This window comes from Elgaria multicarinata, chromosome 10 (genome assembly GCF_023053635.1).
Source record: "Elgaria multicarinata webbii isolate HBS135686 ecotype San Diego chromosome 10, rElgMul1.1.pri, whole genome shotgun sequence".
Lineage (NCBI taxonomy): Eukaryota > Metazoa > Chordata > Lepidosauria > Squamata > Anguidae > Elgaria > Elgaria multicarinata.
The window spans coordinates 84,348,754-84,414,241 of record NC_086180.1 but is presented as its reverse complement, the minus strand read 5'-3'; the positions used below and the strand labels follow the sequence as shown (position 1 = coordinate 84,414,241).

The 65,488-nt window shown below is 42.9% G+C and overlaps 1 protein-coding gene across 1 annotated transcript; it reads right to left on the bottom strand.

Moving 5' to 3' along the window:
• Positions 1 to 17,636: 17,636 nt before the first annotated feature.
• On the bottom strand, positions 17,637 to 60,681 carry SEL1L3 (SEL1L family member 3). Its single transcript, XM_063135120.1, has 23 exons — positions 60,328 to 60,681; positions 57,498 to 57,624; positions 56,209 to 56,330; positions 53,411 to 53,526; positions 50,517 to 50,572; positions 49,002 to 49,134; positions 46,814 to 46,943; positions 45,867 to 46,016; positions 44,890 to 45,101; positions 42,829 to 43,008; positions 40,917 to 41,036; positions 40,243 to 40,383; positions 38,831 to 38,893; positions 36,210 to 36,386; positions 35,051 to 35,178; positions 33,903 to 33,986; positions 30,236 to 30,326; positions 30,055 to 30,139; positions 29,675 to 29,784; positions 27,211 to 27,338; positions 25,032 to 25,134; positions 24,875 to 24,947; positions 17,637 to 17,803 (listed from the first exon to the last, which is right to left on the bottom strand). Exons 1-23 carry the CDS (start codon positions 60,596 to 60,598, stop codon positions 17,637 to 17,639), a joined length of 2,967 nt encoding a protein of 988 aa, XP_062991190.1. The 5' UTR covers positions 60,599 to 60,681.
• Between the last annotated feature and the right edge of the window lie 4,807 nt (positions 60,682 to 65,488).

Here is a 65,488-nt window from a genome sequence, read left to right as displayed (position 1 = left end):
AAAGCTCTCCTTAAGAGTTATCTATCTTTAAAAATTATGCAGATATAAGCATTTTGGTTACCTTGGAGCGAAGGAGGGGACCTGACCACCTTTATAAAAGAAATTAGTTAAAATTATTGTTCATCTGCCCACCCTTTGAAATGAGCAAAACAAACGTTTGCTCCTCCCCCCCCCTGTAAATGTTTCCCAAGCCAAGGGGCAGCAACCGTCTAGGTCCATGCGTTCCCTCCCGCTTCCTACAAATGGCCTCCTTTCCTTGGGGTTTGTTTAATATGATCTTAGGGGAAAGTATAGTTTTACTGTAATTGCACACTTTCAGGCTGCTGTACTATTGTTTTCGGCAGAAATAAACAGATATTCTTTAAAAATAAACATCTGCAGGGGAAAGGAAAATGTAGGGGGCGGGGTGGGAGATTTCACTGACGTAGTAGCGCTCCAGGTAAAAAGATAGATGAGCTGAAAGAGCTCAACAACACAGAGACATGAAAGTGTCCAGCACTCGACTCGCTAAGGAAATGGAGGGGGAAACCATGGATGAAAACTGGATTTAAAAAAGTAGGTGTGATGGAGCAAAAAGTCAACCCCCTTGCATGTCCATGGACTGGTCTACTTTTCCTCGTTTCAACAAAGCATTGCTGCACTGTAAAACTTAGGAGAAAGGCGGGGGGGGGGGAGAAAAAGAACACACAATGCTTTCCCTAGGATCCTTGCAAACTGAGTTGGAGGACCGAAAGTAGGATGGACCGAATCAGCAAACTACAGGGGAGGAGGACCGAATGTGCACTGCAGCTGGGTAATGCACCGGTGCCTCGCTCCATTTCGTAAAAAATCGAAGTCTTTAACTGCGAAACTTCGCAGGGTGAATCACCGCCGCACTGTCCCGGTACATTTTTTGCATTTCTTACTCAGGAGTAAGAACATAGAGTTAAATGGGACCTCTCTCCTTCCCCCTTCATTGTTGAGTGGAGAACCGCCCTGCCCTCCTTTGTTAGTGAGACCGCCCTTAGACACCCACCCACCCCAACAAAGAACAGGATGGTCGGATAGAACGCAACGACAGCAATACACAGGAGGGAAGAGCACATTTATTTTGCATGGAGGGAAAAAAAGCAGACTTTCCCCACTCCAAAGAGAAACAAAACATGGAGAGTGGTGAAATGAGTGCAGGACGTGGACAACGTCCTGTGAGTACAGGGCCGCAAAACCACATACTAGGCATGGCGAGTGTGCAATAAATTGCTGGTGTGATGGAACTACCCATGTCACAGTATGGGTAGGTTTAGAAACTGTCTTTGAGTCAGGAATTGGGAATCCTAAATAGTGTGGCATTGGCTTATAATAATTAGCATTTATACAGCTCATCATTATTCATTATCTCATAAATTCTTTAAAATACCCTGCAAAATTAGCTAATGTTATAAACCCCATGCTATAAATGGTAGGAGGGATTGGTGATAATATAGGGAAGTTTGCAGAGCTCGCACATCAAGTCGCACGCAGCGGATTGGGGCTGCTGCAGTCTCCTTCCTCTCCAAAACGTTGTCTCGCAGCATGTGGGGTTGTGGGTCTACTCCTGCTTCATCACACCAGGGTTATACTGTGCAATCACTGTGAATTGCGTGCAAAGGACTCCCAAGTTTTCTAGTTTATAATCTGCTTTGACTGTGAAGTACTCCCAGGCATCCGGCTTTAACTGTGCTTCATATATAAAAGACCCGACCTATTTTGCTACCTCTTTAGGAGCGAATCTTTTGTTGTTCTCCGAGCGGCCACTGGGGGTGCAGGAGGATGATTTGATAGGTTTTAAGTACAAATTAAACAAATGCTTATATCTGCGTAAGTTTTAAAGATAAAGACATCAAAATTGGCACAGTAATAGATATTAAGGAGGGCTTTAAGCATATCAAATTTGAATTGAATTGGGTCATCCATTGATTTTTTACATTTCCCCCCTTAAACTCACTTCCTGGTATGCAAAGGATTGCTGTCACCCGGTAGCAAAAACAACTTACATCTGCATAAGTTTTAAAGATAAAGACATCAAAATTGGCACAGTAATAGATATTAAGGAGGGCTTTAAGCATACCAAGTTTGAATCAGATTGGGCCATCCGTTGATTTTTTATTATTATTATTTACATTTCTCCCCCTTAAACCCTTTTCCTGGTATGCAAAGGATCTTAGGAGCGCTGCCACTCGGGGTGTGATTTAGCTAACAACAACAACAGCTTTACGCTATGGGGATAATTCGAGGGAAACGGGTACATGGGATGAAGCCCTGTGTCAGGTTCCTGCAGAGGTGATCTGCTTGGAGTGGGGGATCACTAGGAGTGGTGATTTGGGCCCGCTCCATTACTGAACTGCTACCCTCTGCCCCAACCAGCCCTGTGGCTCCTGCTGCTAGCATGAGATTTGAGCGAAGAAGAGAAAGTCACAGTTGACAGTGTTCTCTCGTCAGTCACGCAGGCGCTGCCGCCCCTGCCTGAGATGGTTGCTGTTCCCTCTCCACCCACCCTGACCTGGACACCAGCAGGATCCCGGAAAGAAAAGGAAGGGCTGAACTGAATTAAACTTGGTCTCTTATCTCCCAGAGCGGCTGCTGGAATCTGAAAGGAGGAGAAGAAAAGAATTGGATTGCCACGAGGCCCTTTCTAGTTGAAGAGGATTCAGCAACGCCTTTTTGCAACAGCACATGAATGCTAAAACAATTCCTATCTACCGCTGCTGGTTTTGGGGTGCCCCCATCCTCTTTTCCAAGCAAACATGATGCGATAACCAAGAAGACGTTCTTTTTATAAACCTGGTGTCTGCATATGTGTCTTGTGTCGCCTTAAAAACAGAGTTGCAGCACAATCCTAAGTATGTATACTCAGAAGGAAGCGCCACCAAGATCAATAGGATGTAATCGGAGGTAAATGTGCATAGGTATGCAGCCTGAAAAAGAAGGAAGAGTGGAGAAAAGGCTGGAGTAGGTGACGCAGATGAAGGCATGCAGAAATAGAATAGCAGCATACTGTGGGATGTTTAAACATATCTGAAGATACCATGTAAGTACAGTAATGCTTAGTGCTTCTAAACATAGAGTGCCTCTCCTTCAGTCATGTATAACCATGCTATTTTTTAAAATTCTAATTAAAATATACATGATCCTTCTCTATAACAAAAAGGTGGTTACTCCTAAGTAAGTGAGTTCAGCATCAAAGCTCCATCACACCTTGGAAGAAACGCTTGGCTACCATCGCTTCTCCGTGGACACTCAGTTACTTCCTGTTTTCAAACAGGAAGTAAACAAGGTGCAAGAGGGCCATTCAGTCCCTGCTGTGAACACGTTGCTTCTCCCACACACAGAAGGAGAGGGCAGCAACTTCAGTTTAAAAAAGATTTCAGAGTTTTTCTGGTTTTTCTTGCCGCACAAGGAAGACCAGAAGGGGCAGAAGAAGCGAGAGGCAGACAACATCATGTGAGCTACTGCCAAGGAATCCGTGAGTGCCCAGTCACGAGCGTTCAATAAAACGCTCCTGGGATGGAGCTTTTAGGGCGGCAGAAGGATATTATTTATTTATTTATTTATTTATTTAGCACCATCAGTGTACATAGTGCTGTACAGAGTAAAACAATAAAATAGCAAAACCCTGCTGCATGGGCTTACATTCTAATAGAATCATAATAAAACAATAAGAAGGGGAAGAGAATGCACCAAACAGGCACAGGGTAGAGTAAAACTAACAGTATAAAAGTCAGATCAAAATCAAGTTTTAAAAGCTTTAGAAAAAAGAAAAGTTTTTAGCTGAGCTTTAAAAACTGCGATTGAACTTGTAGTTCGCAAATGTTCTGGAGGAGCGTTCCAGGCGGAAGGGGCAGCGGAGGTAAATGGACGAAGCCGAGCAAGGGAAGTAGAGACCCTTGGGCAGGTGAGAAACATGGCATTAGAGGAGCGAAGAGCATGAGCAGGGCAATAGTGTGAAATGAGAGAGGAAAGATAGGAAGGAGCTAGGCTGTGATAAGCTTTGTAGGTCAACAGGAGAAATAAGGTTTTATTCCTGTAGTCATGCTAGTGTGGCATGCTACATTAAAAGCACAATCCTATGCATGTTCTACAACTCCCAGAATCCCCTAGCCAGCATGGGATTGCACCTTAAGTGAGTTTAAAATGTAAAATTCTGCACGTTTAAAGATTCTACATCTTTTAAAAAATTAATAGTAATATATTGTCATTGCTCTGGTATGAGGAATTTAGCAGCTCTGCAGTGTGGAAGGCATACCTACCATTTGAACTGAAGTGGTGCATTTAAAGATTTTTTTAAAAAAGGCGGGGTGCTATAACACTATTACATCCAGTGTCCAAAATTACTTAACACTAGTTGTTACACTAGTGCCTGATTATGTAGAGAGAGGTGCCCAACCAATGTCTCCACTTTGCCATTGTTGGCAGGGAGGCTCCTGGCAAGGGGGAGGGACAGGTGCACTGGCTGATTATGTGCCCAATGAAGTGCCAGAGGCCTTCATCACCTGTTGCTTCTTCCAAGCTGGCTCAAGCCTCTTATCTGGGACAAGGGGACAGTAGCAGGGCAAAAAAAGGATGTGAGCAGCAATCTTTGGACTAAGGGCAAGGCAATCAAAGAACAGTAGAGTTAGAATATGTGGGTATGTAGTATGGTTTGGTTTGACTTGCTTGAGTGTGTCTGGATCTGCTTGGCTTTGAAATATTAGCTGACTTTTCATGGCTGTTGTAGGTGTATTATTGAAGTAAGATACATCAAGCATTCAGGAAAATTTATTTATTATTTATTTATTTATTAATTACATTTATATACCGCCTCATAGCCAAAGCTCTCTGGGCGGTTTACAAAAGTTAGAAACAGTAAACATTAAAAAATGTACAAAATTTAAAACCATCAGAAACATAAAAACAACAGTATAAAAACATTTCTTAATGTTGCATAAATGTATCCTCATTGTTTCCTACATCAATAAAGAACCCAAGTAATTTGAAATTCTTCAGTAACTGTACTATAATTGATAACCGAAGGAATTGATTTGGCACCATCCACTTAGAAAGGGATTTTAATTTTCTCACACTTTACGGGGGGGGAAGGAGCCACAAGGAAATAATAAATATTAAGTGTAGTAACAACATCATATCATTTCAAACAATTATGTCCGTGAACATATTATGACCTTGCTTTCGCAATAATTGTGCTTCCTTAAAAATGCTATATGAATCCTAAATATTAGTGTTACTGTGTAATATTAGCTTATAGCAGCCTTCTTCCAACTGGTGTTGTCCAGATGTGTCAGACTGCAGCCCCCAACTTTCCTAGCCAGTATGGTCATTGGCATCATTTCCAGCTATTGGCCATAGTGGCTAAGAATGATGGGAGTCACAGTCCAACACATATGTAGGGGCACCTGGCTGGGGAAGTGTGGTTTATATCGTTCCAAAGACACACTGGTAAGAAAACGTGGATGTGGGCAAGGTAAAATGTGAAGAAAACCTTTGCACAAATGCACCATAGACAAAAGTAAACTTCTAAGCCAGCACATGTGGTATTAATTTCTACAGATTTCCCAGCACAAAGTACTGTAATTTCCACTTAATTACACAAGCATGCATATCTGGGATTTGTGTTAGTGCCAAGAGTTCAAATTCCTTTGGCTGATGCCATCATTGTAATTAAATGATTGTAAAAGATCCTGCTTGGATTTTGTTTAATCCATGGAAAAATGTGAAGTGCCCAATAAAGGATGTGGATTGTCATATTTTTAGACCATGTTAATGTAACATTTCTTAGCGATCTACCAGACTGATTTTCCTTTTTTAAAAAAAACTGAAGCTTGAGCAGTGTAGACATACAGAAAATTTTGAAACTTCAAAAAAGTTCAAAGCTCGAGCTTTAATAGCCAAACCATATGTTTTATTTCCTCCGTGCCAAACAGACTTCTATTGCTCTATAATCAGTGCCTGATTATCATTCTCAGACTAGCACCCGTGGTGACATGGGCTTTATACTAGTAATACATAATCTAAGAAAGCACAGCCAAGCACTTTCCTTTATATGGATAATGCTTCTTTCAGACTTCGCATCAGATATAGGAAGTGATGTGGGAAGAGGCCATAGCCCAGAAGAACCAGAGTTCAATTTGTGGCATCTCTAGGTAGAGCTGGAAAAATTCTTGCCTGAGACCTTGGAGAACCACTACCAGTCAGAGTGGACAGTACTGAGCTAGATGGATCAAGGGTTTGGCTCAGTCTAAGCAGCTTCCTATGTTTCTATATCTCCATCCACATGGGGGTTGGCTTTGGTCCAAGGACATGGCCAGGTAGGTAGTTGAGCGCAGGTAGTACGGAGGACAGGTGCACAGCCTCCAATGCATGTATTTAAGACAACTTGTACCAGGTATTTCAGCTTAAACACCCTTAATCCAGTTCATAAAATAGAAATTACAACAAAAATGTACAAACAAATAAAAACATCAACTGAAAACCGTAAATAAGCAGCAGATAAAGGCAGCAAATAAAATCAGCAGAAATAAGGCGGGAAATAAGCAGAAAAGCAGATGAAAATTGGTGGTCAGGGCTGACTGAAGACATTTTTCTGCCTGAGGCAGAGCAGCAAATGAGGTCCCTGACCCTTCCCTTCCCCACTCCTCCATGTCAAGGTGCATAATACCCAAGACCAGTCAAATGATTTTGGCACCTGAGGGGGTGGGGAAATATCCCACAAGTGCCTCTCCTCCTGTTTTGCAGTAAAAACAGACTAATAATAAATTAAATAACCAACAATTATTTGCTGTGATTTCATGACACCCCAAATCCGTTGCCTGTTGCAGCTTCCTCAGTCTGCCTAATGGTAGGGCCCACCCAGAGCATGGTGTAACAGGTGGGCAAGGAAGGGACATGTGTTGTGCCTGGCTGTGATGTCCCAGGCATCTATCATTAAGTGCCCATAGAACTAACATCACTTTAGAGATGGTCTTCTCCCATATGCTTTTCCTCATTCCTTAAAATCTGTAGATGCAGCTTAAGCAAAGATTGATTGAAAAATGGTATTTCTTACTGCATTTATAACATCTGGGAAGATTAAGTATGGCTGTCCAATGTGTTCCTAAACTCACTTATAGCTTCATCCCATGTACCTGTTTCCCTTGAATGATCCCCTACAGTGCTAAGCTGTCATTGTTGTTGTTGCTAGCTAAATCACACCCCGGGTGGCAGCGCCCCTAAGATCCTTTGCATACCAGGAAATGGGTTTAAGGGGGGAAATGATTTTTCATTAAAAAAAATCAATGGATGATCCAATCTGGTTCAAATCTGGTATGCTTAAAGCTCTCCTTAATATCTATTACTGTGCCAATTTTGATGTCTTTATCTTTAAAACTTACGCAGATGTAAGCATTTGTTTAATTTTTCTTTAAACATATCAAATCCTGCTCCTGCGCCCCCAGTGGCCGCTCGGAAAACAACAAATGATTCGCTCCAAAACTAGAAGCAAAATAGGGCGGGTCTTTTGCCTTTGAAGCACAATTAAAGCAGGATGCATGGGAGTACTTCACAATAAAAGCAGATTATAAGCTGGGAAACTACGGAGTCCTTTGCACGCAATTCGCAGTGATTGCACAGTATAACCCTGGTGTGATAAAATATTTACTCAGAATTCCTTTATCTTCAGCAAGTATTTCGCCAATGAGTGTTCTTAGATTGCAGCCTTACATGTGACCCACAGGTTTAAGTGGGGTTACTCCCAAGGGCACACAGGATTACAGCCGCTAAGTCTGTATGAAGTAAATCCCGTTGAACTTCTTTGGCGGTTCCATGTGAGGATTATTCTTGAACTTCTGGCTTGGCCTTTAACACTAGAGTCGCTGTCCCCCAACTACTTTGGTGCTTCTAGTACAGCAAACAGAGCTAGGAGCAATAGTATGGGCAGAGCACACAGGTAATCTTCCTTCCCAGAATGTCTCTGTCAACTGAACACTAAAGCTTGTTCTTTCAAACAAAAGCGATTCACCTCTTTATCTTATTTTTTGTCTTGAAATAATGACCATGCTGTGTCTGTGTGCATTTATAGTACTCTTCTCGAAACCAGACCAAGATACAGACTGTGTAATAATGTTACTAGATAAATGCCTGCAGAGAAAAGGCCAATTGGATGTCAGTTTAGTGGTTATATACAAACATGTACAGGATTGTGCCCTAAATGGCTTAGGTCCAGATTCTTAGAAGCCACCTGTGTTTCTCTGAACTGGCCTGGCCTTAAGATTGGCTGTAGAGGCTGTGTTTTCTGTGCTACCTATACGTGAGATCAACAGCAACAACTTTCGTATAACACTTTTAAGTGTTCAAAGCAGATTATCTAACTGTAATCCTTACAACAACCCTGTAAGGGATGTCACCTCAAATGATGTGATGCTGTCAGTTTCCTATCAAGATTGGGTAGGATTCAGTTTACACTCCCCACTTGAACTAAAAAAAACCACAACACGAACTTTGAAATAACTTTAGAAACAGCAAATATAAATCAGCAGAGGCAAATATTTACAGATGAAGGGCAAACAAAACAACTACCATATTTCTTCGATTGTAAGACGCACACTAATTTCAGTACCACCAACAGAAAAACACCCACCCTAAGACACACCTGCGATTCTAAGAAGCACCCCGTTTTTAGAGATGCTTATATGGGGGAAAAAGTGTGTCTTAGAATTGAAGAAATACAGTATATACAATTAACATATTAATTTGTCAACTAGAGGACAAAGAAAAACAAGTGCTTATGGAAGAATAGTGGAAGGGTAGCCTAGTGAAATAAGCACGCTGCCTAGAAGCATGTTAGGCTGACCATATGAAAAGGAGGACAGGGCTCCCGTATCTTTAACAGTTGCATAGAAAAGGGCATTTCAGCAGGTGTCATTTGTATATATGGAGAACCTGGTGAAATTCCCTCATCACAACAGTTAAAGCTGCAGGGGCTATATTAGAGTGACCATTTTAAAAGAGGGCAGGGCACCTGCAGCTTTAATTGTTGTGATGAAGAGGAAATTTCACCAGGTTCTCCATATATACAAATGACAACTGCTGAAATTCCTTTTTCAATACAGCTGTTAAAGATACAGGAGCCCGGTCCTCCTTTTCATAGGGTCACCCTATGCAACCTACCTGTAACAAGAAGAAATGAAATCTCTCTCTACTCCACAGACTCATTTGTCAAGTATACTATTATACTGGGGAAGAAGGGCAAGTGACATGAACCAATAGGTCTGGCCTTTCTGACACCCAGATAGGAACACACAAACTATAAGAGTGCATAGAGGGAGGAAAAAGTTAAAAGTATCCCTCAGGGAAAAATAATTCCATAAACTATGAATCCACAAACAAAGGAATACACTAGGTTATGGTAATTCACAAGATTATTGTAATCAACCAATTCCCTTCTCCAAAACCTCCAGCCTGCTCTCTCCCTTCTCTTTCTCCCTTCCCCACAACTTCATTCAGCTTCGCCAACTAACAGTCCCAACTGGAAATCCAAGATTTCATGCTCACATTCCTACCTCCACCTCAGAGAGCATGTTTGCTGGCAGGCCTTACAGATAATCAGTATTTATTATTTATATTTCTAGGCCACCATTCAGGACAGGAGCCCTCCCACAGTGGCTTACAACAACAAAGTAGACCAATAGAACAATAAACACACACACACACACACACACACACAATCAGAGGAAATCCAGAGTAAACAAGTAGGTCTTCAGAGTCTTCCTAAAAGCCTGCAATGCTGAGGCCTGACCCTGACAGACCTTCAATGGCAACCCTTTCTAGAGGTGTTGAGCCACTGAGGAAAAGGCCTCTGTTGTTGTTCTTAAAACAAATTTGTACAACCTGACAAATGGCTGTCGAGCTGCAAATGCCTCTACTGTGGGAGAGCCCACTACCTCCCAAGGTAAGTGGTTCCATTGTCGTACCGCTCTAACAGTCAGGAAGTTTTTCCTGATGTCCAGCCAGAATCTGGCTTCCTGTAATTTGAGCCCCTTATTCCATGTCCTGCACTCTGGGATCGAGAAGAGATCCTGGCCCTCCTCTGTATGACAACCTTTCAAGTATTTGAAGAGGGCTCCCCTCAATCTCTTCTCCAGGCTAAAGGTGCCCAGTTTTTCAGTCTCTCTTCATAGGGCTTTGTTTCCAGACCCTGATCATCCTGGTTGCCCTCCTCTGAACATGCTCCAGCTTGTCTGCATCCTTCTTGAAGTGTGGTGCCCAGAACTGGATGCAGTACGCAAGATGAGGCCTAGCCAGTGCCGAATAGAGGGGAACCAGTACCTCATGCGGTTTGGAAGCTATATTTCTATTAATGTAGGGTGACCCTATGAAAAGGAGGACCGGGCTCCTGTATCTTTAACAGTTGCATAGAAAAGGGCATTTCAGCAGGTGTTGTTTGTATATATAGAGAACCTGGTGAAATTTCCTCTTCATCACAACAGTTAAAGCTGCAAGAGCTATACTAGAGTGACCAGATTTAAAAGAGGGCAGGGCTCCTGCAGCTTTAACTGTTGTGATGAAAAGGGGATTTCACCAGGTTCCCCATATATACAAATGACACCTGCTGAAATTCCCTTTTCAATACAACTGTTAAAGATGCAGGAGCCCTGCCCTCCTTTTCATATGGTCACCCTAATTAATGCAGCCCGAAAACGCAATTTGCTCTTTATGTCAGCCACATCACACTTTTGGCTCACATTCAGCTTCTGATCTACAACAATCCTTCTCACTTGTAGTATTGCTGAGCCCAAGTATCCCCCAACTTGTAGTGCGGGTTTCTTGAGTAGTGTTCATACCACCGCTTCTTCCAAGGCATTGGGCATTTTATTATCTTTTCTTGAAAAATGTGATTATTATCCAGTAGAAAAGTAGGGTATGAGTAGGGTGACCATATGAAAAAGAGGACAGTGCTCCTGTATCTTTAACAGTTGTATTGAAAAGGGAATTTCTGCAGGTGTCGTTTGTATATATGGAGAACCTGGTGAAATTCCCTCTTTATCACAGCAGTTAAAGCTGCAGGAGCTATACTAGAGTGACCAGATTTAAGAGGGCAGGGCACCTGCAGCTTTAACTGTTGTAATGAAGAGGAAGTTTCTCCATATATACAAATGACACCTGCTGAAATTCCCTTTTCAATACAACTGTTAAAGATACAGGAGCCCTGTCCTCCTTTTCATATGGTCAGCCTAGGTATGAGTAGTAAACTAAGCTGCAGACAAGAATATCACTCTGGCAGCTATATGCCCCGCCAGGAATACAGCACCTGACATTCATGCTGATGCTTGCTTTGAGCCCTCTTAATTGTGTGTGGTCTGGCATGACAAGCAGTGCCAAGGGGCTGGATTTAGCCACCCATTTAATTTCCCACGTTGTCCTAGACCTAGTGTCACAATGGGGCATTGTGGGTAATTAAAAGGATGGCTAGTCACATCTGCCCAGTGATGTTCTGAGTGCTGTCAATGCTAGGGCCACTGACCTAGGCCATAGCTAGACCTAAGGTTTATCCCTGGATCGTCCAGGGGTCAAACCTGTTCATCTAGGTGACACACAGGGGATCCAGTACTCGGATGATCCCAGGATAAACCTTAGGTCTAGCTGTGGCCAGAAAAGCCCTTCTCTTCTGCCAGAGGACACTTTGGCCAGGTCTCCCTTAATGGGGCTGAAACTAACTGCTCCCCACCCTGGTGGTTTAGAAACAAGTCATGCAACCAGCAGTGAGGGAAGTTAAATTGGCTGCTGGAAAAAAGGAAGAAAAAACTGCCGTAGTGAGGTTGAGGAAGAAAGAAAGGTGGTCACGGGAATGCCAATGGTTGCTTGCGTTCTAGACCATGAGGAACGAAACAGACGTTACTTTAAATCTACTCTAGAGAAGGCGCCGGCCCTCCAATCTGGATTGGGATCTTAATGTAAAGGGGGAGTGGGGTTTTGAAGACCTAGATTGGGTCTTCAAAACAGGGCAGCACGTTTACTAACAGGGACTGGCCGACGAGACCACATTACGCCAGTCCTTTTCCAGCTTCATTGGCTGCCAGTCCAGGTCCGGGCCCAATTCAAAGTGCTGGTATTGACATTTAAAGCCCTAAACGGCTTGGGGCCAGGTTATCTGAAGGAATGCCTCCTCCCATATATACCTGCCCGGACCCTAAGGTCATCCTCAGGGGTCCTTCTCCGCGAGCCCCTGCCAAAGGAAGTGAGGCAGGTGGCTACCAGGAGGAGCAGGGCCTTCTCTGCTGTGGCACCCAGGCTGTGGAATGAGCTCCCTAAGGAGGTTCACTTGGCACCTACATTATATGCTTTTAGACGCCAGGTGAAGACCTTTTTATTCTCCCAGCATTAACAGTCTGTAAATAAATTTTAACTTGGTGTTTTAAATTTGTAATTTTGCATTGCTGCTGTTTTATCTGGTTGAGCTTTTAAATTGTATTTTATATTATGGTTTTATACTGTTGTTTTATACTTTGAATGATTTTAATTTTTGTGAACTGCCCAGAGAGCTCCGGCTATTGGGCAGTATAGAAATGTAATAAATAAATAAATAATATAAAGTAAAAATGGGTAGGGGAAAACCAAAGACATAGCTGCTAGACACAGATTTAAAATAATGTGCCCTCCAAAGTAATAATATACTATATCTGAGCACAACAGAACACCTTTCTTTCACCACCCAGTAATCGTAGCTATTAGCTCACACACGTCTTAATTCACAAGGGCCTCCAGTTCAGCAGCAGTGGGCTTCCGCCTCAGCCTCCCTCGGTTTAGCTGTCATCCCCGAAGGGGCACGTAAGCTATGGGTTTGCTTATCTTATTAACCTGTTTTATTACTCTAGTCCAATCAAAGAACTGCTTGCATGGTGCTTTCATCTCCAATATCTACAATTTGACATCACCATTGTCGTCATAGTAGCCTTCCAAACATCAGCAGGTGTTTATTATGGCAATTTCACATTAATGTAAATTTGCCCTTGAAGACCCAACGGTCATACAATCACATTTTGAATATGCCCAGTGGAAACAATATTTGATCATAAATATGGCAGATCCCACGTGAGCACATAATTGGGACAATAAAATGGAAGATTAATTAGCTGTTTTGATTGTCAAGAGCTCTTCTCTGCTCTCATGAAAGGTAATCAAGGTTTACTTATGGTCATTCCCAATTATGTGGCACTAGTTCATAAGTTAGTCGACGGCATTGAACATAGGAATATCTGGAGTTCAGAGGTAGCTGTCTCGTCAACGCTGTCTCATCAGCGCCAGCAGCCATTCCTCGTCAAGCCCGCCCCCGCCCTGTGTTCCCATTCTTACCCAGAGCTATGCATAGCAGATAACCCATTAGTGACTTTGGAGCAAAGGTAAAAGTCACAGTAAATTGAGACGTTGAAAACGTATAGTTTCATGAAGTGGGGGGAGGGATCCTGATGTAGCTGCGAGTTGGTGCTGTGTCATATAAACAACGCAGTGCCACTGTGCAGCCACTACAGGTTTAATAGGGAGTACAAACAACCACCAGGAGTGGTGTGGCATGGAAATACAGCAACATGCTTAAAGTCCTTTATTTCAAAGCCCAATGCGTTTCAGCATGTGTTGCCATTATTTAAGGAGACCATCACCTTGCTAGGAGTATTTCTGCAGACTTCTCTTATCAACCCCCTGAAGAAGGCCTTTGAAAGAACACAGGCCAAAACGCGTTGGGCTTTGAAATAAAGTACTTTAACCATCCTGAGAACCTCTCTCCTTTTTCCAGCCTATAGCTCTGACCGTCAGCTATAGGATTCCTGAAGTGTGTAACCATTAAGCTTTTACTGTGGGGTTTCCTGCAATCAAGAAGTCTCACTGATTTCGGTGTCCCATGTCAGTTTGCTGGAACGTGTGTGTGCCTGAAGGACTGGGAGACCTGACACCTACATGGCTTGAAACCACAATACAGATGGAGCACCTTTCCCAACATGAACCTACCCGTACTCTAGATTTAGCATCTAAGGTCCTCCTCTGAGTGCCTCCTCCGAGGGAGGCTCGGAATGGGGCAACACGGGAGAGGGTCTTCTCAGTGATGGGACCCCAATTATGGAACGATCTCCCTCACGAGGCCCCGTGTGGTGCCAACATTCTTGTCTTTCCAGCACCATGTTAAGACCTATCTCTTTACTCAGGCATTTGGAAATTACGATGGATCTGTCCTATGGTTATGGTTGACGGGTTTTAGATATATGATGTACATTGTGTGTTTTATGTAAATTGTTTTTAAAACTTTGCATACTTATTTTAATGTTTTTAATCTTTGTAAACTGCCCAGAGAGCTTCAGCTGTGGGATGGTATAGAAATGCAATAAATAAATAAACACTCAGTGGGATATTATATAAAAGAGATTGGTATAGTACAAAATATAAGATTTGGCTTATTTATTCAGACGTCCCAGAAGGGTGCTAAAACAGACACTCTATGGGGCACCAATGAGCTACATCAGGAAATAAAGACCAAGACCCCACCTAGACCTAAAGTTTATCCTGGAATCATCCAGGGTTCGCCCCTGCCTGAGCACTGGATCCCCTGTGTGTCACCTAGATGAACAGGTTTGACCCCAGGACGATCCAGGGATAAACCTTAGGTCTAGCTATGGCCCAGGGCTGGGTCAACTGTGAACAAGAGTCTTGTAGTGGTTAGAATGTTTGACTGGGAATCAGAAGATCTGAGTTCTAGTACCCTCTTGGCCACAAAGGTCACTGCTTGACTTTGTGCTAGTCACTAACTCTTAGCCTAATCTACCTTCCAGGATTGTTGTTAGGATAAAATGGAGAGGAGGACCATGTAACCCATATATTGGGTTCTTTTCAAGAGAAAAAAAGATTGGATAGAAATGTAATAATAAATAAAAGTACAGGCACTCAATTGGGGTGTCAACATTCCTGAGGTGCCTGCCTCAGCTATGTAAATGCCTTGGTGGGGGTAATTGATGCTGCCTGCCTACCCTGTTGGACAAGGTAAACAGAGTTAGTTTATCAACTTGACAGCAGTGAGATATTCCTTCTGTTTTAACTCTCTGCCCTCTACCAGCTGTCCAGGGCATAGACATAGTAGTAAAGGAAATAAAGCAACAAACATTTAAATAGAAAAATAAGAAAATTCTTGATCATTAGATAAATATTCTCACTTGTGATGGTCCCCAAACAAGCCCAAGTGTTCCTGGTTGGTCAACCCTGCAGCTGTTTTCCAGCAAGCCCTCTTGCTCCCTATTCCTAATCTTAGCTTCCTTAGTAAGGAATGAGGGGTAGATGTTGCTAGTTATACACCCAGACGACAACTGCGATCCTCAGAGGAGGCCCTACTTAGGCTGACCATATGAAAAGGAGGACAGGGCTCCTGTATCTTTAACAGTAGTATAGACAAGGGAATTTCAGCAGGTGCCATTTGTATATATGGAGAACCTGGTGAAATTCCCTCTTCATCACAACAGTTAAAGCTGCAGGAGCTATACTAGAGTGACCAGATTTACAAGAGGGCAGGGCACCTACAGGTTTAACTGTTGTGATGGAGAGGAAATTTCACCAGGTTCCCCATATATACAACTGTTAAAGATACTGGTTCCTCTCTATTCGGCCCTGGTTAGGCCTCATCTAGAGTATTGCATCCAGTTCTGGGCTCCACAATTCAAGAAGGATGCAGACAAGCTGGAGCGTGTTCAGAGGAGGGCAACCAGGATGATCAGGGGTCTGGAAACAAAGCCCTGTGAAGAGAGACTGAAAGAACTGGGCATGTTTAGCCTGGAGAAGAGAAGATGGAGGGGAGACATGAGAGCACTCTTCAAATACTTAAAAGGTTGTCACACAGTGGAGGGCCAGGAACTCTTCTCGATCCTCCCAGAGTGCAGGACACGGAATAACGGGCTCAAGTTAAAGGAAGCCAGATTCCAGCTGGACATCAGGAAAAAATTCCTGACTTTTAGAGCAGTACAACAATGGAACCAGTTACCTAGGGAGGTTGTGGGCTCTCCCACATTGGAGGCCTTCAAGAGGCAGCTGGACAAGCATCTGTCAGGGATGCTTTAGGGTGGATTCCTGCACTGAGCAGGGGGTTGGACTCGATGGCCTTGTAGGCCCCTTCCAACTGCTATTCTATGTTTCTATGATACAGGAGCCCTGTCCTCCTTTTCATATGGTCACCCTAGCCCTACTGGTCATTCTGAGAAGAACGGAATCCTGCCATGAAGAACCTCAGCGACCGGCTTTCTCTGTGGTGGCCCCCACCCTCTGGAGGACTCTCCCTCGTTGTGGTTCGGGAGGTGGAAAACATAACATCTTTTGAACACCTCTTGAAGACATACCTTTTTACACAGGCTTTCCCTGGTCTTTAATGTAGCTGGTTTTATATTGCCTTTTAAAATTTTTAATGTCTGAAATTTATACTTGCTGTATTTTATGGTTTTTAATTGTCCACTGCCCAGAGAGCTTCGGCTGATGGGCAGTATAAAAATGTAATAAATAAATAAAATAAATAATAGTTATATAAAACTTTACTGACAGCAGGGCTGGCTCAAAGTTTGTTGTTGTGCTCCCCTGGGAAATTAAAACGTTGCTGCCCCTTTGTTCCTTAGCAAAAGCTGAGCAGCATTATAATCAGCACAATAATATCACATTCTCTTGAACAATGGGATTGATGGGCTGTAACAGAAAGACTTGGGCTGAAAGTTCAACTTACTACAGGAAATATAACAAAAATACAAGCGAGACGGTTCATTTATAGCAACAGAATTTATTTATTTTTATTAACAACTGTGTATAAAGCAGAGCAGGGGGGGGGGGTTATCTGAAAACCAGCTGAAGACAGATAATGAACTTCTTGCATACCAGATGCAGGGTAGTGAACATTTTGTCTGGTTGAGGGTATAAGCAGCAGCATTGTGGTCCAATTTTAAGAGTTCGTGAATAAGTATAGGAACAGTAGGTTCTTTTTACTAATAACATGTAAAATTTAAACAGTGCAATAGAGAGTGTTTGAAGTGCTTCACAAAAATTATCACCATCATTATCATCAAGCCCATAATGCCGAGCTGAATGATAGTGGCTTCTTCCATCTTTTTTCTTACCAGACAAAATCTGTTAAAGCAGGAAAAGACAAGAGTAGCTGATTGGGAGTGCTACCTCTGTCTGGAAGTACCTAAAATGAGACTGAGGTATGCTTTAACAGATTGCCTGGGTAAGTCCTTATTCCCCAGGCCCTGTCAATAAATGCTCTTAATGGAAAATCAGGAGCTCGTTAATTTTAAAGGAACAAATCCCATTCGCAGTGGTAAGCTACAACAGATTAAAATTGATTATGATCCAAGTTTACACCACAATTTCTGAATTAAAAAAATAAAGTACCTTGATTTCTGAATGCCCCTTCCCTGTGTTTGAAGGCCCTTCCTCTTAAAATCAGCTGACCAGATTTTGTATGATGCCCTCAAGGCTGCACCAAGCTCAGCCAAGCACGATATGGAGGACTTCATTGACATCAGATCCCCCACGTATAGTGGAAGTGAATCCCCAAAAAATGGGGCATTTTGCAACTGGTTTAGAAAGGCAATGTTTTGTCTTCTGAAGGCAACACCTGTTGAGGAACTTATGTCTCAGCTCCTAGAAAAGGAATGCGGCGGGTTTAAACCATGTTCTTCTGTATTATTTGTAATGGTAGGTTCTCCGTACTCTGCTGATCTGGTTTCTGTAGTGGTTTCGTTGGTTGGAGAATGTTCTGCTTGAACATGTTCAGGCACTGATGATATACGAGGACAAGCAACTGTTGGAAGCACAATAAAATAAAGAAGATTAAAAAAGGATTATACAGGTATACGTTACAAACAGCCACATATGAAAATGATCCTGAATGGTTATTTTAAAGATCCTGCAGTTCAAAGATGATGGGCATTAATCTAAAAATCCCTAATGTATGGGAAATCTCTGTGCATATTCCCTAACTAGCTAGCCTGTTTTAACTTAGGGCTGGGAGAGAATTTTGTTTGGTCCACATTTTTAAGCCAACTAACCCCTAATTCACGTTTCTCTGATTAATAAGCAGATTGGACCATAGTTATTGTTCAATTTATGCAGTTCTCCAAATTTTGTGATGCTGTTCTTGGCTCAAAAGCTGCATACAAAAATACGAGTATTAGGGAAAGTTGTGTACCAAAATAAATATGAACTTCCAGGTTTGGGGGACAAAAATCACAAGCATTCAGAACCTGGATGGACTGATTGAATACTTGTAAAAATGACACAGAACAGAAATAGATTGATTTGTCGATTTCTATCTAGCTATCACTTGTGCTGTACAAAGGGCAAGCCCTGGATTCAGCCCCCCAGGCCTGAAACAGATAATGAACAGTGTCAAAGCTGTCCGTAGCCGCCATCTATCAGGGGGTGCATATGCAGATCTAATTCAATATGGAGGGCTGTGTCCATAGCCCCACATATTGAATGCACCCTTTTGTGAATATGAGACCTTTTAAAATAATAAATGTGGCCCCTCTTAAAATTCAATTTAAGTATGGTATTTAATTCACTTCCCTATATTTAGGGAAGCAAGTTCCCTCTATAAATTGCAGCTTGTTCTACCAGGGAATTTTGTCCTTCACCTCATGGGTCAGCCCTGTACACAAAGGTCTTTTCCATTTTTTCTACCCAGTATTTATTTATTTATTTATTTTATTACATTTATATACCACCCCACAGCCGAAGCTCTCTGGGCGGTTTTCAACAATTAAAAATAGTAAACATCAAAAGTATACAAAAATTTAAAAAAACATAAAAACAGTATAAAACAACAGTATAAATCCCCTTCTCCTGGGGATGCCATTGATTGATCCTTGGCTTTTCTGAATGCAGGGCATTTGGTCTAACACTGTGCAGAAGGCATAAATTAAATACAGGCATCTGGACATTGAGATATGCAAGGTTCACTTAGGCTGCAATCCTGTACCCATTTACCTGGGACCAAGCTCCTTTGAACTCAATGGGACTAACTTCTGAGTAGAAATGTTTCACTGTTAATGAAGTAGGAATTTCTGCAGTTTAAAAGCAGTCTTTATAATATGACTGGGGTTCTAATGTTTGGATAATTTTCCAGCTGTTCCTTCTACAATGTAATTTTTCTGCTTTGCCCATTGGAGTAATTAAGGCTAACTAGTAAATGCTAGGCCCAACTCATGTTCCATTGACAGCTATGAAACCAGTAGGTCGTGTGCATCCAACCTACAGAGCAGCCCTATGTATCTCATAAATGAAACTCATAAAGCCCACGGACGCATACCCCTTTCTTCTCATCCATGTGGGAACAAATGATGTCGCCAAGCAGAGCTACGAAGAAATCATTTCAGACTATGAACCTCTGGGAAGGAAACTGAAGAACTTTGGGGCCCAGGTAGTTTTCTCATCCATCCTCCCGGTTCTTGGAAGAGGATTAGAAAGGGAAAGAAAAATACTCCGGACGAATGACTGGCTACGAAGATGGTGCCGACGTGAGAGTTTTGGATTCTGGGATCACGGGCTACGCTACTTGGAACATGGACTGCTGGCAAGGGGTGGGTTGCACCTCACAAGGGCTGGAAAAAATGTGTTTGGCCACAGCATGAAGAACTTGATCAGGAGGGCTTTAAACTGAATCTTACGGGGGCGGGAGACGTAAACCTCGAGGCAACAATGGATGAAGGCCAAGGCACCACAGTACAGAGAACAGCTCCAATAGTGCCCCAAAATAGTGTCCGTAACAATGTGGGAACAAAACCAGACTATAAAACACATGGTCTTCGATGTCTATATACTAATGCCCAGAGCATGGGAAACAGAACGAACTTGAACTCTTATTACATGAAGGCAAATACGACTTGATAGGTATAACTGAAACTTGGTGGGATGACTCCCATGACTGGAATATAGCAATTGAAGGATATAACTTGTTCAAAAAGAAGAAATAGAAAGGGAGGTGGAATTGCACTATATGTTAAAAATACCTATCCCTGCACAGAAATACAGGCGGATCAGACTGGGAGCCCCATCGAGAGCATCTGGATTAAAATAAATGGGGCACGGAATAAAAAGAACATGATAATCGGAGTCTACTACCGACCACCCAATCAAGGAGAAGACGAGGATGAAACTTTTGAGAAACACATTGCCAGTGTTTCAAGGAAGTGTGATGTAGTAGTGATGGGGGACTTCAATTACCCTGATATCTGTTGGGAGACCAATACTGCCAAAAGCGGCCCTTCCAAGAAATTCCTGACATGTGTGGGTGATAACTTTCTCCTACAGAAAGTGGAGGAAGGAACTAGAGGATCGGCAATCCTTGATTTGATATTGACCAATAGGGATGACTTAGTGGATAAAGTGGCAGTTACGGGAACTCTGGGGGAAAGTGACCACATCATACTTGAATTCTTGATTATGAAGGAGACAAAAGTTGAGTGTAGCCATATACGTACTCTGGATTTTAGGAAAGCTGATTTTAATAAACTCAGAACTATAAGTAAGGTCCCGTGGCAAATGAGCCTAATGAGAAAAGGAGTGCAGGATGGGTGGGAGTATTTAAAAAAGGAAATTTTAAAGGCACAGTTACAAACAATTCCAACAAGGAGAAAAGATAGAAGACAACAGAGGAAACCAATGTGTAGGGTGACCATATGAAAAGGAGGACAGGGCTCCTGTATCTTTAACAGTAATGTAGAAAAGGGAATTTCAGCAGGTGTCAATTGAAGAGGGTGAAATTCCCTCTTCATCACAACAGTTAAAGCTGTAGAAGCCCTGCTCTCTTTTGTATCTGGCCACTCTACTATAGCTAGTATAGCTTTAACTGTTGTGATGAAGAGGGAATTTCACCCACTTCAATTGACACCTGCTGAAATTCCCTTTCCTACATTACTGTTAAAGATACAGGAGCCCTGTCCTCCTTTTCATATGGTCACCCTACCAATGTGGCTCCACAAAAAGCTTAGAAATGACCTGAAAACAAAAAGGGATACGTATAGGAAGTGGAAGGAAGGCCAGGCTACAAAAGAAGAGTACAGACAAGTGGTGCAGAAGTGCCGAAATGGCGTCAGGAAGGCTAAAGCTCAGAATGAGCTGAGATTAGCGAGGGATGCTAAAAGCAATAAAAAGGCTTTCTTCAGATATGTGAGTAGTAAAAGACAGAGGAAAGAAATGGTGGTTCAACTGCTTAATGAGGATGGCAAATTGATAACAGATGACAAAGAAAAGGCTGAAGTGCTCAATTCCTACTTTGCCTCGGTCTTCTCCCAAAAGCGGGTCTATGACTCCCCTGGAAAAAGTGAAGCAGAAGTTGAGGGTGCAGGATTACAGTTTGAGATTGATAAACAAATGGTCAAAGAACACCTAATTTCCTTGACTGAGTTCAAATCTCCAGGGCCCGATGAACTGCATCCTAGAGTAATGAAGGAGCTAGCGGAAGAACTCTCAGAACCTTTGTCTATTAACTTTGCAAAATCATGGAAGACGGGTGAGGTGCCGGACGACTGGAGGAGGGCTAACGTTGTCCCTATCTTCAAAAAAGGCAAAAAGGAAGAACCTGGGAACTACAGACAAGTCAGTCTGATATCCATCCCTGGGAAAATTCTGGAGCAAATTATAAAGAAGTCAATCTGTAAACACCTTGAAATCAATGCGGTGATCACTAGAAGCCAACATGGATTTGGCAAGAACAAGTCCTGTCAGACAAATTTGATCTCATTTTTTGATAAGGTAACCTCCCTTGTGGACCGTGGGAACGCTGTGGACGTCATATATCTTGAATTCAGCAAAGCTTTTGACAAAGTACCACATGACATTCTGATTAACAAACTAGCTAAAAGTGGGCTAGATGGAACAACTATTAGGTGGATTCACAGTTGGCTACAGAATCGGACTCAAAGAGTACTTATCAATGGAACCTTCTCAAACTGGGGAGAGGCAACGAGTGGGGTACCACAGGGCTCAGTCCTGGGCCCAGTGCTCTTAAACATTTTTATTAATGATTTGGACGAGGAGGTGCAGGGAACGCTGATCAAATTTGCAGATGACACCAAATTGGGTGGGATAGCTAATACCCTGGAAGACAGAAACAAACTTCAAAGTGATCTTGATAGGCTGGAGTGCTGGGCTGAAAACAACAGGATGAAATTTAATAGGGATAAATGCCAAGTTCTACATTTAGGAAATAGAAACCAAATGCACAGTTACAAGATGGGTGATACTTGGCTCAGCAATACTACAAACGAGAAGGATCTTGGAATTGTTGTAGATTGCAAGCTGAATATGAGCCAACAGTGCGATATGGCTGCAAGAAAGGCAAATGCTATTTTGGGCTGCATTAATAGAAGTATAGCTTCCAAATCATGTGAGGTACTGGTTCCTCTCTATTCGGCCCTGGTTAGGCCTCATCTAGAGTATGGCGTCCAGTTCTGGGCTCCACAATTCAAGAAGGACGCAGACAAGCTGGAGCGTGTTCAGAGGAGGGCAACCAGGATGACCAGGGGTCTGGAAACAAAGCCCTATGAAGAGAGACTGAAAGAACTGGGCATGTTTAGCCTGGAGAAGAGAAGATTGAGGGGAGACATGATAGCACTCTTCAAAGACTTAAAAGGTTGTCACACAGAGGAGGGCCAGGATCTCTTCTTGATCCTCCCAGAGTGCAGGACACGGAATAATGGACTCAAGTTAAAGGAAGCCAGATTCCAGCTGGACATCAGGAAAAACTTCCTGACTGTTAGAGCAGTACAACAATGGAATCAGTTACCGTTGTGGGCGAGGCCTTCAAGAGGCAGCTGGACAAGCACCTGTCGGGGATGCTTTAGGGTGGATTCCTGCATTGAGCAGGGGGTTGGACTCGATGGCCTTGTAGGCCCCTTCCAACTCTGCTATTCTATGATTCTATGATTCTATGATCTTTACTCAGAAGCAAGACTCATTATGTTCAATGGAGCTTAATCCCTGTTACACGTGCACAGGACTTCAGCTGTTGGATTGTGGCAAGGATGAGGTGTTCACTTTTATTGCCTCCTAAATGTATTGCTATGGTCAGTACACCTACCACAGTGTAGTTACATATTTCCTGTTTAGTTAACGCAGTTGCCTTCATGAAGACTATTTTTAAAAACATATTTTATTAGGTTTTAATTGGATGAACTTATCTTCTTATTAATTCTTGCTTATAGCTTTGCATACCGCTTTTACAACCTTCCTCACTTTAGAGATGCTCCATCTCTTATTAGGCTTAATTTTTCCTCTCTGGGCTAGTCAAGGTGTTGTTGTTTTTTACATTGTAGAATTAAGTTAAACTCAACACAGTAAGGTAACCATTAAATTAAAGATAAGATTCCAAGTTCTTATGCAAGGTGATAATGTAGTTGAAGATGCTGTCCTTCTCCTCTCTCCATTGATCTCAATGGAACTTCCTTCAAGGTAGATAAGGCAGATAATCTTAAAATTACACTGTAAAACCAACAGCTTGATAATGTGGCTATCCAGACAGTGCCAGAAGGCGAGAAACATGAGAGCTGTTAAAAAAAGAATCTCTTCCAGCTACTCATTATCTTGCCTTGTTAATATTCTACTACGAATCCTTTTTATATTTTAACCTAGTGGAATGCTCTAGTTGGCGACTACTTAGAAACAGGTTGAAACCAGTTGTTGATGCTATGCAGATTTTTCATACTCACTGAGAATCTTAACCCCAAGTAAGCAATTTCAAATAAAATGGCAACATTTATAGAAAAGAAAGCCAATACCCATATGGTAGGGTAACTATATGAAAAGGAGGACAGGGCTCCTGTATCTTTTAACAGTTGCATAGAAAAGGGAATTTCAGCAGGTCTCATTTGTATATATGGAGAACCTGGTGAAATTCCCTCTTCAACACAGATGTTAAAGCTGCAGGAGCTATACTAGAGTGACCAGATTTAAAAGAGGGCAGGGCACCTGCAGCTTTAACTGTGGTGATGAAGAGGAAATTTCACCAGGTTCTCCATATATACAAATGACACCTGCTGAAATTCCCTTTTCAATACAACTGTTAAAGATACAGGAGCCCTGTCCTCCTTTTCATATGGTCACCCTACCATACAGGTAAATTCTTCTGTAATCCCTGCCTCCCTTTCAAGGATTTGGGGGAGGGATCAAGAATTGCTGAACAATGTAACTTCCCCTAAAATCACAATAAAATGAGATAGGTGTCATACTTGCATCATCGAAAAGAAAAAAAACCCATTGTGTTACCTTTGGCCATAAAGAAATCAAAGGTGGTTTGAAGGAGGACTCCCTGCTTCTAATATGTGCACTCTTCCTGCCTTAGAGCCTGGGACAAAAGCAGTGAGTGTGTGTGTAACACCACTGGAAGTGAAGCCTCTCTTGAACCACTTTCAACCATCTTAAAACTGATTGTTTTTTTTCCTATTGAGCCTGGAGAAGATTAAGACGTAATAATAATAAATGAATTAGGGCTAATATGACAGTTATCTTAAAATGTTTGAAAGGCTGTCGCATAGATGATGGAGCAAACATGTTCTAGGACATGAACAATGGTTTCAAATGACCAAAAGGGGGATTTGACTAAACACTGAGAAGCACTTCCTGATGGCACAAAATGTTTTGACGTAGGAACGCTGCCTGACTCATAAGGTGGTGGACTCTCCTTTGTTAGAGGTTTCCAAGCAGAGGCAGGGTGGTAGCCTATTACAGATGCTGTAGCAGGAGATTTCCTCCATAGGTAGGGGATGGGGTTACTAGATGACTAAATTTGGCATTGCTCACCTCTGATTTTACACACAGACAGACTACAAACACACTTCTATTTTTCAGTATTATACTGATGCTAAATACTTACCCCAAAGAGCCCGAAAACACTGTATTACAAATACAATTACTGCCGAGAGAAGCAAGGACCCCAGGAAGTAAATCTGCAATGAATTCAGAAGTTGATGTTAGACAGAGCCACAAATCATCAGGCATTTACTCAAAGGATAAAGGACTCAGTTACATACCAGACTAGACTGCAAAATTCTCTCCCAGAAGATCCTCAGGTGAAAGTAAAACAAAGCTAATGTGCATGGGCTAATTGACTCTTCATTGCTGTGATTCCAACACCTATAGACAATAAATTAAAAGGTAGTTATATATAGACTTATTTATTTATTTATTTATTTACTTATTTATTTATTATTACATTTTTATACCGCCCAATAGCCAAAGCTCTCTGGGCGGTTCACAAAAATTAAAACCATAATAAAACAACCAACAGGTTAAAAACACAAATACAAAATACAATATACAGTATAAAAAGCACAACCAGGATAAAACCACGCAGCAAAATTGATATAAGATTAAAATACAGAGTTAGAACAGTAAAATTTAAATTTAAGTTAAAATTAAGTGTCAAAATACTGAGAGAATAAAAAGGTTTTCAGCTGGCGACGAAAGGAGTACAGTGTAGGCGCCAGGCGGACCTCTCTGGGAAGCTCATTCCACAACCGGGGAGCCACAGCGGAGAAGGCCCTCCTCCTAGTAGCCACCTGCCTCACTTCCTTTGGCAGGGGCTCACGGAGAAGGCCCCCTGTAGATGATCTTAAGGTCCGGGCAGGTACATATGGGAGGAGACATAAAAAGCTGGTTCTCTAGGGTGACCAGGAACAGGCATGAGTCTTCATTGGGATCATCAGAGTGACCTTCTGGAGTGACACCCGCCCCCCGCAGCCCTCAGTGGCTGAATGATGCCTTGGGAGATCACAGGATGATTATAAACTTCATAACATTGTTGTCCTATTTTTCTCCCCCTTTTCTCCCACCTTATGTTTTAATTTTATTTTACCTTATGTATTCTATGTATATTTCATGTGTTCGATGTGTTTTTACTTACTATGCTGGTCACTGACCATAGCAATAAATGATTGATTGATAACAAGGGGTTTCCTTTCCTTGCCTCCTCCCCAAGCTCCTGGTAACTGCCAGGCCGGGGGGTGGGACTTGAGCAGGGGAGTTGCTGGGGCCCATGGAGGCAGCACAGGGCTCCGTGGGCCAAATAAGCAGCTCCATCGACCAGATTAGGGCCATGGGTGAGAGATTGCCACTACACCACTGTGGTGTAGTGGCTAAAGTGTCAGACTGGGAGTCGGGAGATCCGGGTTCAAGTCCCCACTGGGTGACTTTAGACCAGTTACAGACTCTCAGCCCAACCCACCTCACAGGGTTGTTGTTGTGAGGATAAAATGGAACAGAGGAGGAGGATTCTGTACACCGCCTTGGGTTCCTTGGAGGAAAAAAGACGGGATATGAATGCGATACTAAAATAAATGAATAAATAATCGAATACATACATCACAGTTCAATTTAGCACTTGAAACGCCAATGCTAAACATGCTTACTTTGACGTTGCACTGAATTCACTGGGGTTTAATTTTGAGCAAACATTGTTAGGCACCTGTTAAAGGTTCTGCCCTTTTGTAAACTGAGATTTGGCCTTCTCAGTCACACAGCGGCACAATTACAGAAGTTTCCTTCACACAATTATAATTGTGTGGAAGAAGAGAACCCCGCGCCTGCATCCCTGCACCACTTATGAGACCGTGAGGCATGGAGAAGGTTTGATTGGTGAGCCTGTTCTGTGTTTGTGGAACCTGCTTGAACCCAGATTTGAAATCCCTGTTGAGGCAACGTATATAGAGCAGTGTCCCCTCTTCGGACCTTCCGTCCACATGTGTGAATGGTACTTGAACAGTGGGGATGTAATGGCATGTGTGGGGTCAGCAGACAAGTTCCAGCTCCTTTCCTTCACGTGATTATGGTTATGTTGCGGAAAATGCCTGAAAGGGTCTCAAATTAACTTAGAAGAGAGGTCCAACAAGTCAGTTCAAGCTTGTGAAAACTCTGTGCATGGCGAAAGAGTCTGGCACATGTTCTAGGGCGCATTATCAGTTCCCAGTGGGTGAAGGTCAGTTTTGAATTGATTTCATTTCATGTTACTTTTATTGTTTATCCTCTTAGTCTGACCTTCAGTATTGATAATAGGCGACAGAAAAACAAACAAAATAAGATACGTTTATTCAACCCTATTTCTGTACACCTAATCAGAAATCAAAGCATATTTTGAATGCTGAAAATACTTTAATTCCAAAAAAGAAAAGGAAAGGAAAAGGCCCTGATGAAGAAGGACAAGAACAGCCTCACCTTTCATAAAGTTCCTGACGAAGGGTCGTATTACTGGAGTGGATGGCCCTGTCAATCTTTAAATGATCCAAAATATGACTGGGGATGGAATAACCTTCTTCCAGAAGAAGGGCCAAATTAAAGAATCCCTATAACATGTAAAATGAGGTGTTAATTCATATTACTTCTAGCTTCAGACTTAAATCCTACAGTTGGCCTTCACAACATTTCTATTGATCTCATTTTACGCATGAAGAACTGAGGCTGAGAGCGTGTGCAACTTGCGCCATGTCACACGTTTGACGCTGGTGCAACACTGTTGGTGCAGCTTCCTGCCCTTTCTCAATATACAGAGACATAGCTTTGCCAAGGCTATTGCTTTAAGGCAGGGGTGGAGAACCTTTTTCCTGTTGAGGTCCACATTATATCAATGGGCATGGCCAGAGTCCAACGTGGGAGGAGTTACAGAGTGTCTCTTGCCTTTGTTCAGTTCACAATGGAAAAAAGACATTTACACCCAGGTGTGCTCATTTTCCAACTTATGTAAGGTTCACTCTATCAGCTTTGTAGTTGGGGGACAGAGTAAATAGTATTAATAATCTGGAGCAGGAGTAGAGAATGGGTGTGGCTTAAGGAAATGGGGCATGGCCTGGGAGACTCCGGAGATCTGAGTCGAGAGGCGTGGAAGTCCACATTTGGCCCATAGGCTGGAGGTTCCCCTCCCCCGTTTAAAGGATAAAAATGTGCACTCATTTGATGATGGGGTGTAGCACACAATCCTCAAAAGGAAAAAAGGCAAGGTTAGGGTTGGAAAAATAGCAATCCATCGGGTAGTGACCTGGGCAGTGAAACAGAGGTGGATGGGTCAGAAAAGCCACTGGTGCCGTTTAAGGAGGCCCTGGGCCTCAACAGTGAGGCTGACAAGTAGGAACTCCTTGAGACAAGGGACACTTGAAGACTTCAGCCCTTGAACACAATACCACTGGCAACCTTATTCTCCAGGGACCTCATGTTCCACAGCAGTCAAAGGGATTTTGCCACTAGGCAGGACGTGTGTGTGTGTGTGTGTGTGTGTGTGTGAGAGAGAGAGAGAGAGAGAGAGAGAGGGAGAGAGAGAGAGAAAGCTCCACCCAATGAGCATTTTATTGCACGCTCATTATTGGGCACTCATGGAGTTTGTTCAGGTCCCTCACATGACATCGTCTGCCTCCCATGCCCCTTCTGGCCTTCCTTTCGCGACACCCCCCCGCCCCGCCCCGGTTAAGTCCGATGTATTTTTAAACACTGAATTGCTGCTCTCTCCTGCTGTGTGCAGGAGAAGCAGTGCCATTAGAACAGCGGACTCAATGGGCCTCGTGCTCGTTCTGTACTTCCTCTTTTGAAAAGAGGAAGTAACCGAGGAACGAAAACACGGGCGGAGAAGCGACGGTAGGGAGTGTGTTAACCCCCGGTGTGATGGAGCTAAGAGAGAGAGAGGGAGAGAGAGAGAGAACGAGAACTGAAGGAGCGTCACAAAGCCCATGTGAAGTCTGGCATCCAGACTCAATTTGCAAATGAAGTTGCCCATGCTAGGAGCAGTATGAGAACTGAAACTGACATGTGGCTTCTGGTATGTCTGGCAACTCAACAATACTGTCTCAGGCGGTCACCCAGCCTTCCTATATGATCAAACCAATCTTGAGCGGAGCTGACTGAAACAACAAATCTAACTTTTTCATAATAGGGTTTTATCCACCCTATAGCAGCTTTTATGGGTGGGTCTTCTCTATGCTTAGTAATATAAATGCTTTTTGGAGAAATGGTAATGATATCATGTATAGCAAGGCTGTCAAACTCAAGTAAGCTAGAGAGCCAAATTCCATCGTGACCACAAGCCCAAGGGCTCCATGCATAATCCTTCACTGTACAGTGTCCATTCAGCTCAGGGCTAAATGGGCTGTGGCATTTTGCATTGTAGTAGGGCCCTTGTATGGCTTTTTCATTAATTGTGCGGGGGAGGGGGCAAGCTGAATCAGGACCATGGCAAAGAGTTAAGGTCCCCCTCCCCACCATTGCAGTCCTCATCGCCCCCCCCCACTCCTCCATGATGGCTAGTTGTAAAGAAAAACATTACACAAGGGAAAACTATATCCTAAATGTCACATCCAGTTTAGCCCTATCTACTGCATCTCTATTAGACACTAAAATTGGAAAACTAGAAACGGCAACTCGATATAACAAACTGATATTGGTCAGACTCTAATGGAGCATTAGATGGGATTTTAAATGATGTAAGTGCTCTTACCTCTCTAGTAGGACTATTTAATACCTTACTGTGGCATGCAATAGCAACCACAAGTGTGTTGTTCCCCATTGCTCTTAAGGTCATCAACTTCTAAGCCCTGTAGACGTTTCAGTCACATAGAATGTGGCACAAATTATGGACCACTCTGCGGACTTCAAAAGGTTGCAAAAAGCTCCAGAGTTAAACTATACAACTACCTACCTGCGCGTCTCCATATAATGCTGCTTGTGCATACATCTGTACTGACATATCCAAGTTTCTGGATTGGTTCCAATATCCATAGTAGTAGAAGTCTCCCACCTTCAAATAAGCTATGAAAAGAGACACGTTGAAGACTGAAATTCGTTATTTTCATACTCAGCTCAGGTGATAACACAAATTACAGTGGCTTAGATTAGCTATCAAATGCTATTAATTAAATAATTGACCAACTGATTAAATAATTGACCCGCTATTAATTAAAAAATTGAGAAACTGCTTATAATCAACTGTCTGATGATGCCAAAACAGAGCCAGAAGGAGGTCATTCTTCACCAAAGAGCATGCGAACAACATTATCCTTAACATGTTTTTATACATACCAAATGAAGGTGCATTGCTTTGAGAAACGGCAAAATTATAGTATCTCCAAACGCAGTCAGTAGCCAAGTAACTTTTTGCGAGATTCTAGGACAGGGTGGGGAAAAGCATGGCTCAGGGTGTTTTCTAAGCAAAATAGTTAACAATTTAAAACGACAAGAGGTTGTGAAGACATTTCCTTACTGGTCTCTCTTCACAGAGATGTGCCAGATTTGTCTGTGAGACCTCAATTCCAGCCTCTGCAGAGAGAATGTAATACAGCAGGGCTTGATGCCTAAAAATGGAGAGGAATGACAGAAACAGAAGAATGCACGCTGAAGCGAGGACAAGTTCAGAAATGGCTTAACACACGTCAGTTCAAACCTTGGAGTTCCATAGAAGCTTCTCAGAGGTACCTCAGTGAGAAGACTTGTGGTGGCGGGTGACCTTTTCTGAAAGGCAGCTTGTTCACCACCACTTGATATCCACCTGGAATATGTTACTACAAGGAGTATCGGGTATGTTTTAGGGCACATTCTCCATCCAGCAAGAGCAACAGTGAGGTCTGGCGAGCGCGCCAGGTGATCAGAATGTGCACCCTAAAATATCCCCCCAAATCATCTACAGCAAACAGGAGCTCCTGGGAAGACTTCTGTGTAGAAAATGGTCTATCAAGGCAGCAAGTCAGAAAAAACACTGGTTTAAATGTCATGCAGAAATCATTGAAAATGGTGGTGGGGTGTGGAACATTTGAAGTGAAACATGTCTGGGTAGGAGGAAAGAACTGAGAGCCAGTGTGGTGTAGTAGCTAAAGTGTCAGACTGGGAGTCAGGAGATCCGGATTCTAGTCTCCACTCGGCTATGGAAACCCACTGGGTGACTTTGGGCCAGTCACAGACTCTCAGCCCAACCTACCTCACAGGGTTGTTGTTGTGAAGTTAAAATAGAGAGGATAATTATGTATGCTGCCTTGGGTTCCTTGGAGGAAAAAAGGCGGGATATAAATACAATAATAAACCCTTCGTTACCCACTCCTCAGACATAAACAAACCGTTCTCTTCAGCACTTTTTTTTGGAACAGTGGTCTCAAAGCCCCCCAACCCTCCCCATCAAAGCATGGCTGCAGAGAAACAATTTGTGAGGGAATGTACAGAGAAAATCAGGATTCTGATTTTCTTTCTCTCCAGTTCATGCTGGTTGTTTTATATGGCCCTACCCTGCCCTGTTCATATGAATTTGGTGATTCAGTTACATGGGTGTACCACTATCTCACGTAGTTAAGCCATGAGAAACTACTTATAATGTTAAATGTATCACTTTTAAAACTGCAAATAGCATCTGTTTGGGTCCCCAGTCAGGATTAGGACCTGATTTTATTTTAACCTTCTGTTGTTTCCCCCTCTACATGAAAGCTTCTCGCTGCCCCAGTTTCCATTGGCCTGTCGCTCTAGTGCCAAACAATTTGTGGGGTTTAGAGCTTCCGGCTGGGAAAGAAAGAAAGAAAGAAAGAAAGAAAGAAAGAAAGAAAGAAAGAAAAAGAAAGAATAGCTCTCCAGAGCAACAGCTACATCTACTGGTCAAAAGACCAGATGTTAGCTGGTTGAAGCTACTTTCACATGGATGCTTTCTATAAGAGGCTATGCAAACCCTCACATGTATTGTGCCTATACAATGCCTTGGCAGAACTCCTAGATGTAACCGCATGGATTGAGACACACTGGATTTTGACTACCATTAAAAGGGCAGGCAACGAACTGCCAATGTTTTTGTTTAGTATAGCATTTGTGTCACCATGCAGGATTATCTACTTTGGGCACCCAAATATCTTAGGCTGTTTCAGAGCCAAACTGGACGAAGCGATGGAGATCCATGATCAGATCTTCATCTCTTTACTTTTTAACAAATAGCATTGTGTGTGTGTGTATGTGTGTGTGCGCGTGTGTGTGTGTGCCTGTGTATGTCGTTCTCTAATTCAAACTGGGACAGCTACATAGGGAGAGAGGATTACTCTTTCCCTCAGCATTGTTCACCCAGAGCTGCTGTTTGCCACATTTCAGAAAACCTAAGAGAGACTGGAGTTTGGCTCTGAATTTCTAGCTCATTGGGCTAATGGGCCTGTTATAAATTGAAAGCTCTGCTAGATCTGTTGGGAGTAACAGAGTTAAGAAAGGGATAAAATCAGTAATCATTCTAAGGGCCTGTTCAGAAGATATGTTAAACCATGGCTTTAACCATGGTAGTTAAGCCAGAAAGCCAGGCCGTGTTCAGAAGACACCTTAAACCATGGCTTTAACCATGGTAGTTAAGCCAGACCGTGTTCAGAAGACACGTTAAACCATGGCTTTAACCATGGTAGTTAAGCCAGAAAGCCAGGCCGTGTTCAGAAGACACCTTAAACCATGGCTTTAACCATGGTAGTTAAGCCAGAAAGCCAGGCCGTGTTCAGAAGACACGTTAAACCCTGGCTTTAACCATGGTAGTTAAGCCAGACCGTGTTCAGAAGACACGTTAAACCATGGCTTTAACCATGGTAGTTAAGCCAGAAAGCCAGGCTGTGTTCAGAAGACACCTTAAACCATGGCTTTAACCATGGTAGTTAAGCCAGACCATGTTCAGAAGACACGTTAAACCATGGCTTTAACCATGGTAGTTAAGCCAGAAAGCCAGGCTGTGTTCAGAAGACACCTTAAACCATGGCTTTAACCATGGTAGTTAAGCCAGAAAGCCAGGCCATGTTCAGAAGACACCTTAAACCATGGCTTTAACCATGGTAGTTAAGCCAGAAAGCCAGGCCGTGTTCAGAAGACACGTTAAACCCTGGCTTTAACCATGGTAGTTAAGCCAGAAAGCCAGGCTATGTTCAGAAGACACTTTAAACCATGGCTTTAACTACAGTGAAGCCTTTTTGCTTTATTCACCATGGTTAAAGCTGTGGTTTAAGGTGTCTTCTGAACACAGCCTGGCTTTCTGGCTTAACCATTGTGGTTAAAGCCATGGTTTAAGGTGCCTTCTGAATGGTATCTAATTAAGCTCTTATTCAGTGGCTAGCTCTCATGATCAACTATGGAATTTCCATTTGGTATTTCTTCCCATTCCCACCACTTTTTTCCTTTTTGCTCTCACCTGTGACAAGAATCAGGTACTGAGAAGGCACAGTGTCATTTCATCATATCGGTGAAAACACATCATTATTATAGAGCCTTTCTAAATGAGGCTTTTATTGTCCGCTCGTGATTGCTCACTCCCAGTAGTGTGTGGGACCTTTATACAACATTGTCATCCTTCAGGACCTTTCCATGCTTTGCGACCATTATCACATTTTTTTCTTTAACGGGAAATTCTAGTATAACCTATATTGTGCCATTAAACTCTCCATGTAATTGCACAATTCCACTAGACAACAGTGCCATCTAGTGCTTGTATAATGAAACATATAAAAAGGCAGAGAGAGAGGGGGGGGGGGAAACCCTGGTGAAAAAGCATGTGTAAAGGCGCTGATCTTAATCTTGCAAAGAATTCAGAAGCAGAAACCCTGGTAAAGATGTGGGATAAAAGCCTCATGTAGAACTGCCCATACAAAAACCAATGTTCAAAATGGCCAGAAGAGGGTACACAAGGAGAGGCAGTGTGGGATAGTAGTTGGGATGCTGAACTGGGATTGGAGAGACCCGGGTTTAAATCCCCACTCGACCATGAAGCTCACTCAGTGACTTTGAGCCAATCAACGACCCTCAGCCTAAGCTAGCTCACAGGATCGTTGCAAGGATAAAACTGAGAGCAGGAGGATCACGTACGCTGCCTTGAAGCGAAAGGAGGGACAGAAATGTAACAAACAAACAAATAAATAACAGCATAAGAACACCAAACCTACCAAGACAATTCCAGGTAAGAATTGAGCGCTTTTCGGATGACATTACCTAAGTAGCCATTCTTTTCAGCCACATATTTTGCCCAGCTGTAAATTAAACAACAACATTAAAACTAGAGGCCTGCACCGAACATTGCGGCTGGCAAATATCTAAACACACCACACCCAAATCAGCAGATCATGGGAGAAACTCCATTGCCAGTCAGGCCTGGACATGGGCTGCCAGTCCATGTCCAGACCGAATTCAAAGCGATAGCATTAACATTCAAAGCCCTGAACAGCCTGGGGCCAGGTTACTTGAAGTATCTTCTCCTTCCATATGTACCTGCCTGGACCCTAACATTGTCCTCAGCGATCTTTCTCCGGTAGGGTGACCATATGAAAAGGAGGACAGTGCTCCGGTATCTTTAACAGTCGTGTAGAAAAGGGAATTCCGGCAGGTGTCATTTGTAGGCGTGCAGCACCTGGTGAAATTCCCTCTTCAGCACAATAGTTAAAGCTGCAGGAGCTATACTAGAGTGACCAGGTACAAAAGAGGGCAGGGCTCCTGCAGCTTTAACTGTTGTGATGAAAGGGAATTTCACCAGGTGCTGCATGCATACAAAGGACACCTGCTGAGATCCCCTTTTCTAGCTATACTGGGGTTTTGCGTGACCAGAGCGGGTGACATTGTGGAGGGAATGGTAACTCCAGCTGGACATCAGGAAAAACTTCCTGACTGTTAGAGCAGTACAACAATGTAACCAGTTACCGAGGGAGGTTGTGGGCTCTCCCACACTAGAGGCCTTCAAGAGGCAGCTGAACAAGCATCTGTCGGGGATGCTTTAGGGTGGATTCCTGCATTGAGCAGGGGGTTGGACTCGATGGCCTTGTAAGCCCCTTCCAACTCTGCTATTCTGTTTTTGGAGAGGAAAATGGACCATGGAGGGCACTTGCTATCATTTCCCGTGTAAGAACTGAGCCCCCCCCCTCTTTCCCTCGTTGAAACACGCAATTAAAACTTCACAAGTGAAAATCATCTCAGCACATGAGGTGAAACAACAAGCAGGGCAGAAAAAGAACCCGGTGTAGCCTATCTACATTCAAGTCACCAGTGTGTGTGTGTCTGTCTGTGTATTGCAATCATAATTAGAACATTTAGCATTTCTTACGTTACTGCCTTTTTAGGGTCCCTGGGAAAGCTTGGCAAATTCCCTGTAATATAATATTGAGAACACCGCAATGTCCCTTCCATGTGTCCGCTTTTTGCTGCTTTATAGAAATAATTAGCAGCAATAGTCTGCAAAGGAAAAAAATTGTAGAAAAATCTAAATTGATCTTGTTTATTTACTTATATATTAAAATGATTTACAAACTGCCTTTCGTCATAAAAGATAACAAGGTGGTTTACATAATAAAACCAATACCGTAGTAAAACTTACAACAAATATTCAGAAATCAATAAAGGCAGTACTTAAAATATTTGTTTACACACTGGTTTAATAGCTTATGTATGGGGGATGCAAGTTTTAAAATATTGTAACGGAAATTATTAGCTCCATTTTTTTATGCACCAAAAAGATGGCCATGTCTCTGTTATACAATTCAGAAACTGGATTCCCCCCCCACACACACACACACCTCTGGCTAAATGGATTTGCAGGTTTTTTTAAACAATCCAAAAAATTGCTAAACTTCTTTGATCAAAAGCGAAAGTGATGAGCATCTCACAAGCAGTGTTCTCTTCATCAAATTATCTTCAGCTGTATGAAAAAGCTATTGTCTGTTTCAAGCCTTAAAGCAGGAGTGGGCAGCACTCCACCCACCCCAGAAACCACCAGGGATATAACCTGAAGGGAGCCAAGAAATGTTTTAAATAAATAAAAATAAACCCTCCCTTCTGACACAATTGCCGGTGAATTTGCTGCTGAAATTTGGAGGCGGCAGCAAAAAAGCAGTGATTTCTCTTTAAACCAAAACGTGCAGAGTGCATGTCTTGCTTTAAGCAAAATCACACTCCTGAAAGCTAGGATTGGAGATCCTTTTATACCACTTTGAAAAAGGAAACCAGCAAATCAAAATACTAAAAAATTAATATAGGGGACAATTTTGGTACCTAAGGTTGTAGGACTCCCTATTCAGGCCCTGCCCCTAATTCCACCCACCCACCCCCACAACCTTTATTAGAGTTTCAGCATCCTAAAATCCTTTTTCTTTCATTGTGTCTTCTCATTTCAGAATGGTTTTATGGATTGTATCTTGTTTAACTCAGGTTCTGAATCGCGCTGGGGGCGATTAAAATATTATAATAAAATCAATGTTTATACTCACATGATTTCTACCAGTTACTCCTGGATAAACTCCATCTAAATACAGGGCACCAAGATTGAAGGATGCTTCAGGACTGCCCATAGCTTCAGCTTTCAGCCAATATTTGGCTGCTTTTGCATAGTCCTTTTTAAAATTATGATAATACCAGCCCAGGCCATTCACTGCCTGAGGTAGTCCCTGTAGGTAAAAGCGGACAATCTTAAAATCACTCAGGCTGTGCAGAGTGTTTCAATCCCTGCCCTCTTTTGCTAGAGACATGGGGCCAATCACAGGCTAAGCAGGCCACAAGGCACACACAAACATATATACATACATACATATCCACGATTTCATTATATACTTCCCCAGGGGAATGGGCAGGATGGCTTCCACTCCTATTTGGATGACCGCTTTCTAAAGGTGGTACTGGAGGATTTCTACTCAACCCCTTAGCATTTATCCTTTGGACTCCCCCATTATATTCAACATCTACATGAAACCACTGAGTATGGGGTCATCCAGAGATTAACAGCCCCATCACGTCTAGGTCGAAACGTGCAGCACCCGTCACTTCTCTGTCATTGCTGCGAAGTCGCTTCCTGAAAACAGGAAGTAATTAAGCCGATTCAGACTGGTAGGAGAGAGCAACAACCGGACTTTTCCTGGGGGTGGGTGGGTTGCGGCGTAAGGAAGGCCAGAAGGGGCGGAAGACGCGTGAGAGGCAGATGACGTCATGTGAGCCATCCGTGAGTGCCCAGTACTGAGAGTGCAGTAAAATGCTCGTCAGATGGAGCTTTTAGAGTGCAGCGCCACACAGCCCCATTTCTCTTTTTCATCAGATCCAGGTGAGGTGTTGGAAGTGGTTAATCAGTGGCTGGCTGTGGAAGCAGAATGGACGAACCCCACCCACCCACCCAAAATGAAGCTCAATCCAAATGAGAGTGAGGTACTGTTGATGGGTCGCTCATGAAGACATCCAGGGGGTGTCATGACGGAGGCGCATTGACGCCGCCAGCCCTAAACCTTCACATTTGTGCTCTGTTGTGCTGTCCACCGCTACTCCTCTCTCCAGGTATTTTTAAAACTCCCCCCTTTTCTCGTGCAGTTTCGCTGGTCCAGTGAGGCGGAGGGTGGCTGGATCACCCCCTCCCCTCGCGCCTAACTTTAGGGTTGTTGTTTTTTAAAAAAAACTTTTAACTTCGGCAAGAGTGTGGCCTTGCGAAAGCCAGGGGGAAATCTTCCTGCAGAGAGGGATGGGGAGACGGCAGGGCACTTGCAAGGCTGGCGGTGTCCTAAGGAAACCTCCAGCAAGGAGAATGAATGGAAGAGAGAGGTGGGGCGGCAGCAGGGAGGTGACTATGAGCTCCATCCCACCAGCGTTATAGTGTGCTCTCAGGACGAAAGGTATGCAAAGGAATCATACAGACTCTGAATTCGGAAGCTGCTGTGTATGCAGTGTAGGGCAGGAGGACAGCACAGGCAATCTTCATCTCTGTGCTTCAGCCGCCCTGCATTTTTGCTAGACAGGCGATTTCGCCCATCTAGCAGCAGCGTTTTGGAGGAGGAGGAAAGGAGGCTTGGGAAGCCATAGGATATGTCGTATCACAGCCTACCTGGTCTCCTCTCCTCCCTGCATCCAGAACACCCCCTTTTCCACATCTCCATGCTCCGTTTACCACGTGGGGAGAGGTAACCAGCACGGTTCTCTCTGCAATGACTACGATGGGGATGGGAGCATGATTTCCTGGCTCCAAGGTCGGAGTCAGGAAACCATACTATCTATTCACCTCCAGAAATCCTTGGACCAACGATTTCTCCCTAAATAAATGCTGTATTTGATCATCAGCTCCAATGTACCAACTGCTGGGACATAGTTAAAAAGTGCCTTGCTGAATATCTGTTCAATGAGAGCTCACACTCTGAATGTATTCCATGGCTGGCCTTGGAATGCTTGGAGTATTAGGACTTTTTTCTGTCTAAACATGCATAGGATTGCACCCTAAATCTTACGTTCCCAAGCAAGGAAAGACCTCTGGAAAACTGCATTCGAGACCCAGCTAGACTGAAGTAGTGACTAAACTGAGTATAAAATCCTGTTCAGTTTTCCTCCTCATCCAATTAACAAGTGTGTGGAGTGGGGAGCAAGGCTGTGTTAGTCTGCTGCAGCAAAAACAAGGTCTTGTGCCACCTTAAAAACTAACACATTTATTATGGGATGGACCTTTGACGGCCACTTCTGAGGCTTTAAATCTGCTGTATCTACTTTTGGTTTAGTCGTAGAATTGAGATCTGAGCACTGTGTGACGTGTGTTTCCTTTCCAGCTTTTTCATTACATAACCTCTAGGTGGTACTGTGGTATAGCAGAACAGTGCAAATAAACAAGAAGAAATCACACTTTCTTTCGCTTTCACAATTAAATGCCACATTTCCCCTGGTCTCAAAAAACTGATTAAAAGTGCAGGTTAGACACAGACGTGAAACTGGAAGGTCATGTCATTGTCTAAAGACCCATAAACAACAACGAATAGGAAATGACGAGTGCATGATAAATGCCTTGTGTAGAAAATCCCTTCATCAGATGAGAGATGGAGAGAGATCTGAGTTGGCCAGTGCACACACAATCAATTAGCCAAATAATTACCTTTGATGCAGCTTTTTTCATCAGGTGTAGAGCAAGTCTTCTGTTCTTTTTCACACCTTGACCCTAAGCAATGACAAAGGTCAGTTTTAGAGATGTGCAAAGCCCTCTTATTTGAGTCTCACTGAAAAATAACATTGGCTGTTTGGAACACTGATTAAAAATGGACATGTAGGGGTGTTTTTTTGCAAGGGTAGGATTTTCCAAAGGGTAACTTGGCATCTTCGCAAAAATGTGCTTTATTCAAGCGCTTTAACTGTACAACAGCTTATGCAACAAGTCATTTTTTCCCTTTGCAGATTTGCAATAACTCTTTAAAAGCCTGCTGCTTTATTAAGAACACAGATACATAATTGCAAGCATGTTGCTTTGCTTTTGTGAATCAAGAATATAGGCATTTGTTCCATCCATATTAAATTGTTTATTTTTCTGTTTTATTGTAAGCAACAACTATTTTTTTTCTTTTTTAGCAAAACAGGATATCAATGGATTACCGCATTTCTTCGATTCTAAGACACACTTTCTCCCCCATATAAACATCTCAAAAAACGGGGTGCGTCTTAGAATCGCGGGTGCGATTATTATTTCTTAACATCAAAGCTTTTTTTTCTGTTGGTGGTACTGAAATTAGTGTGCGTCTTACAATCGATGGTGTCTTAGAATCGAAGAAATATGGTAATAAGTAGCTCCATATTTTTATGTATCGGTCACATTCTCTCAAAGCATCTTTGAAGCTTATTATTATTATTTAATTTTATTTTATGCTTTTTGTTTTGTTTAAAAATTCACAATAACATTTTATTTTAAACCCCCCTGAACAGCACAATATTAAACATAGACAGAAAATGCAAACAGTGCTACCATTCATGCCAACAAACAGCCCAGAGGTCTTCCAGGAGAATCTGAAATTATAAACTGAAAATACATGACAAGAGGGATCTTGGGAGACGCTGATGTTACTAGCACTCTTACAGTACTAAACAATTACACCCACCACTGACAAAACTGCTTTGACTACTGAGAAACTAGATTAAGTCAACAGTTGGTTCAACAAGCAAAATCCAAAATATAAGGAAACTTCCCAGAAAGAATGCAACTTTCCAAGACGCCCCACTTCTTAAGGAATATAAGAAGGTTATTTATATAAAATATTTGAATTGCTAAGGTAGCTTTCGCTTGGAATTGGAAATCAGTAGTAATTCCAATAACAGCACAGTGGTTGAAAAGGATGTTTGTAATCTCAGAAATTAGAGACAAAATATACCAAAGAAATGGATCAAGGCATTTTGGTTGTACTGGGAGAAAAACTGTTTATTTTATGTTGGAATATTCATTTTTGAAAAGCATTTCCCCCCTGTAATGCTACGAAAAGGAAGAATATCCTGTAGGTGTTAATTTTTAAAAACTCATCTTACCTTGAATAAAACAATGGAATAATCATATATGGATACCAGGTCTCCCGTTTCCAAGGCGCCCTTTGCATACCACTCTACAGCTGCTTTGGGGTTTTTCCCCACTCCTTGCTGGCCCCAGAAAAGCATCTGTCCAAGACGTTGCTAAAACAAGACCAAAATATTACAACTCAAGTGTGAAATGTAAAGATTAAATACAGATGGCCCTATTAAAACCTGCGCACATTTGTGTGGACGAGAGAGGTGCTTTAAGTAATCAAGGCAGACAAATAGATACCCTCATGTGATGAGGGCTGTTTGACAGTATAGACCAATTCACATATTACTGTATTTGAATCCCTTTTTGCCTGGTTTGGAATGCAGGATTGACATGCACATCACCAACAGCTGTCCTGGGATGCACACATGAGTTTTGTGCATATATGGATGAGGGTGCATGATGTCGAAGTCTTAACTTTTAAGAGATATGCAATGCAACTTTATGTATTGATTTTATCCAAGAGAAAGCATGTCATACCCTTTAATTCAGGTCATATAGAAAAAAATATTGAAAACTAAAATTTACTAATCAATAATAATAATAATAATAATAATAATAATAATAATAATAATTTGTTACCTGCCTCTCCCTCTGGATTGAGGCGGGGTACAACACAAATAAAAACACTATACTCTACCTGTGCAGCTGCATCTCCCCTTGCTGCTTCATGTTTCAACCACATGAAGATGTCGCCATTTTCTTTGGTTTGTGCTTTCAATAATTCATCATCCTTAAGCCTGATTTCTTCTACAAATGCCTAAAAGGAAAGAAAGAAAACATTGGGCCCGTTCAGAAGACACCTTAAACCATGGCTTTAACCATGGTGGTTAAGCCAGAAAGCCAAGCTGCGTTCAGAAGACACCTTAAACCATGGCTTTAACCATGGTGAATAAGGCATTTTGCTTTGTTCACTGTAGTTAAAGCCATGGTTTAAGGTATCTTCTGAACACTTCCTGGATTTCTGGCTTAACGTGGTTAAAGCCATGGTTTAAGGCGTCTTCGGAACGGGAAAAGGAAGGGGAGGCAAGCTCTGGTGCTACTGAAAACAGTTAAAATCTTTAATGGTTCTTTTTTTGCCAAAAAGGCTCGACGTTTCAGATTTAACAAAATCCTTCCTCAGGAGCTGATGCTAGATATAGGCTGCTAAAAAACAACCTGTTCTTATATGTTGAAAAATCTCGAGCTCTTCTTTTTTCTAGGTGTTCTGTTGACGAACTGCGTTTTGCCAGAGAGTTCTTACTCGTAATCACGAGTCTTGCCTCCCGTTCTTTTTCTGTCTAGTGGTGCTTTTCCTCCCTGTAACTACACGTCTTCTGAAGGGGGCCATTAAAAAATGTATGGAAGAAAGATCTCATTCATACCACTGAAAGTGTTAGGCGGTTTCAAGTGTTCCTGTGCTCTGTTTTAGCGCCCAGAGCTTGATGGTTTTCTTTTGCGTCTGTGCTGAGTTGGCCCAAAGGGGCTATTGCTAAGGCCAGAGTAAACAATACTGGGATGAATGGATGATCAGCTTTATGTGTGCTTAAGTGGAATTTAATATCAGGAGTCCTATTTCAAATTTTGGTCAAGTGTGTGTGTGTGTGTATGTGTGGGAGATTCAATTGTAAGCCTATGCCACAGAGTCTTGCTATTTACTGTTTTACTCTGTACAGCACCATGTACATTGATGGTGCTATATAAATAAATAAATAAATAATAATAATAATAATAATAATGGCAGTGTTGTAGGTGGAAAATTTCCCATCACTCTATTATTCCAGAGAAAATTGCCCACTTTTAGAAATGCATTATTTCATAAATTTTAATTAGTTACCATAATTAATAAACACAGCATCAGTCAAACTGGAAAACTGGAATGGATATAACATTAGTGAAAACTAAAATCAAAGTTGTAATAAACTTTTTTTTCCAGATGACCCTAGGAAACACACATGTATGCAGTGTATTCTTTTCAGTTCCTCCATTTTTAAAAATCTAAATCTAAATAACCTAAGAAAAGTACAAGCTGCTGAGTAGTCGCATCTTTTAAATATTTACAAATATTCCAATAAAAATAATTTCCAAGTAAAGCCCTGAATTTGTTTGAATATAATATTTGAACTACATGGGATGTGCCCTTCATTGAATTTTCTTCCCTAATCAAATATTTCAGTCCAGCTACTTTTGGCAATTGGGAAAAAAATCATTTCAGATATTTGTACAACTTGTAAAATTCACATTACAAGATTAAATTGAAAATCAGCAGGATGTCTTAAAAGCAGTTGTTGTGCTTTATGCCTTTTTAAAATAACTCATAATAACTTGCTCCCCCCTTCCTGGTTGATCTAGCTAGGCAACTTTGGCAAATAATATAAGACTTTTTAAATCATCATCATCATCATCTGACCTGTGGTGTCTCATATAAGTATATATTCTGTAAGACCTTATGTCAACTGAAATTAATGCAAATGAAACAGTCGAAATATGAGAGTGTTCCAAATGGGATCTGTTTTATTAATGTATTAAAATGCCCAGATGCGGAATAAATCCCGATAGCACCATTCTCTTACCTGATCCCCATCCATTGTATGTTGATCGCGTGGTGTCTTCACAGCAACATCACTATAGTAAGCATAGGACACCTCCAGATCTCGTGGGTAACCATTAATGCCTTGGTAGTGCTTATATCCAAGGTTCATCAAGGCCAGCCTATCACCTCCCTGAGCAGCAACCAAACTATACAGCAGCCCCTGGTAGCAATTAACAAACAAGAGCGTCAGTTTAAGAATGGCCTAAAATCTTACATGCAGAAAAAACAGATGTGATCATCAGTACTTTGCAAATGCTAGATCAGGTTCAAAAGACAGCAGCAAAAACATAATCATGATATCTATTTATTTATTACATTAATATACCACCCCATAACCGAAGCTCTCTGGGTGGTTTGCAAAAGTTAAAAACAGTAAACATTAAAAATATACAAAGTTTAAAACCATCAAAAACGTAAAAACAACAGTATAAAAACAACAGTATCCATTTAAAAAGAACAGTTCGGGGGTCCGTTAAAAAACAAACTTAGCGTTGTTAAATTCTGTTAAATGCCTGGGAGAAGAGAAAAGTCTTGACCTGGCACCTGAAAGATAACAGTGTTGGCGCCAGGCGAGCCTTACTGGGGAGATCATTCCACAGTCGGGGGGCCACCACCGAAAAGGCCTTCTCCCTTGTTGCCGTCCTCCAAGCGTCCCTCGGAATAGGCACTCAGAGTAGGACCTTAAATGTTGAGCGCAGTGTATGGGTAGGTTCATGTTGGGAGAGGCGTTCCATCAGGTATTGTGTTCCCAAGCCATGTAGGGCTTTATAGGTTAAAACCAGTGCCTTGAATTGGGCTCGGAAACGTATAGGCAGCGGGCCAGAATTGGTGTTATATGTTCAAACCTCCTTGTTCCATTTATCAATCTGGCTGCTGCATTTTGCACGAGCTGCAGTTTCCGAACTGTCTTCAAAGGCTGCCCCATGTAGAGGGCATTGCAGTAATCTAATTTGGAGGTTACCAGAGTATGGACAACTGAAACTATGTTATCCCTGCCTCACCTTGAGATAGAATGGGAAGGAGGAACAGCTGAGCCTGGGAGCATTTGAGGAGTGGCTTTTCTCCAGCAATAGGCAGAAGCCGGAGAGTGGAGCAGAGTCACTACCTGCCCCAGAGGTATCGATTTTCATCAGGGCTATGCCCATTTTCTCAACCCCAACCAAAGCCACCACGGATAGACGCGGAAACAACATGGTGCAATTGGAGGAACTGAAAAAGTCATGGTAAAACGACACTGTGAAAACAAGTGGTTTCAAGGTGAAAAGCCTGAAGTGTCTGCGAGTTGACATCTGCGTCACATCAACAACGCAATACCACTGTGCAGTCTTGATGGGGTATAAAGGGTGTATAGACAAGCCCCTGGTGATCACTAGGGATAGGGCTTTTTCAGTGGTGGCCTCACACCTTTGGAACTCCCTCCCCAGAGAAATATGTATGGCCTCATCACTGGTGGCTTTTAAGAACAATAACCTGAAGACACATTTATTCCAGTCTGCTTTTGGTGCTTAAAACCATTGGCTGCTGCTGCATGTGTTTGTAAATGTGCTTAATTGTAATTTGTATGTTTAAAATTTTATGCCCTGAGTGCCATTTTTGGTGGAAAGGCAGGGTAAAAGTCAAAATAAATAAACAACATGTTCGTAATATTGTAAGTCACCTTGTGAGAACAGTGTGTCCTGAAAGGTGAGTTAAAACTCTTTTAAATGAATAGACTCCAATCCCCACAGCCCTCATGGCTAATGGTCAGGGGGTTTGGAGGCTGAACTTAAAAATATATGGACACCAGTTTGTGGAAGCTTGCTCTTGTCATTCTGTCACCCCTGAACAATACAAAATACAAAATAAAAAAATGCCAAACCTGTTGATACAAAGTGAAAGTGGGATGAGTGAAAACACTCCAAACCGCGATCCCTCTTTCAAACCACCTTCAGCTTGGAAAAACGGTCTGTTTTCAGCATAAGATTTGCTGTGAAATGGCAAATATTGGAAATGTCCTTCCTTAAGAAATCCTTGAGCAAAAGTGAGACATCCATATTCTTACCTGAGCTGGGTCTGCAGGCATACCCAGTCCAATTTCAAAGACAACACCAAGAACATAGGAAGCTCTGTGATATCCATAACAGCTGGAATCCATCAGCGATAAGACAGAAGAGTTTATATAATGTAGGCCATCAGCCCTGGATAGATTTTGAGTAGCTATCTCAAATAACCTGCGTCCAATTTCTAACACTGTGTCCTTTGGGCCTTTGGGTGCTAAAACCGTAAGACATAATGTACAATTAAGTTCCTGAGTTGTGAAAATAGATACATTCTGATTAGGAAGCTTCAGTTTTCCCACAGCCTTACAACTGAATAGTTTTATGGCCTATTCTTTTGTTATTGTAATAGAATGGCTGCCACTTCCATGCAGTTGGGTCTTATACTGTGCCAGTAACTTAAGAAAACCCTGCAGATTCAGGCATATTATACCTCCCAGGCAGCTGCTAGGGGAAGTAGCCAACATCTACCACAACGATAAATATAAGAATATGCCCCCATCCCTTAAAGTGTAATTCTTAAATTGTGGCCCAGGAACAAGCAGGCATCCTTAGTCCATTCAGGCGACCCCTGAGACCACAACGAAAATGAGAGAAAATGCTGAAAAGCCAGAGGTTTCTTGCAAAAATGCAGGAATTGCTAATGGAAAGACAATTAAATTGACCAATTAACAATGTAAGAACATAACAGCTCTGCTGGATCAGACCAAAAGCCTATTAAGTCGAGTATCCTGTTTCCTCAGTGCCCAATCAGATGCTCGTGGGACACCCAAAAGTGGGACATGACCACAATAGCACCCTTTCTGCTTGTGTTCCTCGGCAACTGGTATTGAGAAAAAGACTGCCCCCAACAATATTTGCCATAATTGGTAGCCATTGGTAGTCTTCTAATTCCCTTTTAAAGACGTCCAATTTGGCAGACATCACTACATTTTGTGGTTTAAAAAATCCACACAACGCGTTGTGTGAAGGCACACATTACCTTCTGGCGAATGTAGATCCGTTTCTTGAAACTGTTGGAACACGCTTGGGTAATTTTTCCTTAGCTCTTTCGCCCAGCTGAAGGCAGCCGCGCACTTGAGGTTCCCTCCATATTTATTGCTCATTTCCGAGTAATAGTTTTCATGAGGGCCTGAAGAAAATGAAAACAAATCATCCTAGCAGTATTTGAGAAACCTTTTTTTTTTCATTCATTTTGATGCCATAAAACAACCCCCAAATAGCTCCCTTCTGGTTTAAGATAGTGCTGCCCTGAACTGATCTTTGGTTCCCTTAGGATAAGACTGTAGGCATATTATATACTGCAGACGTTCAACATGATCCTAAGCATATTCAGAAGTAAAGCCCAATGTAAATGAAATGGAACTTAGGGTTCTTCCTGTAGCACTGAAGTCCTGCAAGGGAGTCTGTCTAAAGACCTGTAACGGAGAATACTCAGAACTCTTAACAAAATATAATTCCATGGATTCCTTGGGGAAACCATGACAGCTACAGTTGTTGAAAAAATCAACACCCAATATAGACTTGCAGTGTAGATTTGCCCAACAGTAAATGAATTTAATATAGATATAGCAATCTACATTTTATCATTTGTGGGATATTAGCCCACATCCCACTGGGGGTGGGGGATAGCGGGTTCTCTCGTCCATATATAATGGTTGGGATATTGCTGTGGTGGGGGAGGGAAAGGATATTCAAAGACTGTAGCTCAGGGCAATACCATAGGGATGTTGTATGTTTTGGAAGGAGCAATTTAAATCAGGAAAACATCATGGTAAGGAAGACTGCCCAACTACCTCATGCCACACCTTCCATCTGAATAGTTCCTCCTTATAAGGGCTTTTAAATAAATAAGTAAATAAATAAATATCCTAAATGATAAGAGATCATGTCTTCCACCTTATGTCTCGTTTGGCTCTCAAAACTTACACTTTTGTGCTTCTTCAACTTGTTTCAGTGAGAATCCGTACTTGGATGCTATGCTCTGGAAATCTACGCATTTTTTATAGTGCAGGTCAATTCTTTCCAAAATGTCTTTGTTAAAGAAAGGATTCGAAATCTGGGGAAAAAAAGTACACTTGTTTGGCAATACTGGCAACTAAAATAATAGCAACCACGTGTATTTTTCTAGGGAAGACTATGTATTAGTTGTTAAAATGCAGGCCCATGTTTTATTCTCACTACAGATAAATAAGTACAACACTGTTTCAAGGAGGAACAAGCACCAGACAGAACAGCTTTCTGTGCTGAAGTCTCTGGAATGAGCTCTTGGACCACTTATAGTTGAAAATCAGATTAAACTCCCACAAAGATACATAGCAGTAACGCGCTGTCAAACTGAACGATAACACAAAATTGCGGTAAATCGCAACCGCGAAGATGCGCAACTTAGAGCTATAACACTGGTGCTGTGGCGAGTAGGCTGCTGCATCGTGTATCGTTAAATGCGAATATGCGCAGCTACGTCGCGGTAATGAAGCTGTATAGACATATAGACATGCCCTTGGTCAGTGACCCTTCCTTGTTCAACAAGGAGTTCTGCCAGAGGACCACTTCTTTGAAAAGAGGTCCTTAGTCAATAGTGTGTGTGTGTGTGTGTGTGTGTGTGTGTGTGTGATTTTTTGAAACACAAAATTTACTATGTTTAGTAATGTATGGAAATGGGTTTTACATAGTTTTTAACAATGCTACAAATCCCAATGCAATGCTATACAGGTTCCAACGGATGAAACTGGGGGATTAATTACTTTCTTTGCAAGTAATAAAGCCCCTGGAGAAGTTGGCATCCCATCTGAACTCTTCAAAGGCCATTTGGAGTGGTGAATCTCACTTACTGTCAAGCCTTTGATTCAATTTATTAACTTCATAGATTGGAATCTCTTTGGATAGAATGTTAAACATCCTCATCCAGAAAAAGGGCAAGAAATACCATCCTGGTAATAACTAACCCATCAGCCTAATCGATACAATGGTTAAACGTTATACAACAGGACTATTTACACAATCACAGAGGGGGAAATAAGCCACCATGACTTATTGGTCACATGTTGATACACACTTCCAAAAGAAAATTTTGCTTGAGAAAATGTTCATGCAGTCTGAGAAATGATTTATATATAGTTTTGCTATTACATGGCACTAGACGTAGTTGTATTTGGCTAGAGTCAGGAGTTCCCTGCTGCTATTCTGTTCTTATTGGAAAGAGACAATAAAGTGTTTGCCTAGCTTCCTGACTGGTGTGTTCTCTAAGAGCTTCATCCCACGTACTCATTTCCCTCAAATTGTCCCCATAGCATAAAGCTGTCGTTGTTGTTAGCTAAATCACACCCCGGGCGGCGGCGCTCCTAAAATCCTTTGCATACCAGGGAAAGGGTTTAAGGGGGGGGGGGGGGAAAGGAATGTAAAAAATCATTACAAATCAACAGATGACCCAATCCAATTCAAATTTGGTATGCTGAATATCTATTACTATGCCAATTTTGATGTCTTTATCTTTAAAACTTACACAGATGTAAGCATTGGTTTAATTTGAAGTTTAAAAATATCAAATCATCCTCCTGCACCCCCAGTGGCCGCTCGGAGAACAACAAAAGATTCATTCTTAAAGAAGTCCAAAATACGTCGGTTCTTTTGGCTAAGAAGCACAATTAAAGCAGGATGCATGGAAGTACTTCAAAGTCAAAGCAGATTATAAGCTGGAAAAGTTCGGAGTCCTTTGCACGCAATTCGCAGTGATTGCACAGTATAACGCTGGTGTGATGAAGCTACAGGCCTTTCATGACATGGTGTTGGCGGTCACATTTTAAACCAACAGATTCCTAACAATATAAATAAAACAGCACATTCCCTACATTAAAAGCCTTCAGTTTCAATAATCCTGCAGTATGATCTAAATGAATGGAAACATTTGTTTGCTTTTTTTTCGCCATAAAGCTGCACAAGGAGGAAGGAACAGTGCAAACAAGATCACTCCTTTGTGGTATAGAGAAAGAACCACTAAAGATTGGCCACAAATGTTACAGTGGAAATCAAGAGAGCCCCAATCTTAAAACGATGGCACAGTCAAGCATAGATTGTTCTACATCCACGCCCACATATTTATCTTTTGTACACTCACCCTTCCAGTATCCAAGGCATTAAGACGATAATATTTCACTGGTCCAAAGTATCCTTCAATACCTGAGGAATATCCACTACCTCCAAAAACCAAGTATCCGGAAGTGTCATCAAAATGGAAATCTTCCCTAAAGCTAGAAAAGAATATAAGCCGATGTTCTGAAAATTTTGAAACAGTGTGAACCAAATGAAATGTCCATGTTCCTGGCAGGCAGAGGACTGTACCACAGAATAGCCTGGAAGGTATGTGATGGGCCATAACCAAGGAGACACTGATTCAGCAGGGCTCTCTTTATGTTCCCAAAGGATAGGAAGGAGAGCCGTTAGACAGCAACTAAGTTATTATTATAAAGAATACACAAACTGATGACACAGTTCTGGAGCAAGACGAAACCCCTATTTTTGGGGTCAGTGGGTGCCCCAATCCTTTCCCCTTTAACCCCACCACCATTGAAATGTGACCCCTGAGAGCATCTAGTTAAGAGTTTTGGAAGGGCAGAGAAGGAGGCTAGCAGAAGCTCAGGATAACTTGTATCCTGTTCTCTGCAGTCTCCTTCCCGCCCTATCTGCTCAAACACTCTCTTTTCCCTTTCTCTTAGGCCACGTTTCTGGCTTTGGAGGCTAGTTGATGCAGGACTTTCTGTGCCGGCTGAGAAGGGTCAGAACTCCAACTCCCCCTTCAGACGTGACAATGCTGTCTCTGACCTTGGAGAGGGGGACTCTAAACAAACCCATGGCTTCTCAGATGCTGCCTGGCAGCCATGGGATTGCTCCCTAAGTGTGCTTTGATTTTTCTCTCTCAAATATTTCATGTGAAATACATATGGTGTATCGAGACAAAAAATTAACACAGGGTACTTTTTCTAGCTTTGTTTACTAAATAGAGCCTCGTGTGTTGCAGAGCGGTAAAGCAGCAGTTTCTGCAGCTGAAACTCTCCCCACGGCCTGAGTTCGATCCCAGCGGAAGCTGGTTTCAGGCAGCCGGCTCAGGTCAACTCAGCCTTCCATGCTCCCGAGGTCAGTAAAATGAGTACCCAGTTAGCTGGGGGGAAGGTAATAACGGCTGGGGAAGGCAACCGTAAACCACACCGCTATAAGGCCTGCCAAGAAAATGTCAGTGAAAGCTGGCGTCCCTCCAAGAGTCAGTAATGACTCAGTGCTTGCACGAGAGGTTCCTTTCCTTTCCTTACTAAATACAACTAAAATAAATATGCTAAATTAGATCTTTCTAGGACATAAAAAGAATTCCAACACAAACTGAACATTTTTCCTAAGCAAATTTTCCAGTTCAATGTTTCCCAGTAACCCACCATCACTGGCTGAGCAATGGTAACGTGCCAGCAGCTGAGATTGCAGAATCAACAATACATTTCAAATTGTTTCTCAATGATATACTGAACCCAAGAACTGTAAAGAGTGAAGAAGCCTGAAGCTTTCAGGATGGGATGAACAGGAAAAGAAAAAACTGCAGTTATACAACACAGTACTTGTTTGAATGGAGGAAAGTTGGTCTTACTTAAAACTCTGATGGTGATGAATTTTCAGATCCTTTCCAACACTGGTTACTTCTATCTAAAAGGAAAATTATTTAATATATTATTTCTGAAAATGGACATGCTACAAGTCAATTAAAAATTCAATGTTTTATCTAGTCTTGGCTTGCAAATTCTTGTCGGTTGGATCCAGATTTATGCAGCATTAACTGCACTGTTGGAAGTTAATGTTCCCACCCCCTCCTTCCCACAGCACCCTCTCTAACCATTTGAAAATGCTACACAGAGAGTTAAGAGATCCTGCTGAATGAGGTGAGCTGTGGGGTAGGGGGGATACTCAAAAATCAGGCAGAGCAACCCTCTGTAAGGGGAACCCTTCCTCTTATGGAAGGACCCTTCCTTTTGAGGGAGGCAGATCCTTATATATAGAAAGTCACCATTACATTTCCCAAAAATTATATTACATTTACTTCCTCTTACTGAAAAGTCTAAGGTGTCATGTCTAGCCCTGCTCCCCCTGATTTGGAAGGAGGTGTTTCAGATGATCAATCAGAATCAGACTCTGAAGTAGAGGAGTGGGTGCCAGAAACAGACCAGCCTGTGCCAGCGGGTGAGAAAGCTTTCATGAGCTCTTCACCATCTGGGAGTGAACCCTCTCCAGAGCATATCTCGTCAAAGGCAAATAATACACAGTCAGTGGGAAGCCAACATTCTTTCGAGGGGAGAGCACGGAGAGGTTAGCCAATCCTAGAGTACGCCGCCGAGTAAAATGGGCGGAGCAAAAGGAAGGCGAGAGAAAGTCGGCCCGGCTGGCGTCCCATCAGAAGCTGCCTCAGAACTAGTCTCTCTGAAGTTAATGTGTCTTGGGAAAGGGCTGTCTATTCTTGTTAAAAGGACAATTGTCTCGCTTAGTTTGCATAGTTTTGCCTAGGAGAGAGTGCCACGACACAGGCTCTGAATAGTAGGCCTGGCTGCGGACACTCCTTGCTCAAGCTAAGCCCCACCACTTGAGGAGCCCGAGGTGAGGGACAAACACCACCTTTCTCCAAACTATGTGGAGTTAAATTGGAAGGATTTCAGTGATAAAGCGGTTCGGAAAGCAAGTCTGGAAATTAGTGGTAACACTTGTTTCTGGAATGGGACAAGTCAGAATAGGTCCCTTCTTCATTATGGAGTGTTAGCTTCCTGTTGTGCTAGCGGTGGGCCCCTACTAGCACATGAGCTGCATTGGAGACTGGCCATTGCTTCCATTTTTAGCTGAGGAACAGTAAGGCTTAGCAAGAAATGACTAGGCCAAGATCACTCAGCAAATCTACAACGCAACATGCTTAAGAATAATCAACAGTTAAGTAATAACGTGCCTCTGTGCATAATCAGAGTGCTTTCTCCTCACCACTGCCTCCCTGCCTCTCTAACACAATGTTGTCAGCAATCTACAGTTCCCAGGTTCTTTGGGAAAGCCATGACAGTGATATGGCTGAAGAACCCAATATTGGGTTGGTAGTTTAGTTATACATCGTCTAATATTTTTAGTTGCAGAGACCTACTTGTTTTACCCAAAGGCTGTTGGAACAATAGCATAACAACGATTTGAAGTGTTTGGAGAAATAAAATGTTATTTGTAAGCCTGCTCCTTAGAAGGTCTAAATGGCACCAAAGGGACATTGAGCACTCCAGACAAGTGTCTCCTAGCACTGCCAATAAAAAGATTTGTCCTTGTAATCAAAAAGATGCAAGAAGCGTTAGGGGAAGCACCAGGAGGGTTACAAATCGGTGACGATGTCATCTGGACACCACCATCCCTCGGAAAATTCCATGTTTTGAGGCAGGGCGATTGCAGGCTAATGGTGTCAACTGGAAGCCATTGAATCAGTGTGACTTTAATATGAACTTAAGTACTGAGCACATCAGTATAAGGCTGAAGACAGACCAGGCCCCCATCTTGACGGCAGCACTTCGGCGCCACGAGGTGCCTGGCTCCCGCACTTGCGTTCCTTCCCGGCATCTGCACGGGAAGGAACGCAAGTGCGAACTTTCACCCTGGCGCTGAGGGGGAAAGGAAGGAGGGGGCCGGAACGAGGCAGCCAGAGGACGAGGAGAGGGACGCCAGGCGCCCGAACCACCTCTCCTCCCTCTTACCTCCCTCTGGCTGCCTGTTCCTTCCTGCGTTTGTTTTTTTAAATTTTCATTACCTGTATCTGTGCAGATACAGATAATAACAATTATCCAATTTTTTAATATTTAATTTTTGAAGAGGTGTGGGGGCCTGTTCCTCTCCTCCTCCCATTTTTTTTAAAAAATATTATTTTCCAAGGGGCACAGGGTTCTCCGGAGCTCCTGCAGTCCACCCCTTTCCCTGTCCAGCCCATGGTGACCAATCAGGAGGCGCCATGGGCAGTGACAAGCCTCCGCTGATAAAAAAAAGTCAGGATAAGCGCCCAACATTTTTTCAGCGCAATTTCTGGGGTTTGCCCCCAGATGGCTTCACAATGGCGGCTGCATCACGTAGATGAAGAACTGCTACCGCAAAGCCACCCCGGGGCAAACCCTTCGTGTAGATGTGCCCATAATATAAAAATCAGAGGTAAGAGCAAATCCTTCATCTACAGAGCAAGTCTTGTTTCACAGTTGAAGGGTCAGAAATGCCTACCAGCAAATCTATCGTTGGCTTTGCCATCACTGCCGCCCCTTTCCCTCATGCTTCAAATGGCCTTTTCTATTACTAAAAACACTACATTAACGTCCATGTGTTCACCATAATAACTTTTAAAAGGGAAACAATTTGTTTAAGGCACTTCCAGGTGATCCTTAAAGCTCTGCAGACATTATTTGTGTCTTCACTCACAGTAACTTGCAACCCCTAAAAGCATTTTCACTGCCTTCAACTGTGAGGTGGCTGCTGGGATGCCCTATGTACCTGTCCTCCATTAACAGAGAGGTCAAGGCGAAGCCATTGCTTCAGAGGAAGGCAGAAGGTAGTTTTTACAGCAATATCTTCTCCTTTGACAAGGTGCATCTGGATGTGAACATAACCTGAAACACAACACCAAACAAGAACCTAGTTAGTTAAGATAACAAATATATTGAAGACAGAACTTGCCTTTCTTCCCAACTATTTATAGGGGTGAGCAACTTGTGGCCCTCCAAATATTTTGGCCTACAACTCCCATCACCCCTTAATATTGGCCAGTTGTCACCCAAAACATCTGGCAGGCCACAAGTTCCCTACTCTTGGTTTAGGAGCAGGCAGTAACTTGACCCTATTTTTGAAAAAAATCTATTATATCCTGTTCTGTGGTGCATGAAGTAATATCCCGCCCAATAGACTGACCAGGTCCACTGCTGCTTAGCTTTAGCAGTGATCAGGAGGCTGTCCAAATGCTTGGAAAGTCCCAGGGTGGGTGCACCGTGTCCCGGCGTCGATTATACACCGCAGCTGTAATCGAGCATCCACTCTGGGGCTTTCTGCCGAAGCTGCGGAGAAAAAAAGTCGGGGACTTACACCGCCTTTTTTATCCGGAGCGAGGCGAGGACGAGCAAGGCAACATGCCATGCCCCTACTTGAGGAGTTCTCCTCAGAGGAGGAGCTAGAGGCCCCAGAAGCCTAGGGTGCCCCAGAAGCCGAAGCCCCAGACCAAACACCACCATCAGACCCACAGGAGCTTGAGCCCTCAGGGGAGGTAGTTGCAGGACCATCCCTGGCAGGAGAAAGGGCCTCTGCCTCTGAGGCAGAGGCTGAGCACCCCCCTGACCCCCGGGAGTGACGTCTCCTCAAGCGACAGGCGACTAAGGCTCCTGTGCGACAGAGTGCTCGCCTGCAGAAAAGGTCTCCTCAGGGAGAAAGGGTCTCCTCAGGAGTAGGGCTCTGAAAGGAGAGCTTTGATTACTGCAGCTGAGCTCTGGGTGGGGTCCAATGGGCTTTGGGCTTAAAAGCCTGCATTTGGAATCAGCCAGCATTGGAAAAACTTTGGTCCATCCTGCCTTGTACCGTGTTTCCTGAACCTTGCCTGATACCCTGTTTACTGACCTTTCAGACTACCTACCGACTCTGTCTCAGGATTGTGTAAAGTACTGACTGTTTATGGTGTTTTGACCATTTGCCAGTTATTGTGACGACTCCTGTTAGTGCCTGACCCTCTTGACTGATGGACTGCATGTGCTCTGACCTTGGCTTGGCTTGATCATCCCTCTGTATATACCGGATCTGCATCTAGAGCATCCTATAGCCCAAGCAGGGCACAATGTCAAGACAGCCCCAAAGGCCTTGATCCGGAGTCACAGTGCAAGTATGGCTGGGCAGTGCTTGGTGGAAGGCTACCTGCGATTAGTCACCTTCCACCAGGAAGAGGGTGAGGGTGGTTCAAGTCTCCGGATGGCTGCCCAGAAACCCTGCACAAACTTCTCACCGTCAGGACTACCTGACGCCATACTGGGAGAGGGATGCTGTGGGAATTCTGAGGGACACGGCACTAACCCAGCGCCGTGAAGACATCCCCTGGTGTACCCAGACTATTCATTGGGCCACAGCTCAGTCCTGTTCCTTAAAACTACATAGGGTCAGCTCACACAATACAGCCGTCACATAATTGCCTCAGGAAGGCAGAGGATTGCTGAAGGACAGGTACAAGGCCTCGTGTCTGTTAAACGGTACTTCTACATGGGTAGTTTATATGCAACGGGCTCAATTTCCCATGGCGACGGCAGCCCTTGTTTTGAGCTGTTGACGTTGTAGGAATTGGACTGGCCACACAAACGCCACTTATAAGGACGTGCTTCGACACACAAATGGTGCCTCAGTCTAAGACCAGTGGCAACAACACATATTTTTGTGGAGATTGTGTCTGGAGAACCTCGCATATGAAATGGTCACTGATTACCCACATGATAAAATTTTCTAAAAGAGAGATTTAACTATTGTGCAGTATAGAAATGGAATAAATAAAGTATTTCTCAAAGGGCATACCTACACTACAGACCTGTGTCAGTTTTATGCTACTTTAAGTGCCAAGGCTTTCCCCAAAGAACTCCGGGAATTCTTATCTGCCTGTTAGAGACCTTCCTTCATGGAGCTATAAAATGCCAACATATTTTAGTTTAAAGTTCTGACTGCCAGTAACGAACAGATTGGATATTTTTAAGATACAGGAAGGTGATCTCTACCAAGTGGTTCTGGTTTCAGCCATGTACCTGTGGTCCCCTTTTTAAAGGGGTCAGGAAGGAGGCACATTCCAACAAAATCAGTCAAACTGGACAGTCTGGAATTATATACACTATTCCCCCAAAGATGCTGCTTGTTTCATCCATGTACCTTCCAACATAATTATTGGCCCTGAAAAGGGGGTTTGCACCCTCTAAAGGCCTCAGCAGTTGCGCATAAGACTGGCAGTTTTGGAGACGCTACAACTTTTGCAAGATGTCCAGACAGTCAGGCCTTTTGTACCATATTTTGACACAGGTTCTCGGACTAATAGGAGGTTGGTGCTCTTTACTGTTTCTCTTCATTTCAGTAAATCGAGGACGCACAGAATCAACGTCTTTTTTTTTCTTTTCTTTTTTTGCACATATTGTACATCTGATCCCCATGCCATCATATGAGCTGCTCTGACTTTCTTACAAGATTAGGAAGGCTTTTGAAGAACGATATTAATTAAATTTACTTTGGTGAAGGCGCAGGAGATTAAATTGATTTTGCCTGCATTTTTCCTCTCTACTTACCTTCATCATTTAGAAACACAGCAGGGGTACTGTACATTTCTGCAGAATCAATGAAATACAGTATTCCACACAAGGGCTTTTTGCAGTAACGGAGTAAATAAAGCCAGACTGAAATAGTAAACCTGTACAAGCAACAAAATTCTAATGAGAAGCAGCATATTTCTTGTTGATACAGCTCAAACATTATTCATTCAGTTGGTCTTCAAAACAAAAGTAGCATCACTTTTATCTTTTCAGTTAAAAAAAAGCCCATTTAGGGCGCAATCCTATGCACGTTTTGACAGAAAAGTCCCAGCTACTATGTCGTAGGGCTTTTTTCTGTCTAAATATGCATAGGTTTGTTCGCTCAAATTGTCTAAGATCTATAGATATTCAGGCCAGCACTGATGCTGAGATGTGGAAAGGTAAGCAAGATTACTGTCCTTTGCAAGTGATGCAGTGAAGCCTGCGGAGGAGCGATGGGGAGATTCCTTGCATCCACCAATAGAACAGAGAAGGGTTTCACAGAGAAAGCCAGAGGCTGCAAACAAGGGAATGCCGGACACCCTATTGTGGAGAAGCAGAGCTCAGAGGAACTCAGGGATTACTTCTTTTCTCAATACAAATAGTGGGCCCAGAAGATCCTGCTGGCATCCCTGGAAGGAAATGGCTGGGAAAATGGGGTGGTTGGTCAGTCAAATAGGCTGCACAGCGGCTATAAACACGTCACAGGATAAATAAGGGTGCAGCTTGTACAGATTACAGAATGGAACGAGCCTTCTCTCTGTGTATTTCTGTCACTGTAAAGTATAGCTATGCCAGTTATCAGAATACAGAATTCGATGGCCAGAGTGGAGGAATAAACAAAAAGTGTTTCCTTGATGCGTTTGACAAAAAATTCAGTCCTCTATTTACATTGATGGCAAATGAATATAGGAAAGCACTGAGCACTGGCCCTAGGCTAAGGAATGAAATACAGTAAGATCGCTTGCTTTCATTGCCTCTTTGCAACCTTTCCAGAGGCATCTTCCTGGCCACTGTATGAAATAAAATTGATGGATCTTTGGTCTGAGCAAACAAGGCAATTCAATGCGCAAACACCACAGGAAAATGAGAAACAAGGAGTATTATTGGGGAAATAACTGTACAAACAAGAACACAGCACACTTTTAATTTATTATGTTCTCCAAGACAGACTGGAACTCTGGTAAATAGACAGACAGTCAGAAAAGGGGCGACAGAGGGGAAAAGAAGAATGCATGCTTTAAAAAGCAAACACAATTGTATTCATGGTGTTTTTATTTGCTTACGTCGGGTAACCAATGCGAAGCTTTCTGATTGTTTCAAGTTCTCTGTTTTTAAATCCCTGAAACGTCTTCACAATTCCTGCCATCTCTCCACTGGATGCGTATGGAAAGCTGAGGAGCTCAACAACATCTGTAAAATGCAATCACGCTTAATTTGCCAAGAGCTGCAAAGGGCCAGATACTCCATTGCCATTACTATTACTAATTCCAAAAGGGCTTCCAGACAAGTTTGTTTTTAATCACGCCATTGTCCTGCCTCCCTTCCCACTGCTTCTTCCATGTTTTTTTCTAATTGCAGGAAATCCGTTAAAGAGAAAAAGACGGAATAACATCACATTGCCTTCTGGCTGCTAAGGCTAGGAACCCTTCATCTCTGTTCACTAATGCCAAGTTGAACTTTGCATTGCAACCTGGGACACAGATTCTGATCCAGTTATTTTGTAAATATTAGGGCACGTATGAGAGAATAACAAAGCATTGCACTGGTTTGTAAGATTTTACAAAATTGGAAAGGCTTATTTGAAAGATGGTGAATAAGATGCTAGGTGCTACTTTGATCCTATGCATGGTTATGCAGAATTAAGTCCCACTGAGTTCAATGGGACATAATCCTAGTTGACTGGGACCAGGATTGTAGATTTGGATAGTTTTTCTGAGGACCCACCAACAGCTGGACCACATTTCTGGCCATTAAGTGTCCAGGATGTGCGCAACAATATCATAAACTGGTGTTGTGAACTGTTTCAGGGCATTGTACTGGTAGAGTATTGTGGGCTGATGATGTTTCCATATGGAAGACTCATAGGGCTAACAGTCAAAAAGTGTTGTACAACTATTCCGTCTTTTCTTCCTCAACAGATTTATTTCTGGAAAGCAAAAAGGCAGAAGAAGAGGTGGGGAATCATGGGAGGGAACTGGAGATGATGATGTTTGGACCCCTGCCAGGGCCAGCCCTACCAAGAGGCAGAGTGAGGCAGTCGTCTCATGCAGCAAATGTTGGGAGGTGGCAGCAAGGTGTTGGGAGGAAAGAGCTGTGTGTGCCATGTAGCTTGCCCTGTGCCCCCCGGTGTGGGGGAGGATGCTGCCCCATTGCCAGTGTGGAAGACAGATTCAATTGCCAGTCCAGTTGGCTTTTCTACATGGAATGAGAGGGAGGGCATCTTATCTTTCGCCTCAGACAGCAAAATGTCTTGGGCCGGCGCTGACTCCTGCAAAATTTCATGAATGAGGCAGGGTGATTATGCAATAAAAGCCTTTGGTTGGATCAAAAGTAAATGATTTCATCCAGTTATTTGGGATCTCCTCTCACTCCATACTTCACCCTATTCAGGAAGATCCCACAGACCTCTGTCTAGTATTTTCAGGGATCTGGAGGGGCTGCCATGGGTAGGATGAGGCAAGGGAGTTTGCTTCTGCCAGCCCAAATGTGTATCTAGCTGCTTCTCTGGAAGCACCCTGACACTGCTACAACAGCCTTTTCTGTTAGATACCAAACAAGACCATTGCACTAAGCTGTTGGCACGCTACAACACTGGGCAGGGAGAAGCCAAGCTGGATTATTCCACATGGCCTTATGGTGACATAACCCTATAGGCTGGATCCAGACTTTGCCTTAGAGCAGACCCACTGAAATCAACGGGATTTAAGTTAGTCATGGCCAACTTCACCTATTGATTTCAGTGAGACTACTTTAAGAGCTTTTCTGCATGAGGTAGTTTATCCACTGTATCTACTTTTGGTTTTGTCACAAAATTGAGAACCAAGTACTACACAAAAAACTTTCCTGCTTTTCTGGTACATAACCTTTAGGTGGCACTGCGGTATAGCGGAATAACGCAATGACACAAGCGGAAATGGCTTTTTCTTTCACTTTTGTTAAATAATACCACATTTTCTAAGAAAAAAATTGCTGAAACTGCTACTTAAAAACAAAAGCGGAACTGGAGGGTCATGTCATTGTCAAAAGAACCCATAAACAACGCTGCATAAGAAATGATGGACACATAATAAATGCTTCATGTAGAAAAGCTCTAAGTAAGTCTGGAGCCAACCAATCTTTTGGAATTGATAATGTGATTGTAAATTGCAGGCAATTTTAGGTTTCACACCATTAGCTTAGCTAAGTGAGTTGTATATGCACTGTTACAGCCACACATTTGCTGCAGCAGGAGAGCATCCAGCCTGGTTTTCCAGAGCAGTCTCCCACCTATGCCTTACTTGGAGTGAGGGACAGGGTGGGCAGCAGCTGTTTCAGAGAGCTGTGACAGTTGCTTTCCTGCTGCAACATTTGGTGCACCAGGATATGGCCCGTAGGGCTCTCCCAAGAGTCTGCCTGTCCTATACCTCGCTTTGAGAGGTCTAGGGTAGTGGTGGCAGCAGGTCCCACCACCCTAGCAGGGCAAATGGGGTCTGCCTCCTTTCTAGATCCACTTCCTGAGGCAGGGCATTCTCTCTGCCTCATAAGAGGGCCAGCCTTGTTCTGAAACCATGGTTTGATCCTGGCTTGTTCTAACAAACCACAGCTTAAACAAGCTGTAGTTCCTCAAGTTTGGACATAACAGAGAACTCTGGTTTGTTTAAACATAGAAGTGACAAGCTTCCAACCTCCTCCTCACAGCTGTGAAAAGGGAAGGCAGAGGTCTGAGCCTGAAGGTTGTGCAGGCTCATTCACTTAGCCTGATTTCTTGTTATGGCTGGACTAGCTTATTGGCTGTAATATGCAGGCTGCAGATTTCAAACAATCCCCATTGGGCCAGCATCTCATTAACTGCAAATTCTTTAAATCCGCTGATTTGATGCACTGATGCTTTCCCTATAAAGGACAAATACGTACCATTCTCATGAGGACACCAAGGTATTCTGTTTGCCTGGAGTCTCCATGTATATTCCAAGCTCCATTTCAAACACACTTTGTGTTCTTTGTACGGCCGTTCAAAAGGTGGAACCGTTTCCAACAAAGTATAGTCTTTTGCAATTGCCTGCAGGTAGCCTTCCTCCTGTTTAGCATGGTGGGTCCTTGTTTGTTTATGAATAATCCATGCATATAGTATCACTGTATGTACTATTAAGGAACGCCTGATGACATAATCATCTCTGAAAACCATGCTGCTTGGAAATTTCAAGTTCACCGTTTGATTCGTCCTGGTGTGGAGGTGCTTGTGATTCTCCCATCTCTTTTTATACACTGACACAGCAGTTTTAAATTCCAATGAAGCTACGGCTTCTATGGTAACTATGCAAGGTTTTGAGCATAAATAGTCAACTGAAATTTGAGTATCATTGAGAACTCTTTTGTTCAAAACATTCAGATTAATAAAATCTTCATAAAATACATTATGTTCAGGCTCTGGAGTGACAGGTGTCGTCAGTAATGTTTCCCTTCCAAAAGATGGCACACTTTTCTAGGGAAGAAAAAGATATAAAATGCTAGCTGTTTCTTTAACATTTAAGAACAGAACTTAACTTCAATGATCTTCATTAAGATTTTTTCATTCAGAACAAAATTTCACAAAGTTGTGTACCAAATGGTAACTTATGAGAGGTTATGCATAATAGCCAAGAAAATAAATTAACATATATTTTTTAAGATGTCTCTCTTCTCAAATGATTTTCCATCTGGGTGGGTACCAATTGAAGGCACTTTTGGGAGGCCAACAGACTTTTGTTAGAATCTTATTGATTTCAAGTCGTTCTTTTTATATCTATCTATCTATCTATCTATATTATATAATTGATTTTCAAGTAAGAGCAAATACATCACACACACAGAATAAAAGAAAACACTCAAAAACAATACGTATGTTCCCACAGCACCACAGTGAAAAGCATGGGTATTCTAATCATAAAAAAAAAACCCACAGCACTTATAGCACATATAGCAATGGGGTTACACTCCCCCTGAAAGACTGTGTTGGCAGCTTGGGGGTGCTTCTGGATCTGTCGCTCCAAATGACAGCCCGGATAGATGCGACGGCTAGGAGTGCCTACTATCAGCTTCGGCTGATATGCCAGCTGCACCCCTTCCTAGAGTTGGAAGACCTAAAGACGGTCATGCACGTGCTGGTAACTTCGAGGCTTGAATTCTGCAATGAGCTCTACATAAGGCTACCTTTGTGCCTAGTCTGAAAACTTCAACTAGCTCAAAATATGGCAGCCAGACTGGTACACCTAGGCATGACCACATTACACCAGTTTTAAAATCTCTTCACTGGCTGCCAATTAGTTTCCAGGCGAAGTATAAAGTGTTGGTTATCACCTTTAAAGCCCTGCATGGTTTGGGTCCAGGCTACCTGTGGGATCGCCTTCTCCCGTACAATCCGCCCCGCACACTCAGGTCCTCTGGGAAGAATTTACTCCAGCCAACAAAGACAAGGCTGACAACTATTACCCAGAGGACCTTTTCTTCTGCTGCTCCCAGTTTGTGGAATGGCTTGCTGGGAGAGATCCGTCAAGTTAACAGTCTTCCAGAATTTAAGAAAGCCATAAAGACTGATCTCTTCCACCAGGCCTACCCAGTGGAATTTTAAAATGCCTTTTTAATAATGTGCTGCTTTTAATAACATATTAGTTTTAAATGTTTTAATTAGTTATATGTATTTTATGGTGTTTGCATTTGTGTTGTACCCTGCCTTGATCCAGAGGGAGAGGCGTGTAACTATTATTATTATTATTATTATTATTATTATTATTATTCAAATCTATACCTTCCTGAACAGAAAAAAAAGCTCCAGGTTAAGTTAGAACCCCTGACCAAAAGGATTCTTGGGACAGTGGAGATCTAGGTTTAGATCATATTAATAAATGAGAAAACGTCTAAAGGTTTTTCCAAAAATGTGTCTCATGTTATTTCCCTTCTTACTAACCTATGTTGAGTCAATTTATCTTTTAAAGCCAGTTGCCAAATTTTATCAAGCCAGCGTTGATGGTCAAAAAGTCTGTCACTTTTCCACAAGTGGGCAATTTCCCACCTGGCCACAACCAAAAAGTGGATGACCAAGGCTTTGGGGATAATGTTTCTATTGGCACCCCTAAAAACAGAAAGTAGAACTAGTGCTGGATCAGTTATCTCAAGTTGTTCTTATTGTTTTAAAAAGTAAAGTTTCTAGTCCTCATGGTTGTAGAGGTAAATTTTAAAATGTGATGGCAAGTTTTGTTTTTTCTATGTCTATGTAATATGCCCAGATTATTTAGGAGCTGAACATTTTAATTGTAAAGATATAGATTTCCAACTAAGTATATTGTAGAACAAACATACGTCCAGTGAATATAGCTTGGAATTCTGCACGAATGTGATCTGCAAATTATGTAATGCTTCGGCAAAATAGATTTAATAATTAGAAAAGTCTGCAGATTAGCTCCTCAGCTCATGATATATTTCTGTAGAGCCCCAAAGGGCAAAAAACAGCAAAACTGGGTTAATGATCTTTATAGCTGGCTGCGCATAGCAAGGGACTGCAGAAACGTTCATAAGCAGGACATGAATGGTATATACCATTTTTTTCCCTATCAACAGCACATGTTAGAAATACTATAGCTGAAAATAGAATCATAGAATAGCAGAGTTGGAAGGGACCTATAAGGCCACTGAGTCCAACCCCCTGCTCAATGCAGGAATCCACCCTAAAGCATCCCTGACAGATGGTTGTCCAGCTGCCTCTTGAAGGCCTCTAGTGTGGGAGAGCCACTTTTGTAGCCACTTTTATAGACCTATTGTCCCTGAGCACATTCCAACCAAAACAGCGCTCTCTTAAACATTTTTTTACTCGGAATTAAGTTCCATGATTTCACTAGGGCAAGGCTGCTGCTAAAATTAAGCACCGGACATGCAACCCCTATGCATGCTTACTCAGAAGTAAGACCCATTCTGTTCAGGTGAGTGTGTACAGAAGGGCAGCCTTAAAGTGCCACCGATATCGCAGGCTTAACGGTCCCATAGAATTCGGAAATATCCAAAGGATACCGATAGCACAATCCGATGCGCATCCCATCGAATTCAATGGGGAAAGCACCCTAACCTGTCTGGATTTGCTGATTGAAATTCGATGTTGAAATCGGTGGGAAATCGGGGCTGGAAGAAAGGTGAGTTTGGGGAGGCTGAAAAGTGCGCACGTCCGTGCTTGGGTATTATGGTCTAGGATATTGTGCCGCCTCTGGGCAATCCGGGACTGTGTACCCCCCCCCTCCATCTGACGACCGGGAGCGACTGGAGACGGGTAGGCACGGCGGGGCGACTCACCAGCAGCAGTAGCCAAAGGAGACGAATGCAGAGGAAGCCGCAGCCGCTGCTGCCCCGGCGGTGCCCGGCTAATGGCACTGCGCTCGCCATGGCGATGCCCACGTCTCCCCGCCGGCTTGGCCCGACCAGGGAAATCCTGCCACGCTGCGTGTCCGCGTGGAACAGATCCTGCTTCCTGGCCACATGCCTCCTCCGGTGGGCTGCGAAAAGCAGGACGCGGAGGAGGAAGCAGGAAGAGCCGCCCGGGCGCAGCAGGTGCGCCCATGGCCCAGCCCACAGGCACGCCGGGCTGAAGCGGCCAGACGGAGGGTTGGCGTTTCCGTCGCTGCTTCCTCGCCGGACCCGCGTAGGGCCCCTCCCCACCCGCACTTCTTGTTCTCTGCTCTCTTTGGGATGCCTGAAGTAAAAAAAAAAGAAAAAAGGAATGCCTCTGAGCATGCACAAAGGATCTTTCCATCTCCCTATCGAGTAGGCTGACCATATGAAAAGGAGGACTGGGCTCCTGTATCTTTAACAGTTTATTTATTTATTTATTTATTTAATTAATTACATTTATATACCGCCCCCAGCCGAAGCTCTCTGGGCGGTTTACAACATTTTAAAATAGTAAACATTAAAAGTATACAATTTAAAAACACACACACACACACACACACATAAAAACAGTATAAAAACAACAGTATCCATTTAAAAACAACAATTGTGGGGTCCATTAAAAACAAACTTAACGTTGTTAAATGCTGTTAAAATGCTGTTAAAAATGCCTGGGAGAAGAGAAAAGTCTTGACCTGGCGCCGAAAAGATAACAATGTTGGCGCCAGGCGAGCCTCATCGGGGAGATCATTCCACAGTCGGGGGGCCACCACTGAAAAGGCCCTCTCCCTTGTTGCCATCCTCCGAGCTTCCCTTGGAGTAGGCACTCGGAGGAGGACCTTAGATGTTGAGCGCAGTGTACGGGTAGGTTCATGTCGGGAGAGGCGTTCCAACAGTTGCATAGAAAAGGGAATTTCAGCAGGTGTCCTTTGTATGTATGGAGAACCTGGTGAAATTCCCTCTTCATCACTGCAGTTAAAGCTGCAGGAGCTATACTAGAGTGAGCAGATTTAAAAGAGGGCAGGGCTCCTGCAGCTTTAACTGTGGTGATGGAGAGGGGATTTCACCAGGTTCTCCATATATACAAAGGACACCTGCTGCTGAAATTCCCTTTCCAATACAACTGTTAAAGATACGGGAGCCCTGTCCTCCTTTTCATACGGTCATCCTACCTTCAGGGCCAAGGATGTGGCTTCTATGCAGAAACGAGAAGGGCGCAGGAGAGAGGCAGTCCTGGGCGCGGAAAAGCTGCAAAGTGGCACGTTTCACATGAAAACAGGCACTTGCTCGTGTACCGACTTTTGCCTGAGCGCTCCCCCGACTCCACCCACCATCGGTTTGCACAACGAGGAAGGCTTGTCCTCAACTTGCGGTGTGCGGTATTAACCGATTCTGAAATGATCGGTCTTGTCCTGGCTTCTAAAGCTGAGTATAAGTGCTTCCAGGCGAGGGTTTATTTTATTGTCATGTGAACATTTACGGTATTTGGGGTGGGGGCAGGCATCGTCTTTGTCTTCCACTTGTAACCTTCCCTATTTTCTCACCATTTCCCCATAAACAAACCACAACAAAAAGCCTTTTTCATTGGTAAGTGCTAGGAGCGGTATATCTTGAAGCACCCTATGCTGCTAAAGTGCTAACAGTTTCCTTTACTAAAAGAAAAGAA

Coding starts and splice junctions, on each gene's coding strand:
- SEL1L3 (XM_063135120.1), bottom strand. CDS start 60,598: ATGGTTTTCAGAGATGATTATGTCATCAGGCGTTCCTTAATAGTACAT. Junction 38,894..40,242: donor ATTCCATTGTTTTATTCAAG/GTAAGATGAGTT, acceptor GTCATTGCTTAG/GGTCAAGGTGTGAAAAAGAA. Junction 35,179..36,209: donor GAGTAACTGGTAGAAATCAT/GTGAGTATAAAC, acceptor TTTCCTTTGCAG/ACTATTGCTGCTAATTATTT.